Source organism: Mytilus galloprovincialis, chromosome 5, assembly GCF_965363235.1.
Source record: "Mytilus galloprovincialis chromosome 5, xbMytGall1.hap1.1, whole genome shotgun sequence".
NCBI classification, from domain to species: domain Eukaryota; kingdom Metazoa; phylum Mollusca; class Bivalvia; order Mytilida; family Mytilidae; genus Mytilus; species Mytilus galloprovincialis.
In genome coordinates this window covers 77,198,199-77,270,287 of record NC_134842.1, presented here as the reverse complement: position 1 = coordinate 77,270,287, position 72,089 = coordinate 77,198,199, and the positions used below count along the sequence as shown (strand labels likewise).

At 33.7% G+C, this 72,089-nt stretch overlaps 1 long non-coding RNA gene across 1 annotated transcript; it reads right to left on the bottom strand.

Annotated features, from left to right (window-relative positions):
• Nucleotides 1-36,911: 36,911 nt before the first annotated feature.
• Nucleotides 36,912-53,178, bottom strand: LOC143074735 (uncharacterized). Its single transcript, XR_012978044.1, has 2 exons — nucleotides 53,042-53,178; nucleotides 36,912-39,201 (listed from the first exon to the last, which is right to left on the bottom strand). It is a non-coding gene; the product is annotated as an uncharacterized LOC143074735 (long non-coding RNA).
• Between the last annotated feature and the right edge of the window lie 18,911 nt (nucleotides 53,179-72,089).

The following is a 72,089-nucleotide window of genomic DNA, read 5'->3' as shown; positions in this document are numbered from 1 at the left end:
AAAGGTGGGGGATGGATAGTTTACTTTGATAATGAAATTAAATATGAAAGATTGACATTATTAGAGAGTGAAAACATAGAAACTGTGGTTTAAGATTTTTCCAAAACACAAAGAATCATTTTTATTATGTTTTGTATACAGACCACCTAATAGCCAAACCTCTTGGTATACTTATTTTGAAAATGAGGTTGTAAATGGCTTATCTATAAATGAAAACATATTGCTAATGGGCGACTTTAATATTGATTTTTTTGAAGCCTCTTCCTCCTAAATGGTCAACTTTTATCACAACATATGGTCTTCATCAAATGGTGGTTGACCCTACTAGAGTTACTTCTTCTAGTGTCACTTAAATTGATCATATTTACAGTACTAATCCTACAAGTCTTATCAATGTAATAGTACCACCATACGCCCCTAGTTAGCTGTACTGTAAACAAATTTGCGAAGCTTATTAAAGAAAAATCAGATTCACATTTTGAGATAAAATACAGAATTTTCAAAACATTTAATGATGAAATGTTTTTACAGGATTTGTCAAATCAACCATTCGATATAATACAGGAAATCAATGATCCAAACGAAGCAATGGACATTTGGTATTATTTACTTGTCAATGTATTAGATAAACATGCACCTGTTGTTACTAGACGTGTACAAAATAAATATCAACCTGAATGGTATACTAATGAAATTGGTAAATCAAAATTCCAAAGAGATAATTTTCAAAAGAAGAAAGACACTGAAAATTATAAAAAATATAGGAATAAAACTAGTGAATTAATCCGTTCTGCAAAAGCAAAATATTTTATGGATGCAATAGAAACGAAAAAAACTGTAAATTTCTTTGGAAGCATTTAAAGGATATGAATTCAACAACAAAGCAGGAAATTGATATTTTAACACAAGAAAGAAAAGTACTTATAAACAAAAATGATATTGCTAACTGTTTAAATGATTATTTTAACACAGTAGGTGAGAAGCTTATATCAAATCCTCACCAAAGTTTCAAATCTGAGAAAATTAATAACTATGCCAATTAAAAAATAATTGATGATACTAAATTCTCATTATATACTGTCACAAATGACGAGGTTCCATAAGGTCTAAAAAATCTACACACAACTAAATCAACTGGAACTGATGGAGTTGGACCAAGACTTTTAAAACTATCAAGGTCGATTGTAGCAAGCCCCCTTGCTCACATCATTAACCATAGTATATGTACAGGAATATTTCCTAACATATTAAAATCTGCTAATGTTGCTCCCATATTTAAAGGAGGGGATAAACCAGACCCAAACAATTATCGACCCATTTCAATTTTACCCACTGTTTCCAAGGTATTTGAAAAGACTGTCTTTAAACAACTATATTTATTCTTAACCACACACAAATTACTAATAGAACGGCAGTCTGGATTTAGAGAAAAACATTCTTAAAAATTAACTCTTAAACATATCCGTACACTTCATTGAAAAGGGAAAATTAACAATAAGAAAGGAAAAGTCGTCCACTTTGTAAATCTATTGGACATGAAAACAATAACAAGAACCAGCTATATTTTGCCCCTCCTGTACCAACTTGATAAAGTTTTGATTGTTGTTTTTTTGGTTTTGTTTGTTTTTTTTTGTTTGTTTTTTTTTTTTTTGGGGGGGGGGGCAGTATCCAAATTTGTATTAGTAGTTGGGTGGTAGATATAGCCTGTTGTTCTGTTCAAAGTTATTGGTGGCACTTGTTACCTTTTATATGTTTTTACTCTAAAACGATACCGATTACTTTCCTAATAATGTTGGGTTTAATAAGTGAGTTATTGTGAAGAGATTTCATTTGTTTATTTAGAATAATATAGTTTACAAAGAATTATTGTCTCTATAACTGCAGGCATTGTAATAAACATCTATCAACTGATATTGAGTTGGATCTCTATAACATCTTTAATTATGATAAAAAGAATAATGAAACCATCAATTATCTATTATGATGATAGTCTATAATATAAGCTTTTATTACTGTCCTTCAATTTACAAGAACTTTTACAAATTCTAACGTTTTGTTCTGAAACCATTTAATAGACAGTTATCAGCGTAAATAGTCATCAATACCAGATTTACAATGGTCATATTATTGACTGAAGGTTTTTTATTGACTCCTGATAGTTGTTTACCTCAAATTACGATGTTTACGGATACAATGCTGAAAGCCATTCGTTCCAGAAATAAATGATCAGTTACAAGACTTTTGAGAAAGTCACAAGTTTTCGTACCATAGAAAAAGAATATTCAGAAAGGTCTTAGTGATAAAATTGTGAAGCTTGCTCGGATGAAGACGTGGTGGATTTAAATTTAAAAAAAACCATCAAGTTAGAAAACTCATTCAATCCTCATTATCAACCAGTCATAATTTACACGCCAGTACTACCGTGTTTTAAGCCAGTTATGTAACTCCCTCTTACACCCATGCCTATCATGATTTCACCTACAGGCAATGGTGTACCCGCAAGCGACTTCTCTCAGTTGACCACGCACGCCAATTGATACACGTCGACATCTCATGTACAATAAAATACAGCATATATATAGTTTTATACTATTAACCCTGCTATATAAGAGAATACCATTAAAACTACCGGTTACTAGTAACCTTCACATTCTTTACAGTCTTGGAGAATCATCAAGAATATAGACCTTCCAGACAGGTTATTTCAAACTTATTTATTTTAAGTAGATTGAGAAAACAAGTTTTTGCAACTTATATGAATCCCCTCCACTTTACTGGTGCGAGTTCTACCTTTTAGAGGCAAGATCCTGCTCTTTTTCGAAATCTACAAAGGTATCTTTTACTTGCAAGATATATGGTTCTCTTAAAACGAATCATCCGTTTATCGTATCCTTCCGAAAGACGATCATCGATCCTTAAGACAATGCTCGCAAATTGTGTCAAGAGAGAGTCGAAAATTTGGTCCCTGAAATGTTCTCCCAGGAACGGGGATAGAACCAGGAACCTTTGTGTTTAAAGAGAGAGGTTGTGACTCAATGTGCATTTGTTCGATCCCAAAAATTAGTGACTGAAATTACCTGTCCATTTCTCCTTTAGATAAATTGCATCGACTCGATTTCGACTTCGCAATACCCTATCGTTTGGAGTCATTTCCATCGATATCAGTAGTTTTTTTTAGGGGGGGGGGGGGGGGGTTGTTGTTGATGAACGAGATCAACTTTAGTACCAATCACGCATGTGCTCGAAGATTTGGCTTTAAAGTATTTGATCATCTTCTCCTTCATAGGGCGGTACCTGTGGTTGACAAAACTCAACTTTCCTAGATTCTTGCGGGATCGGTGGAGTAGACATAAACGTGCTGTTTTCGGCATAGCACTTTGACCTCTTTGTTGTGGAATTCGGTAACCTTTTCCGTTCATAGTAATATAGAAATACTTGACTTAAATACCGTTTCTCTAGTTGGTGAATCAAATCAAATTACCGTGGGCAGCACTTAGCAGTCGTATTTGAAGAAAACATTGATGATGTTAAGAATAAACGTGAATTATTTGTTCTGATGAGAAAGAACAGTAGCCCAGGCTTCAGCTAAACGAACAGCGATCACGCATCGTTTCTTGAAGTTACGTCGAAATATTTTGAGTAACTCTAGCTAAAAGAGGGACGAAAGATACCAAAGGGACAACCAAACTCATAAATCGAAAATAAACTGACGACGCCATGCATGGCTAATAATGAAAAAGGCAAACAGACAAGCAATACATGCAAAAGTACACATGGCACAACATAGAAAACTAAAGAATAAACAACACGAACCCCACCTATTTATCCGTCCAACGAACTTTTCTATTTAGACGTCAAGACTGATTTGTACTTTGGTGAAGGTGAGGTGTCAAACGATGTCGTGCAAATAGCACAGAGGAAGAGGTTCTCACAAATAACATAAGCTACCTGATATCTGTTATGGGTAAATGTCCCACATCACTCATCGATGACATTGTTTGTCTTCGAACAGACCATCGGGGATTGACACAAACAGCTAGATGTTGGTGGTTTTGATAACTTGGTGCTAAGGAAGGAAAATAGTGGGACGATTTCTACGTCCGAGTAGGGCTCAACAACGCTGATTGATTCTATCTCTGTCAAAACTGCTTGAAACTCTCGCGCAAGACGATCTAACTTTATTTGTGTCAAGATCTCTGTCAACAATACAACAAGAATTTCTAGACATTCGCCATGACATATATTTGGACCTAGCCTTCGAGCTTTCTGAGCCTTACGGATTTGTCATCACCCAACAGATTCCCCACCCCCAAACGCTATCAAACACTAGAAGATATTTTCTAAAACGCTTTCAAATGCTTAAGGGATTTTTTTTTGCAATTACATCACCTCGATTTCGACTTCGCAATACTTTATCGTTTGGAGTCATTTCCATCGATGTCAGTTTTTTTTTTTTTTTTTTTTTTTGGGGGGGGGGGGTTGTTGATGATGAACGAGATCAACTTAAGTACCAATCACGCATGTGCTCGTAGATTTGGCTTTAAAGTATTTGATCATCTTCTCCTTCATAGGGCGGTCCCTGTGGTTGTCAAAACTCAAATTTCCTAGATTCTTGCGGGGTCGGTGGAGTAGACATAAACGTCCTGTTTTCGGCATAGCACTTTGATCTCTTTGCTGTGGAATTCGGTAACCTTTTCCGTTCATAGTAATATCGAAGTGCTTGACTTAAATACCGTTTGTCTGGCTGGTGAATCAAATCAAATTACCGTGGGCAGCACTTAGCAGTCGTATTTGAAGAAAACATTGATGATGTTAAGAATAAACGTGAATTCTTTGTTCTGATGAGAAAGAACAGTAGCCCAGGCTTCAGCTAAACGAACAACGATCACGCATCATTTCTTGAAGTTACGTCGAAATATTTTGAGTAACTCTAGCTAAAAGAGGGACGAAAGATACCAAAGGGACAACCAAACTCATAAATCGAAAATAAACTGACGACGCCATGCATTGCTAAAAATGAAAAAGACAAACAGACAAGCAATACATTGTAGTACACATGACACAAAATAGAAAACTAAAGAATAAACAACACAAACCCCACCTATTTATCCGTCCAACGAACTTTTCTATTTAGACGCCAAGACCGATCTGTACTTTGGTGAAGGTGAGGTGTCAAACGAGTCAGGGTTCCATCTTCTTTCTGAATCTTGGATTATTAATAGTGCACATTTAACAATGCATGTTCCCGTCACTTACATAGCTGCGAGGTGTTATATTCTTATGTTGAGCATCGAAAAATCATTTACACGGCTCGGTTGCACGTGAGAGATAATGTTCGAATCACTAATTAAGAAGTTAGGTACATTTGATAAGGAATACACACCTTCCGTTTGACCAAAGAGGTGTACAAACAGAAGAGATCATGAAGATACACCGCTTGAGCAACTCATGAGCAAAGGTATTTTTGGTTCTTACCGTATGTAATCATTTTTTCGGCTTAGTCCCGTGAAATTGTGCCATAAACGATCGGGGCGTTATTATTAAGTTTGTTTACGAAGCATCCACTGGTGGTGCTCACAAAGTGGAATGTTCTCAATCCACCCTTCCGTCTTTGCCCCTTGCTAGTCGTAAATTCGAAGTGGTTGTTTCTCTTTGTATTATACAGGAAAACCAATTTGCTTCATAATTACGGGAATCTTTAACAAAATTAAGGTATATTCAAAACAATACAACACTCTATCGTATTAATGGATTCTTTTAGTTACTTAAAGCAACCTTTAATCTATATTTGACTATATCTGATATGAATTCTTCTCGTTCTATAAACTCTTATTTCGGTGGTCGTAGTTTTAACCAGTTTTTCTTACAGCAAAGCAACAATCAGTGCATAAAGACACGGATTTTGTACAATGTCCAGAAAAAACCTGTACACAAATTCAATGCAAAAAGAAGAAAAAAATCTATAAATTTGCTTGTTAGAATTATAATCAGCATATGTGTTATGTAATTCATTTCAAAAGTTTATCCTTGCTGTAGAAGTCTCTCTTTTGAGTCCCTGTAAACACGCGCATATTGAACGAACTCTCAAATATATCCACTGGTGGTGCTCACAAAGTGGAAAGTTCTCAATCCACCCCTCCGTCTTCGCCCCTTGCTAGTCGTAAATTCGAAGTGATTGTTTGTCTTTGTATTATATTTACACTTCGGACTGCCGAAAGCCGAAGCTGTTAAATAATCTACTCCTCCGGTCGTAGTGTTTATTGTACGGTAGTTCGGAACATTTCTTCCTCAAACTATCTATCTACTCTTGCAAATAGCACCAAGGAAGAGTTTCTCACAAAATGACATAAGCGACCTGATATATATCTGTTATGGGTAAATGTCCCACATCACTCATCGATGACATTGTTTGTCTTCGAAAAGAACATCGGGGATTGACACAAACAGTAAGATGTTGGTGGCTTTGATAACTTGGTGCTAAGGAAGGAAAATAGTGTGAAGACTTCTACGTTCGAGTAGGGCTCAGCAACGCTGATTGATTCTATCTCTGTCAAAACTGCTTGAAACCCTCGCGCAAGACGATCCTACTTTGTTTGTGTCAAGATCTCTTTCAACAATACAACAAGAATTTCCAGACACATTCGCCATGACATATATTTGGACTTAGCCTTCGAGGTGGTCAAAACTTTTTGCTGGTCTGAGCCTTACGGATTTGTCAACATCCAACGCATTCCCCCCCCCCCCCCCCCCAAACGCTATCAAACACCAGAAGATATTTTCTAAAACGCTTTCAAATGCTTAAGGGATTTTTTTTTGTTTTGCAAACGCTTTACATGAAATGACGTTTGTTATACTAGTTATTGCCTAATGCAGGCAGCATGAAGCCTTTCACGTTTATTCCCAGGATAACAAGCATACCATCAAATCTAGTAATTTACAATAACTACTTGACAAACGAGGTTGAGTCGTGATCTAAACAAGCCTTTAAACCTGTCCTAACGGGACAAGAGAAACAAGTACTTCTCAGTCAACCAAGTAGAATTTAGACCTCCTTGTAGTCTTACCACTATCTGCACTGCATACTCCATCTCCTAATTTGCAGATAAATAACTTGTCGAACCAGATAAGCGTGATACGCTCTGACAATTGTGAACAAGAGTGTCAACATCACAGCATTGAAGTTTGCAAAACATCCACGTAACAGTCAACGTTAAAAGCTAACCAGTCATTTACTTTAATGCTGCTCTCACCCAGTGCATAATATATAGGTTGTGCAAAAATGCAGCCAACTATTGCAAGAAAATATTCAATCTTATATCTATGTGTACATATAAGGTACTATTGATAAGGCTTTCAAACGACAACTTAAACTACCGGTTAACCGGTTAATCAGTCGAACGATTATCCGAGTAACCGGTTAGGTAAAAGTGTACGATTTGACAACACTACTTAATACCTTGCGCAAAAGATGCGCATATTTCTCCTCTACTAGACCTATACAGCCATACCCCGTAACACACCTTATTATTTGTCCTTAGAATCCATTGAATAGGCCGACCCCCCTGTTTTTCCTAATTCTTTTCAAATTTCGAACCCTGGTTTCAGATTTTTGAACATAGCGCCACTTAAAAACCGCAAACGATGCGCCTGTTCCTCATCTACAACACCTATATAGCTAAACCTCCTGACAGTCCTGATTATTTTTCTCTAGAATCCATTGAATAAGCCAACCCCCTGTTTTTCCATATCTTTTACAATTTCGAACCCTAGTTTCAGAATTTTGAACATAGCGCCCTTCGATACCTTGCGCTAAAGAAGCGTCTGTTTCTCCTCTTCAATACGTTTATAGTCATATCCCGTGACCCCCTCATTATTTTTCTCTAGAAGCCCTGGAATAGGCCCACCCCACTGTTTTTTACCATTTTTTTCAAGCTTTGTACTCTAGTTTCAGATTTTTTAACGAAGCGCCCTTCAATACCTTGCGTAAAAGAAGCGCCTGTTACTCCTCTTCAAGACGCATATAGTCATATCCCGTGACACCGATCATTTTTTTTCTCTAGAAGCCCTGGAATAAGCCAACCACTGTTTTTACCATTTTTTTCAAATTTTGTGCTCTAGTTTCAGATTTTTGAACATAGCGCCCTTCGATACCTTGCGCAAAAGAAGCGGCTGTGTCTCCTCTTCAAACGTATATAGTCATATCCAGTGACACCCCTCTTTATTTTTTCTAGAAGTCCTGAATTAGGCCCACCCCACTGTTTTTTACATTTTTTTCAGATTTTGTGCTCTAGTTTCAGATTATTGAACATAGCACCCTTTGATACCTTGCGCTAAAGAAGCGCCTGTTTCTCCTCTCCAAGATGTATATAGTCATACCCTGTGACACCCCTCATTATTTTTCTCTAGAAGCCTTGGACCATTTTTTATTAAATTTTGTGCTCTAGTTTCAGATTTTTTAACATAGCGCCCTTCGATACCTTGCGCAAAAGAAGCGTCTGTTTCTCCTCTCCAAGACGTATATAGTCTTATCCCGTGACACTCCTCACTATTTTTCTCTATAAGCCCTGGAATAGGCCGATCCCTCTGTTTGTTTTTACCATTTTTTAACAAAAATTGAGCTCTAGTTTCAGATTTTTTAACATAGCGCCCTTCGATACCTCAAGCAACAGAAGCGCCTGTTTGTCCTCTACAAGAGGTATATGGTCATACCCCGTGACACCCTCATTATTTTTGTCTAGAAGCCCTGAATTAGGCCCTTCCCACTGTTTTTAACCATTTTTTTTCAAATTTTTTGCTCTAGTTTAAGATTTTTGAACATAGCGCATTTCGATACCTTGCGTAAAAGAAGCGCCTGTTTCTCTCCTTTAAGACGTTTATAGTCATATCCCGTGACACTCCTCATTATTTTTCTCTACAAGCCCTGAAAATAGGCCGACCCTCTATTTTTTTACCATTTTTTTCAAATTTTGAGCTCTAGTTTCAGATTTTTGAACATAGCGCCCTTCGATACCTTGCGCAAAAGAAGCGCCTGTTTGTCCTCTACAAGACGTTTATAGTTATACCCCGTGACACCCCTCATTATTGTTCTCTAGAAGCCCTGGAATAGGCCGACCCCATTTCTGCAAATGTGTATGTCAGTTTAATTAAACCCTGTAAACTATGATATCAAAGGTGCTATATTTTACAGGGTATGATGACTTTAACATACGTTCTTAATTGAAGTGGGTGCATTGGTTGTCCTACACCTTCAAATATTCTGTTGATAGATGCAGAGTTGCTGTAGTACGGAATATTAGCCTAAACAGATATTTGACTTGTTTATCAATCGATGGGATAAATACAATTTCAAAATTAAGTTGAAATTGCAATATTTGGACGGATTTTCTGTTTTGTGAATAGTTTTTGATTTAACAGTCGTTGTTGTCTTTTTCTGTTTTTTGGTTTCTTGATATATCGCCTTATTGTTCGCTGGCTTATTCATCGTTAGATTTTTCGCTAGCTTCAGCCTGGTTATAGTAACACCCATATTTTGTGCAATGTCAATTTCATCATGGAACCCCTTTTCCACAATCAGGGGTTCATAAAGGAATGAAAATAAGTTTGAAATTTGTGTTACAATTTAAATAGCTATCAATGTATTAATATAAGTTGCAGTATAGAAACAATATTACTTTTTTGTATTCGGTACAGAACTGGGGAAGGGTTCGGTAAATCCTCCCTAATTTTTCAGCCTCATACAAAAAAAAACTATATTTTTTTTTTCAAATTTAGGAGTAATAATTACTATATTGTAATTTAAGCTCCGACGTCATCAATTTGTGATTTGATGGGCACAAACCAGCCATTAAACGGGTATTTGCCATCAAATCACCAATTAATGCCGTCGGAGCTTAAAATACAATATTGTTATCTCCATTCTAATGAAAATGACAGATAACAACGTCAAATCATGCATTTAAATTTGTCATACGTGGTCTGTGCTTGTGCGTACGTTTTTATAGCATCAATTGTGAATTGATGTCATGGAAATTGGTGACGTTATCCAATCAAAATGTTCATTTATGTATTATTTTGCTGCATAAATTGACTAACTAGGAATTATTAAAATTGTTAACAAATATCACTAAAGATAAATACATGTACATTATATTCCAGTATTCTACTATGCAATTCAAAGGAAAATAATTATTTGGTTGCAGCAATACAAATATTCGGAGATTTTTTCAAAAAAGGTTCAAATAATAAACAACTTGAATAAAATAAAAAAATCAGGGCGAATGGACGCCGGTCGAACAGTTATTAGGGCGAACGTGAATCAGGGCAAAAGGACCCGGATTCTCGAGCAGACAATTGATTTTATATTTGAAGAAGGTCACAAGCGTTTATATCTTATTAGTATTAAATGAGTGTTCTTTCAACATTTTTGTGTTGATGAAACCTAAATAACTATTCCTTTTCTATTTCAGATGAATGTGTCACACTCAATACAATATTCAAGCACAGAATAATGAAAATTATGTTTTTAAATACAGGGGGTGGTGGGGACGAAACAACATTATCATGTGTATAGGGTTTTCGCGGTTGACAAAATTACCGTAATTGTCCTATTAGAATTGAAATAATTCATGGCACCCGTACATTTGTTTTCATTTAACAATGATGGGTTTGGCATTTATATTCGTATTTTACCCTTCGCTAACGCTAACGCTCGGGATAAAATAATCGAATATAAATGCCTAACCACTGGTTAATGAAAACAGATGAATTTAATGTACAATAATAATTTTAATGTTGCAATACATTTTGACTTGTAGTAGTAATTACAGGAATCTTGTTGAGTTATGAGAAGCTGCATTATTATGCACATTTTTTGCATGAATCTTTTGTTTTAATTATAAATTTCATTTTACATTAAATATGAGTTACTTGGTATTAATCAACAAAAATAGATATTAATAACCAATTAATCACAGATAAGGATGTCGGGAAGACGCTTTACAGGTTCGATTTTTTATCCGTAATATGTGATTTAAGAATATTTGGGTGAAATTAAAAACAAATATAGAATTTAAAATTGATACTTAGGTCTGGAGAGCATTTAGTTAAGGAACAAAATTGATAGGTTATGGAGTTCCTTTTCGAGACATCTAATTTCTTTGTAGGAAAAAGACCGACTCGAACTTTTACCTTATATTTGAATTGGTATTATTTGGGTCTCAATTCGAACGAAAAGAAATCTAGAATCTGCATAAATTTTGGCAAAAAGCTATTGAAGTCTTATATGAAAAAGGAAAACGGGTGTCATGGGGCAATCATTTTACCCTGTATCGTATTAAATACAAAGTTTAACATAGATTCTCCTAAATTTTGTTTAACAAAAGAACGCACAGGTCAAGATTTTTACTGTAACTAGCCAGTTTTGTTGAACAAAATGCAAATTCTTTGAAATGAAAACATTGATATAATTTTTTTTTCTTTCATTTTTTATTGGATTGAGATCTACCCACATTCCATTTACTATAAAACCGTCAGGCGACTTCTTATATATAGGAGTTAATATAAATACAAGAAGATGTGGTATGAATGCCAATGAAACAACTCTCGACAAGATACAGAATGCCAGAAAAAAAATAATAACTATAGGTCACCGTACGGCTTTCAACAATGAGTAAAACCCATCCCGCGTAGTCAGCTACAAAAGGCCCCAAAGTGACAACTGTAAATAAATCCAAACGAGAAAACTAACGGCCTGATTTATGTACAAATTAAAGAACAAACAAAATGATGATATACACCAACAAACGACAACCACTGAATTGCAGGCTCCTGACTTGGGAAAGGCACATACAGAATAAGGCGGGGTTAAACTAGTTTGTTGGCGCCAAACCCTCACCCTAACCTGGGAAGTGATAAAATCGCACAACATAAGAACAAAATATGCAAAACAATAAACGAAAAATAAATATGAGAACCAGCAAAAAAAAACAAAAACAACCATCCGTGTAATCTAATTGATCATTTGAATAAACTTATTCTTAAAGGTTACCAATTCAACAAAGAAGTAAAATCTTTAATTATTATTTTCATTGTTATTAACATTGATTTTGTTTTTGAAAGATTTAACATAACTAAATATATATCGTTATACATGTACAGTTATGAGAAGTTGTGATCCTACATCCTGAACTGTATATTCGATACTGTTTACTTGTAATAAATAAACGTATATTTTGGCATTGCACAAGGTCATTGCACAAGGTCATCGCACAATGTCATTTACTATACTATATATAAAAATATTAATTTTCGCGAACCATTTAAGTCACGGAAATTCCAAAATATGGCATCAGTAAGGAGAGTTGTGCAAATAATGTAAATACACAGAACCCCATCCAAATTTTCTTCAGCTAAAAGTACTCATCGTTTTCTATTTTATATGTACTAACAACATTCCAGTTTTCTATAATTTCGATTAAACAATTCCAAAATCTCAGTTAAAATAGGTCGAATGCCCAAAATAAACATTTTCTGATTGGTTGAAGTACTGTGGCGTCGATGATAAGCATAGCAAGCCTCGATATAAAGCACACTCTTCACAGGAATAAGGAGTTTTACAAATAATGTGAATACACAGATCCTCCATCCTATTTATGTTTTGCTGAAAATGTTGCAGTGTTCATCATTTCTGTTTTGATTCTGCTAACAACATTCCATTTTTTCTATAATTCTGATTTAAAGATGTGGAAACCCGTAATAAAAATAGATGGCCTCAATGATTTAAAAGCAACGCAAAAAATTCCGTTATTGTAAACATGTTGAACTTCGACCCTGAGTTCAACCGGGGTTAATAAAGCGATTCACAAATAAAGATCTCCTTGCGCTCAAATGTAATTCTTAGTGAAGTATACGGGTAAATTCGTTTACGGAAATTTATATACACTTTATCATTAATATATTACCAGGCTTTTGCATATTCCCGTCTTTTTATGTTCAACTTTAGTCAAATTCAATTCTATACATTTTTTTTTACGTAAAGCAATAGGAGTAAGAATATTATTTCGCGCCAATTTAACCAGCATCATCACCATCATCAAAATTATTTACCGTTATCTTTTTGAAATTTCAGTTATATAGTTTATTAATTAGAGAAATTTTGGTAAGTATTACTTATCAATGTTAAGGTTCTACTGATTTGCTTCTCTAGACCTTTTTAACGGTCAGTTTTTTCCCATTTATCTCGATATTATCCCCGATGACAGAAATGTCAACCCGACCTATTCGTGTCAAAAGTGAAAATCGATCTATTTGATGAACTAATTTCTTCATAAACTGTACATGCATTATTTCTGTATTATTTGATAACCAATCACATTCACGTTGCATGTTTGTATGATAATGGGTTATGTATTTGTGGATTGTAAGGGCGATGCAACATGTGAGGTCTGCGCGATCACGTGACATTATTATTTGTAAACAAACATGCTCCCCGTGTAACACGTGTCTGAATTATCCTTTCAAAGTGTAATGAATCTTTCAATCACTATTTTATGATATATTTTTCTGTTTTTAGGTTTGCATATCAGTAGTCAAAGTGAATTAGACTTAGTTCTGAGTAGTGTGGTTTTTTTTTTAGAATAAGAAGGTAAGTCTAAATAACTTCATAAGTCATTATTTAACTGAAGTCTAAACAGATAACTCAACTTTCCCTCTAATTCTCCCTCTATTTTTGAAACCTGCATACCAAATTAAAGGGCATTCGCTCCCCTTGAACACTATTTGGCCCCTCCCCTGTCATTTCCCTTTACATTTGCTCAAAAGTCATGAATACTTTTAGTCCAGTTACAGTATTAAGGCTGATTTGTGATTTTCCCATCTTAAGGTATCCGACCCATAATAAAGATCTACGGAAAATTTTCCGGAGTTTACCGAGGTGTAAATTTTTTCAACACTCGGTATTTTCCGCCTAGTAAGCGAAAGTATAATTATTATTTTTAAAATGATGATTAAAATACCAGAAAGGTTTAATAAAAGTATATTTTCACTAACTATAGAGTAAAAGCTCATTATTTCTGAAAATTGTCAAATTTTGACAATCCGGAAATAGAAGTTATGGTAAACAAATATGGACGACTCGGTCGGCTGCCAAGACAGACGAAGGCGTTTTACCAAAACAAGTACGCGGATTGAAGTCTCTTCGTCTTTTCGTTATGTGGAAATAACGTGTGCAGTTTGGATGCAACTGGTTGTCAAATATGTTGCACCGGCATAGGAAGATTATTTGCCAAGCTTCAGTGTAAAACTTTGAGCAGGTAATTTGCATTTACATATGATATCCAAACATTTTAAAACTTGATTTGGAAAACATTGTCATGTTTATCAATAAACCGAGCTTGTGTGGCCAAACAGCCGTTAGTCAGAGTAATCTAAACTATATACATTTATGAAAAATTGATTCTTTAAAAAAAATCCAGGTCAGTCAGTTACCATTTGTAATAATTAGGGAGCTACCATTTGATTTTTATGGGGGAGGGGGGGCTAGGATGAAAAATTTTGTCCTGCATTTTTTTTTAGTTGTAATCTCTGTCCTGTCTTTTTATTTTTCACTCTATTCGGTCCTGCCTTTTTTTTTTATAAGTTTATCCTGACTTTTTTTACCTAAATTGTCATCCTGCCTTTTTTTTTGGCAAAGTGTCTCATCCTGCCTTTTTTTTTTTACTCAAAACTGCTGTCCTGCCTATTTTTTTCAAATTTCATCCTAGCCCCCCCCCCCCCCCCCCTAAAAATTAAATGGTAGCTCCCTTAAGGAACAAACATTTGAATCCGGATCCGTTTTCCCTGATTCATGTTCGCCCTGGTACCTGTTCGCCCCGATACCTGTTCGCCCAGGGTCCATTTGTCCTGATTACATAATTTACATTGTTTTTATTAATTTCAAGCTAAATATTTAATCGTTTTTATTTTATTTATCATGTTTATCTATCAAAAGGCAAGTATCACAATAATCCATGATCGGAATTATTTTGTCATTGAACAAAAAAATCCTAAACCGTCCGTGTACATTTACGCCAAACATTTATCATTTTAAAATGAAAAATAAATTTTCAAATTGCTCTGCAAATTTTAAATGTAGTTGGTTTGAAAATTGTAACAAAAATCTATTGAAATCACTTTCGAAAAAACATTTTCTCTATGAGATTTGAAATTTGTTATTTTCATGGAATTGTATTTTTGATTTTACGAAGATATTGAAACAAATAACAATAAGTTTGTGTTAAAAATGATTTTATTTTGTCAAAAGTTTAAATATATTTAAACATTTGGATTTGTTTGCTTTAGAAAACAAACCAGATTTCAATTTCATTCTTAAAAGCAAATATTGAAAATACTGACCTTAAGCATTTTTCAATTTAGTTTACAATATTGAAAAATGAAAAATGCTCTAACGTGGAGCATTTTTCAATTTGACTTAAAATATTGAAAAATTAAAAATGATCAAGCATGGAGCATTTTTTAATTTGACTTCAAATATTGAAAAATGAAAAATACTCCAACGTGGAGCATTTTTCAATTGACGTTTGATATGGAAAAATGAAAAATGCTCCAATTTTTCATGTTTCATTTTACTGTGCAATATTCAAATTTGAAAAATGTTCATTATTTAAATGTGTAATAATATGAACGAAAATGTAATTTGTTTCAAAATAGGCGTTTTAAATGTTTAAATTGTTGACACTTTTTATTAAATGTTTTACCATTTCCGTTTTCTTTTTTATAGTTTTAAGCGCAATATATCTTGAAGATCTTTTTAAGGTGTGTGTGTGTGTATGTGTGTGAACTATGTGTGATATCAACAAATACCGAACAAGAATGGTACAATGACAAGTACGATAATGACCACCAAAAAAAATCATTCTTTCTATTTATCTATATATCTAGCTGTCTTTGTAGCTACATGTTTTCATCTATCTTTCGATCTATCAATCTGTCATTCATTGTATATATCAATCCGTCTATATATCTGACTTTTGTTTTTCTTTGTCATGTCTTTCTTTGAATTGTCGGGGTTGAAATCTTTAATTTAGTTCTCTCGAAGTGAAGAAAGAAGTCATTTGTTTATATACATGTACATGTTGTAAGGGGACGACCATTTGATATTCTGGGGGGGGGGGGGGGGGGGGGGTGCAGGAAAATTTTGAAAATAGATAACTCAGCCTTGATAATCACAAAATAAATGGTTTGTTCTGTGGTAGTTTGAAAATAAATTACCTGACTTGAAATGTATAGAAAATAAATAATTCAGCAGTTCTAATCGAAAGTATGAGATGGCACCAGATTATTCATAAATTCATCTTTTTCCCCCAAAACAATCGGGAAACACTTCCCAACTTTTTCAATCACAAAAGTATAAATATTATTTAAATATACTTGAAATGTCTGAAAATTGGTTTCATTTAACTTGAGGTATATTGTCTCAGGAAACCTTACCTCACTTTTATTTTAACAGGGCCGTAACTACATGTAGGAAATTTCAAAACCAAACGCTTGTCTCCATATCAAATTGTGTTCACAGCCTTGCAAGCAGAAAGTTCTGTTTTCCCTCAGACTTATAGCACTGATTTTTCGGGATCAATGTTTCTTATTTATTTGTCTTGTGTTCATTGATTGCCCTTCTGTATTCTGTTAGTGTTGCATTCCTTTTTTTATCTAGCAATTTTGTTATAAAGTTGATCATGAGTTTAAAAAAAAACAGATGCCACAGACTTAACTATGTGATTTCCATTTTTGCTTTATCATGCACATTGGTCTTTTGATGTTGTCCCTAGAAACTTCAGTCTTACACTGAATTTATTCATTTTGCTTTGAGACCAAAGTATTGTCAAAAAATTATTAAAACAAAACTTCATTTTCAGATTATGAAAGGGTCTTTGGAACACCCAGAAAGCATGACTTTGCATCATTTGTTCTATAGCTTCTTGGGCCTTCAGTGGCTCCAAACCCGTCAAAAAAAATGTGCATCGCTCCAATCGGCGTTATGTTTGCCAATACATTTTAAAAAGTGCCTAGTTCTAACTAAACTTTAATACTATGTATGTATACAATACATGTATATGCAGTTGGGAATTTAAAATATTCATTTCTCCAGAGGGGTATGGTTAATCTAATTAAATGGTACATAATGACTTGACTATACTATATGTACTATTTATACATGTTATAATAAACAAATCATTTAAAAATTGTATGTTTTCGAATATCAAAAATATAGTGGTGAAAATGAATAATCAGTTCCTTGCTTTAATGAAAATGAAAAATCTTGCTTCAATAGTGCAGAAAATGAATAATCTGTCCTCTTAGTTTACAAAAATAAATAACCGATCAAAAACAAATCCTCCTGCCCCCCCCCCCCCCCCAGGATATCAAATTATTTAGGAATCAAACATAAAATTGAGAATGGAAATGGGGAATGTGTGAAGGAGACAACAACCCGACCAAATAAAAAACAACAGCAGAGGGTCACCAACAGGTCTTCAATGTAGCGAGAAATTCCCGCACCCGGAGGCGTCCCTCAGCTGTCCCTAAACAAATATATACTAGTCCAGTGATCATGAACGCCATACTAATTTCCAAATTGTACACAAGAAACTAAAATTAAAATAATACAAGACTAACAAAGGCCAGAGGCTCCTGACTAAGGACAGGCGCAAAAAATGCGGCGGGGTTAAACATGTTTGTGAGATCTCAACCCTCCCCCTATACCTCTAACCAATGTAGAAAAGTAAACATGCATTAGCGCAAACAATAAGCCGTTTTTGTTCTGAAAATGAAATTAATAGGCGATGCAGAGTATATGCAGGAGCATTTATCTTAACCATATCGTGGCTGAAAGTGTCAAACTTAACATGTTAGAAAAGAAGGGAATATATTAGAATATTAGATATTGTCTATGTCAGTTTTTGTACATGCTCACGGAACAGGGTTCGCGGATGGATAGGGGTGGGGAGGGATGGATGTAGATGTTATATTATTCTGATATGTATTTGATTTCAAATTTGTATTTTTCTGCATTGTACAGCATTTCCCATATTTTGAATCTGTTAATGCAAACATGTTTTCCCAAGCTTACAATATCACAATTCTTTGTCGCAACATATCAAATAAGCATCATCTAATAAAGAAAAATATGAAATTAACTTGCATGCATGTATTTGTGGTAAATTTATATTTCGAAGGATAAATGACTTCTTATATTTGCTTTAACCGGAAAAACAAATGTAGCAAAGAATATATCATAATTATGTGAATAGTATTTCAACAAACATAAGACAGTTCCCATGAGGTTCTGTTTTATGTACATTCTATTACCTTTTATTCAATATGATTTTACATCTTTAATATGTGAAAGAAAAACGAGTATTGTCGGACAAATAGGTCGACACAAAAAATGGTCTCAGTCATTGACAATCTTCTTTTGAAATAAAAAAAAAAAGTAAAAAAAAAAAAAATCCAGATCGACACAGATCGACACAAACGTATTCCAAACCATATGCATCATGTACATGGAATATATACTAGTAGTTACATTTAAAACATGATGTGCGCATAGTGTGTGTTATTTTCAAGTTGGACCCACATACGCGGTCGTAAAATGATGACAGGCCATTTATCAAGCAAAGGAATCAACGAGTCTGAGGCTAGAGTTGGTAAAGCATTAGAGACAGTTAATCCTCGCTACCACCATTTACGACAGCAGCAGTGGCGGATCCAGGACTTTTCATTTAAGGGGGGCTCTGACTGAACTTAAAAGGGTGCACTCCAGTCATGCTTCAGTGATTACCTATATAATTAACCAAATTTTCCCCACAAAAAAAGAGGGGGCACCAACGGAAAAACATAGTGTTTTAATAGCTGCAATGATGACAGCGTATAGTACACATTGTCAACGCTTCCACAAAGCCAAGAAGTAAAGGACGACATAAAAAAATTTGGATAAACAAAATTTGCTGCAATTTTACACCCCTCACCCTCTCCCACCCAAACTATTTGATTGAAGTTTTTCATCCTACATTCCGTCTGCTTTCGTGACTGTTACCATGATCGGTCATGGATTTTGCGTTTTATTCGGGACCTACAACATCTCTTTTAAATAGCCTTAATTTTTGTTTGCTAGTCAAAAGAAAGGTCAATAAAAAGTTAATGTTTAATAGATAAATCATTTGTCATTGTACAAGTTTCGTGTGTGTGTGTAAAAATCGTCTTCTAGTGAGTCATGTCGCTTTTTTCTTATGTATCATTATCTTGGTAGTGTTCTTTTCTACTCCCAAATGGCATGACAGAGACTTGAACCCGGAGGTTGACATAATATATGTATAGAGACCCCTGTCATCTGTTAAATACAATATAAGTGCTTCCCAAGAGACTGTAGGTTATATGTTTAGTTGGGTTGTTATTTCGCTGCCGTGTAAGCGACATCTTTTTCTGTTCATATCAGTTTATATCAAATCATCGTGTTTCGATGTAATAGAAAAAAGGTATGAAGAGAATTATAAAGCCATAGTTTTAATAGAGATTCTGCTGAGAATACAAACTTACAGAAAAAGATTGATAAAAATTAACTGTCGATCTATTTGATACACAATTGATTTATAATCCTAACAGGTGTCGATAATAAAATTATCGTATTTTGTTTTTGTGATCTTTTGTCAAAATCCATTGCAATTCTACTGCATGACTGATTTTGTAGACTCAGACACATGATGGTTTATAGGTTGTTATTCGCTTAGAACTTTATACCATCACAAACTTCAAGCACGTTTGTATCTGTACTATGCGTTTAGCCTTTTTAATAACTTGTTTCTTGGTTTTTATACGCCCGTCTAAAATGGGACATATTATGGTATACTGTTGTCCGTCCGTCCGTCGCCCACACTTCAGACAATTAATGAAAAAAGCGCTTCCACCAACTTTTATGAAACTTTGTTGAATTGATTATTGACTATTGACGTAAGCTCCCTTTCGATTTTTATAAATTTAAAATTTTTAGTTTCCATGTTATGAAATTTTATCCTTAAAAAGGGGTGATTTTCCAGTTTTCGGACAATAATTCAAAAATGCTTCCATCAACTTTAATCAAACTTCGAAGAATTGTTTATATCTATTGACGTATGCTTCCTTTCGGTTTTTAAAAATTTCAGATTTTACGTTTCCGTGTCATGAAATTTTATGCTTTAAAAAGTTTTTTTTTCTCCAGTGTTTGGACAATCACTCATAAAAACTTTTACAAAATTTTATAAATCTTTAGTGAATTGTTTATAGAATGAAATTCAAAACAGTGTGGCTGTGGTCATTGATTGACACATTAAATTCATCCATTGACTGGAACAATTTAGGTGAACGTTTGTATGTAACGACCACTGTTCACGACGTACCTACGATAGACATTTAAACTGTGGGGTCAAAATGTACCAGAAATAGGGGGTGTGATGGTAGGGATAGATGTAGAATCAGAGGAGCCTCTGAATCGAATTTTGATCCAGTAAACATGCCGGATCAACCAATCCAACCTGAGTCACAACGCGTTGCTGGTCCATCGAGATCGAATGACGATATTTTATTGAACAATAGCGGAAATGATATAGATGTGTCAAGCATGATAGTGGTTATCAGACCTTGATCAAATTTAATGGTTCAGTGGTCAAAGTTAAGTTTTTTTTATATTTGGTCTTTTTTTCTAACACTATATGCAATATGTCATCTTTATTTGGTGTATGGAAATATTTAATGATGTGCATGTCAGTCTGGCAGGTTTTATTTAGCCTTGACCTCATTTTCACTGTTCATTGCTCAGTGTTCAGTTTTTTTAGTTTTGGTCTAATTTTCTTAAACTATTGTCATGTTGTAAAAATGCGTGAAATTGTGAATTTTAGAATTTTCATCTTTTTGTGTCGTGTTTGGCATCAACAGTTATTTCTTGTGCGTAATTTAGTTTCAATATTTTTATTACGCTAGAAATGCGTTTTATTAGGAAACAAGATTTTGAACTATTTTTCAAATAATTTTATAAAAGACATGTATTAGTCGTTTCAGCGTTACTAGGAAATATTTATGGATTAAGATTATGTCGTGAGAATACTTTTTGATAACAATGGTCATCAACCCTTTTCTGTTTTCATTGGTCAAAAACGTTTCTATGATCATATTTTATAAAGGTTACTTTTGAAACGAAAAGGGGATAGAAATAGAGAGAACCATGTGACGCACCGGTTTGCCCCGCTCTCGATCTACGAGCAGCGGCGGGTTAATGTATGTTGCCATGATTAATGTTTTGTAAATATGCTTTATGAACTGTGATTGTTCATATACATGTTAGATGGAAAAATAAAGTATGTGAAAGTTCATGTATCCAGTCTCGTGTATTGATTTATAACTTTCCGGAATGGACCCTCTGTCATCTGAAACGGGCCTAGATCATTTTGATTGTCAAATACTGTTATTCATTTCCGACGGACTATAGAGTTAACAAAAACGAAACACACCAACAAAACAACCACATGTATATATAATCGACAACTCTAATTACGACAAACTAGGATTTTCTATTCACGTCAAATATTTAGGAAATTCTAAACGTGTCACTATAAGCAATTATATGTTAAATATATTTGCTGTATGGAAAAATTGTAAGCTGTGCACCTCTGCCTGCCAAGGTTCGGATCCTTGACCTTAATTTCATGGTTCGTGTGTTTAGTTTTCTCGGTTAAGTCTGTTTCTTAGAAACTATAAGAAAAAGGTCAATTATACTTAGTGATTTATTGTAAGGAGTACATGTATTTCTTGTTGTGTTTAAATGATATTGGCCTAATTTTCTTGGACCATGTTAAGTTTATGTGATCGTTGTAGGATAGCTTTATATTTAGGACTATCAACATAGGAGTGGGCAGAACCTTTTTCGGGACCTCGCTATTTCATGTTTTTACGTCCATGATTTCGGAATCAGGACCCCTCCGACCCCCCTCAACATAATATCAATGATTAGTAAAGAAGTAGAGACATTTCAGCGCGTGCACTCTTGTAATTTGAGAAATTTTAAATAATTTTATTAAAACATTTATCGATGTTGCCGCTTTTTTATACTATAATATTGTTTGTAGCTCATCCGCTCCCATTTTATATTCGTTATGTAAACAGAAAGTCATAAGTTTTTTGTTTTTTTTTACAGGGATCACGAAACTGTTCCATATCAGGCTGATAATTTTGGGCATAAAAATGAATCTTGCAAGTAGCCCTCGAAGTGGGATATAGAGAGGGTTGATGTTGAGGTTACAAAAAGGGGATGTTGGATATAGGATTATAAAAATTGGGTAATGAAATAAAGGGGACACCAAAGGTGGGATCTGGAGAACAAAAAAAGAGGAATTTATGTATGATTAGGAAAAGGCGCATACCGAGTCACTCAAACATCATTCACGTGAATGAAATAAAATTCCATATGTAATGTCGGAATAAGATTTTAGTGTTGTTTACTTTTTTTTGGAGGGGGAGGGGCGGGCATCATTGGAAGATCTCCCATCTCTGACTCAAAATATTGATAATTTTTATCTTGTCCCTGACAGCTTCAGACATAATAATTTTGAACCTTCTATTTTTTATATAGACAATACCCTTTTCTAAAATTGAGAATGGAAATGGGGAATGTGTCAAAGAGACAACAATCCGACCATAAAACAGACAACAACATAAGGTCAACAATAGGTCTTCAATGAAGCGCGAAACTCCCGCACCCGGAGGCGTCCTTTAGCTTGCCTCTAAACAAATATATATATACTAGTTCAGTGATAATGGACGTCATACTAAACAAACTAAACACAAAAAAATAAAAATAAAAATAAATAAATAATAAGACTTACAAAGGCCAGAGGCTCCTGACTTGGGACAGGTGCAAAAAATGCGGTAGGGTTAAACATGTTTTTGAGATCTCTCCCCCAATACATCTGGCCAAAGTAAAAGAGTAAACGCATAACCATACGCACAGTAAAATTCAGATCAAGAGAATTCCGAGTCCGCTGTCAGAAAACAAAAGAGAATAAACAAAATGACAATGATACATAAATACCAACAGACTACTAGCAGTTACTGACATGCCAGCTCCAAGCCTCAATTAAACTGATTGCACTTGTCATTTTTGGGACACTTTATAGCTTACTGTTTGGTGTGAACCAACACTCTGTGTAGGGACCGTATTTTGACCTATAATGGTTTTTATCTTAAAAATTGTGACTTAGAAGACGAGCTGTCTTATTGGCACTCATGCCACATCTTCTTATATCTAAAGAAACGTAAACTAGCTTCACATTTGAAGTTCATTTATAACTGAAATGCCACCTCACATTCATTCTAAATAATAGAAAATCTGTCTCAAAATGAACAAAGTAATCAGCAATATCAGTCTTGACAACATCAAACCTATTTTACTATACATTTACCAAATAAACCATAATATAAAAACAAAAGACAACATGAACAATTATACACCTAAGTTTTCAAAATTTCTCCTAACGACAGTCGTATCTTTAGTCGACTTCATTCCTGATTAGTTTTCCCAAAATAATGTATTTCAGTTAAAAACAGAAAAAAAAAATTCAACACCCTGCTCGCGGGACCAAAAAGTAACCCGAGTAATTCTGAACAGCTTAGACGATGGATGTCAAATGTTAAAGCACTATTGGTATCTGAATAGCTTAAGTAAATAATTAAATCAAAAACAGTGAAAAATTAATGTTATCTAGTTAAAAAATGACTTCCAAAATAAGCCGTATTTGGAAGGAATATATGGAGATTGGGAAAAGAACAGCTTTCCTAGGTGTTGTTTTTATCTTTACATCTTTTCTAGGTTGTCACCGAGGAAATTACCAAACGCGTAGCCAGTGCATGAAAGTACGAAATTTTAATTTATTAAAAGTCCATCTTACATTTTTTTTACTTTACATTTGTGAATAACTCTCTCTTCTGTCGTTGGGGCTTAGATCACTTTGTTATTGTTACCAGCTTTGCATACTCATTTAAAAAACCTCAACTTCGTTTTCAAATCAGGCATAGTTATACCTTGATCATAACACTCATAAATGGCTCAGATCTTATATTAAATGTTTATTAACTTTTAAAACAATACTAAACTTGAGAGTAAAATTAAATATCTTTATCAATGAATTCAACATACCAATATCTATTTGATTTAACAGATACATATAGAATATTAATAAAGATTGCATGATATTCTGTGCCACATCAGTAAAAAATTGCTGGTGCGTTGCTCTTCACCTATCTTTTCGGGGTTAGGATATAAATGTGCATTTACGGGTTCACATACACACATGTGTATTATATTTAAAACATAAAAACAAAATTTCTAAAGTGTTAACAATGAATGAAAAAATAATTTGATTATCTATTTTTCAATATCTTTTATATCAATTTCTTTAACCTTTTTAGAACATTTTTCATTTTGTCAAACGATTACAAAAATTGAAAAATGCTACACACAAAAACATTTTCATTTTTGAGAAAATTTTCTAAAAAATGAAAATTCAACCAATATGGGGCATTTTTCATTTTTCAATATTTCATGGCAAATTGAAAAATGCTCCAAGTTGGAGCATTTTTCATTTTTCAATTTTGAAAGACAAATTGAAAAATGCTCCACGTTGGAGCATTTTTCATTTTTCAATTTTTTAAGGCAAATTGAAAAGTGCTTAAGGTAAGCAATTTCAATATTTTGTTCTTAGGAAGGAGATTGAAATTTGTTTTTATCTAAAGCAATCAAATTCAAATGTTTTAATTTATTCAAACTGTTGATAAGATGAAATCTTTTAAAGACAAACTTATCATTACTTTTATATTATCCTCGTGAAATTAAATATTGTAATATCATGAAAATTACAAATTTCTAATCTCATAACGAAAATGATTATTCAGAAGTGAATTCAACAGTTTTTTGATACATTTATCAAACCAATAAACTTTTAAATTTGTAGAGTATTTTGCAAAATCAATTTTTTCAGCTTAAAATGAAAAATGTTTGGCGTAAATATACACGGTCTCTAAACAAGCCATAAACCTTTAAATATTTCCATGTTTCCATATATTTTAAGAATATATATACCATAGAAATATCTGAATAAGTTTATTCAACTTCATTGCCCTGAATATTAATATTTTTTAAGTAGGGCGAACAGACTCTATGGTCAAAGTAAATCTGAGCGAATGGACCCAGGGAGGACATGTTATTAGGACAAACGTACATTTGTACCTGATACCTAAACACCCAAGTCGAGGCAAAAAACAAACACAAATATGTTCAAAACAATTGCAAGAAAGCATTAAAAAAAATAAATAGGAAAACATGCATGCTATATAAGACAGTTGAGAGATTCAAGGCTACCCTCCAACATCTTCAAAAGTTGAATTGCCATGGTACACAAACAATGTACATGTAGCATGAACCATCAATGGCTATCAAACTTGTCACATTGACACGGCCACTGCCATAAAACTAATTAATTGATAACTGTAAATGTATATACTATAGTATATATTTTATAATATCCACCTAAAAATCATCTAATAATTTAATCAGTATTTTATTAAAAGTCAAATGCTCATGTAGAATACAAAGAAACATAAATGAAGAGCAAACAATTGACCACTCATATACATGTATATGGGAGTTTTTTCTGTTTAATTTATATGAATGTTAAAAGAACATGAAGAAGTTGATACTTTACATGTATTTCCCATTTTAATGAGATATCCATACTATACTTATTTATTTTAAGAATAACTAATCGAAAAAAATTCAAATACAGAAAAATATTCAACGACTGAGCGAACAACACATTAATTCAGCAAGGTGCATTGCGCTACAGTAAATTTTCAGCATTGTATATGGTCACTAGTTGTAAAGCTTTTTAATATTTGAATTCTTTGGTCATTTATTCTTTTTATTACATTGGCAAATAGCGTTTTTATGTGTTTTTTTATAATGTCCAGTTTTCACTTTATTGTATTTGGTAAGAAAAATTGTATTACAAACATCATTTGTACATACATCATGTACATGTACATTGTACTGCTATAAATGTACATTCCTTATCTATGTGCTATCAAAATGAAGAAGTACATTTTTGTAATAGAAATTTATATTTCATTTTTTAGAGAAACCATCCTTGTTTAATTAAAAAATAAGTTATAAAATATTACAAAAATGTATATGTACAATAAATTTGTCAAATTTGATACTACTTGTGGAAGGCATGCATATAATCATTATAGGTCCAAAATAATCAAATCAAAATTAAGATTGAATATTTTTATAATAAAATCGTATGTGTGTTAATGACAGTGCTAGTGGGATGAGGAGAATCAGCACAATAGTCAGAACTTCTGTGCTGGTACCATAGTAAAGGGGCATAAAGAGTTACTCTAGTCCGTTCGTCCCGAACGTCAAAAAAGGGTTCCGTTCTCTTAACTTTAGTTGCCTCAATCAAATACTACAAAACTTATACACAAAATAAAAAAGAAGATGTGGCATGAGTGCCAATAAGAAATCTCCACAAAGGACTAGATGACACATAAATTAACAGCTATACATAACCCTACGGCCTTCAACAATGAGCAAAGTCCATACCGCATAGTCAGCTATAAAAGGCACCGTAATGACGATGTAAAACAATTCAAACGAGAAAAGAAACGGACAAATTTATGTACAAAAAATGAACAAAAACAAATATGTTACACATAAACAAACGACAATTCATGAATTACAGTCTCCTGACTTGGGACAAGCACATACAAACAGAATGGGGCGGATTAAACATGCAAGCGGGATCCCCACCCTCCACCTAATGTGGCATGAGTGACAAAGAAGAACTCTCCACAAGAGACCAGATGACACAGAAATTAACAACTATATGTTCCCATATGGCCTTCAACAATGAGGAAATAGATATAGGAAGATGTGGTATGAGTGCCAATGAGACAACTCTCCATCCAAATAACAATTTATAAAAGTAAACCATTATAGGTCAGTGTACGACCTTCAACACGGAGCCTTGGCTCACACTGAACCACAAGCTATAAAGGGCCCCAAAATTAATAGTGTAAAACCATTCAAACGGGAAAACCAACGGTCTAATCTATACAAGAAACGAGAAACACGTATAAATTACATTAACAAACGACAACTAATGTACATCAGATTCCTGACTTAGGACCGGTGCAAACATTTGCAGCGGGATGAAACAATAGTATAACATCACAACATAGAAAAACACACGATAAAACGAAATTCAAACGAGAAAAGAAACGGACAAATGTATAGGCTCCTGACTTGTGACAGGCACATGCATACTGAATAAGGCGGGGTTGAACATGTTAGCGGGGTCTCCACAATCTCCCTAAGCTGGGACAATGCTTATTTCCACATAAAAATAAAATTAAATTTGAAATTTGGTATAAATGAATACTTTTGACAAACAACTAAGAGACTCGAGAGACAAGAAATATTTTAAAAGGTCTTCTCAAAAGATGTACAGTAGTCGGTTTTTTTTCTATTGATAACATAATTCATTATAATTCATTACGTTAACCTAATGGTGATCTACTTCCGCCTCAGAAAAAACTAAAACTGATAAGAAAAAGGCAAAGGGAAAAAAGTCACGCACCATGGAACTTGTCCGGAAAAAACAGTTGGCTTATGACCGATCAATAAGGAAGCAAGTGCCGAAGATTTAGAACGCTTTTAGCATTTACTCAGAATCTGATTTTATGTCATAAAAAAATAACAGATACAATACAGACGTTTAAATTCATGATACATGTACTTTGAGTTTTTTCTCTGAACTGCAAAACATTAATCATCGAGTGAGGTAGCATGGACGGACGAATAGGGATATTCTAGGAGTATAGTAAGAACTCGATCCCATGTTTTTTTTCCATTTTTTGTTTTCAAATTATTTTATTATGTGAACGTTAAGTGGTGTTCAAGGTTATGGATCCCTCTTATCAAATTGATTGATTGATTGTTGGTTGATTAACGTCCAGTGGCAAATATTTCATGCATATTCAGGACGAGTTCACAATAAATACAATAGGTAGGTCTTGTCATAATAGAGGCCATTTAGGATGATGGTCGGGGAAATTTGGACTGCCACTGGAAAATGAGGGTATATTGGATAGGGACAGAAATTTGGACTTGCAACAGGCCACCTTAGGGCCCTCAACGAGTTTGTGCAAGGGTTCTTAACGTGCAAAGAGCGTGGCACTCTCTTTACAAGAAGCATCGAATTTAACGTCCCCATTCTGACCGGACGTGACTGCAAACTTAATACATCCCGCACAGCCAAACGGACGCCCCACTTCGGCAAGCGTTTTACTGCTGGTCGGGAGAAAGACCAAGTGACCATATTTCTATTCCCCAGTCACCCTTGGGGGTCTTATTAAATTGATTTGATACACATTACAAGAATAATTATTTTATGTTTTTGAGATGGTCCCTAATTTAAATGTCTCAACTGAAGACTCTCGACTCTCAATGGTCAGCAATAGTTACTTATCCAACATGTCTATTACCCCATAACACAGATCTATAAAGTTCGATATTGGTTGGTGTTACTGGTCATGTGTTTTTAGATATAAGAAGTTGGTACGAGTACTAATGATACAAATATCAACACGTAGCCTTTAGATAGGAAAAATGCTAACTCTGTTGTTTCTGTTTCTTTAACGTCAGTTTGCCTCAACCAAATATTTTGAAACTGATACAAAATGCTTATGGTCACAAAAAAGTCAAAATTACGTGAATCCTGCATCTATAAGTGGAACTTTACCTGTGTTTTTTTTTTACCAAGCAGGGGCATCTGTGGCCCATAGACATATTGTACATTTATTTCAGTAAACAGTTTATTTACTTCCTTTGGATTCTACTTCTATTAGAATTTACGTGCAATTTTTTTTTTAGGATAGCGGTGCAGTTGGATAACTGACAGTGACCAGCATAAAAAACTGTTTCACTAGATTGAGCTCTATGTCTAAGTGTACATTTTTGTACTTCAAAGGTTCTTCGCACTGAGTTCAGTTTATTGATATGCGTATACCTTCTGTGTGATTTTTCAAGATGCTAAAACAGACTATCCATATCTGCATGTCCATGAAATGAAATCCAAAGCAAAATGATTGGAACATTTTGAATTATCTATCACAACTGGCAGCACACGGTGTTACTGAAGCAGTAAATGTTCTCTCTAATTTTTCACGGCAATTAAAAGATTTTCATTTGATCAAAGTATTCTTCAATTCAAAAATTGAGAATTGAAATGTGAAATGTGTAAAAGAGTAACATGACAATAGAGCAAACAACAATCGAAGGTCACCAATGGGTTTTTAACAAAGTGAGAAAATCCCTCGCCCGGCGGCGGACTTCAGATGGCCACTAAACAAAATATGTACTAGTTCAAACTCTAATACATAAAACGAACTTACAATTAAAAACATACAAGACTAACAAAAACCAGAGACTTTGTCAAGGTAATCATGCACACACAATATGCATATGGTCAAGAGTCAAAAAGTCATAGACTGGTCAAGAGTTCCATGACAAAAAAAAAAAAAAAAAACACAAAGCAGATTTTGAGGAAAGGGTCATCGTGGTACACAAAACTAACAAATATATCTAATATAATTACGTCTGAGCCAGTGACAACTCTAAAACAGATTTATCCATCGGATCACCAGCAGTGATGGTGATACATGACTGTGTACATTAAGTATATACGACTCGTCTAAACATCAGCCCAACAATGTTAGATCTGTAAATTTGCCAAAGCAAATTTTTGGTTCTTCCATCGCCGGTATTCGAACCCATGTTACTGAGATATCGTGACACCAAATCGCCTGCACTGTAACTAATATAGATATAAGAAGATGTGGTATGAGTGCAATCAGACAATTCTCCATATAATTCAAACAAAATATACAAGTTGTACAATGAAGGCAAAGGCAAAGTGCCTTCAACATACAGTGGAGATCACTTCTAACCTCTCATTAAATCTGTCAGGAGAACTGTTCTAGAACAGTACGTAGAACTGTCAGCCTGACACCTTTTAGTCAGTTCTAGGTTAGAACTGTTCTAGCTAGAACTGATTTGGTCAGTTCTACCTAGAACTGATTTGGACAGTTCTACCTAGAACTGATCCTGACAGTTCTACCCTAGAACAGTTTTAGACAGTTCTAGCTACAGTGGAGATCACTTCTAACCTCTCATTAGAACTGTCAGAATATTCTGTCATAGAACTGTTCTAACCTGTCCTAGAACAGTTCTAGCTAGAACAGTTCTACCCTAGAACTATTCTAGGTAGAACTGTCAGGATCAGTTCTAGGTAGAACTGACTAAATCAGTTCTAGGTAGAACTGACTAAATCAGTTCTAGGTAGAACTGTCAGGATCAGTTCTAGGGTAGAACTGTCTAAAACTGTTCTAGGTAGAACTGACCAAATCAGTTCTAACCGTAGAACTGTCAGCAGAACTGACTAAATCAGTCAGGACTGTAGAACAGTTCTAAATGACGTCACTGCAGAAAGGGCAATTTAGAATTTAGAAGAAAAAATCAGTTCCAATTACTTTACTATATATAATAGAAGATGATTCTATATTTTTTACTGATCAAAAGTTACATGTACAAATATCGAAGTGGATAGGAGGTTATCCAACTCATCGGAGAAATATTTTTATGAGATTGCAAATGAAACATCATTGTTTACGTTTCTTCGTTCCCCGTATTTAACAGTCTCTTCGTAAATATAACTCTGCATTTAATTCAAGTAAATTTAATCTTCATTTACCTTGTTTGCCTTGGATTTACATTCATGATTTACGATTTTGACAAATGTTCAAACGAAAATTGTACAGTGGATGAATTATGGGATATCATAGTAACGAACACAGTGTTGTTAAACGCAAGAAAACTATGTACATTTGCACTGAGGTCTCAGATTTGCATTATCTCGTTGCCAAACTTATCCATAACGATAATGAATAATATCTGGGAGTCTGGAACGTCAGAAAAATATACTCGATCTGAACATGAATGAAATATTTGCCACTGGACGTAAGGCTACAAACAAAACCAATCATCATTTTTTTCTGTATATTCGAAATAACATAAAAAATGTGGTGCACACTATTAAAAAACCCGCTTCGCACATTTTTACATTAAAAAAAGCAAAATGATCAGTTTTGGCTGATGCAGTCATATATGGTCAGATTTGGTTGATGCTGTCAAATATGGTCAGTTTTGATTGATGCAGACACATATTTTTGTTACATGAGTCAGTCTGAGGTATGAAAACTACTGATGTTTGTTCAATTTCCAATATTGCAGTTATTCATATATACTACAGTAAAAAAAAATATAACTGAAGTACTGTGCAACTATATAGACTCACATAAAAAAAAAGCAAATATGGTCAGTTATGGTTGATGCGGTCAAAAGATTTTATTATACAACTCAGTCTGAAGTATGAAATAGTACTGATATTTCTTTACGATTCAATACTTTGAATAAAAAGAGAATATACTGGCACTATAAATTCATGCGAACAAAATTTTGAGGTCATTGTTTTCCAATATTGCTGTAACTTGTATATATATTACAGTCCCTCTTGACCTAAAATTATAACTGAATTACTGTGCAGCTTTATAGATTTGCAGAAAGAAAGAGCAAATAAGGTCAGTTTAGATAGATGCTGTCAAAAGATTTTATTACACGACTCATTCTGAAGTATGCAAACTACTGATATTTGTTTACGATTCAATACTTTGAATAAAAAGAGGACATGCTGGCACTATAAATTCCTGCGAACAAAATTTTTAGGTCATTGTTTTCCAATGTTGCTGTAACTTGTATATTACAGTCTCTCTTGGCCTAAAATTATAACTGAATTACTGTACAGCTATATAGATTTGCAGAAAGAGTAAATAAGGTCAGTTTAGATTGATGCGGTCAAAAGATTTTATTACAGGACTCAGTCTGAAGTATGAAAACTACTGATATTTGTTTACGATTCAATACTTTGAATAAAAAGAGGACATGCTGGCACTATATATTCATGCGAACAAAATTTTGAGGTCATTGTTTTCCAATATTGCTATAACTTGTATATATTACAGTCTCTCTTGGCCTAAAATTATACCTGAATTACTGTACAGCTATATAGATTTGCAGAAAGAAAGAGCAACTAAGGTCAGTTTAGATTGATGCGGTCAAAAGATTTCATTACACGACTCAGTCTGAAGTATGAAAACTACTGATATTTGTTTAGGATTCAATACTTTGAATAAAAAGAGGACATGCTGGCACAATAAATTCATGCGAACAAAATTTTTAGGTCATTGTTTTCCAATATTGCTGTAACTTGTATATTACAGTCCCTTTTGACCTAAAATTATAACTGAATTGCTGTACAGCTATATAGATTTGCAGAAAGAAAGAGCAAATACGGTCAGTTAAGATTGATGCGGTCAAAAGATTTTATTACACAACTCAGTCTGAAATATGAAAACTACTGATATTTGTTTACGATTCACTACTTTGAATAAAAAGAGGATATGGTGGCACTATAAATTCCTGCGAACAAAATTTTGAGGTCATTGTTTACCAATATTGCTATAACTTGTATATATTACAGTCCCTCTTGACCTAAAATTATAACTGAATTACTGTACAGCTATATAGATTTGCAGAACGAAAGAGCAAATAAGGTCAGTTTAGATTGAAGCGGTCAAAAGATTTTATTCTAGACTCAGTCTGAAGTATGAAAACTACTGATATTTGTTTACGATTCAATACTTTGAATAAAAAGAGGTCATGCTGGCACTATAAATTCATTCGTACAAATTTTGAGGTCATTGTTTTCCAATATTGCTATAACTTGTATATATTACAGTCCCTCTTGACCTAAAATTATAACTGAATTACTGTACAGCACCCTTTTTTTTTTATGACGATCAATGCATTTGAATGAGGACAATAAATTTTAGCCGGACCCCCCCTTTTTTTTAAACTGCTGGATCCGTCCCTGGTGGTTTGGGCCGGAATAACGTATTACATAAAGGTCAGATAATTTTGTTATGTAAAAGGAGTCATCCTGACTCCCCGAATGACAAATGTAAAATAAATGAAATAATAATGCCCCCCCCCCCTTTTCCAATATTAACGGCTTAATTTATGTTCAAAAAATGAAAGAAAAACAAATAATTTATGTAACACATCAACAAAAGAAAATTTTTGGTCAGTTCTAGGTAGAACTATCTAAAACTGTTCTAGGGTAGAACTGTCCAAATCAGTTCTAGGTAGAACTGACCAAATCAGTTCTAGCTAGAACAGTTCTAACCTAGAACTGACTAAAAGGTGTCAGGCTGACAGTTCTACGTACTGTACATGTCCTAGAACAGTTCTCCTGACAGATTCTGACAGATTTAATGACAGGTTAGAAGTGATCTCCACTGTAGAACTGACCAAATATTTGGTCAGTTCTACTTCTAGAACAGTTCTACGGTTAGAATTGATTTCTAATTCTACGGATAGAATTGATTTTTATATAAATTCTACGGCTAGAGTTGATTTATAAGTTTTAAGAACTCTTTGCCTTAATATAAAGGCTTGGGTAAAAAAGAGACAAGAGAACATGTTTAACCTGTTAACCACGCCATATTCTGCATGTATGTGCCTGTTCCAAGTCAGGAGCATATAATTCAGTGATTTTCTTTTATTGATGTGTCACATAAATCATTTGTTTTTCTTTCATTTTTTGTACATAAATTAGGCCGTTAGTATTAGGGGGGGGGGGGCATTATTATTTGAATTGTTTTACATTTGTTATTCCGGGAGTCAGGATGGCTCGTTATCACATAACAAAATTATCGGACCTCATTAACCAATATAATATCAGTTTACGAGTAGTTTTCATACCTCGGACGACCTGTTTAACAAAAATCTAAACTGCCATTATTTGCTTTTTCTTTCTGCAAATCTATATAGCTGCACAGTACTTCAGTTTTAATATTAGGTCTAGAGGGACTGTAATATACAAGTTACAGCAATTTTGGAAAAAAAAATTGTTCGCATCAATTTATAGTGCGGGGGGCGGGTTCCAACTATAAGCACCCATTCAAATGCATTGATGTCAAAAAAAGTGGGGTCCCAACCCCTGGACCCCCTCCCCTTGATCCTAAACATTGAATCATAAACAAATATCAGTAGCTTTTATACTTCAAACTGAGTCGTGTAATAAAATCTTTTGACTGCATCCACCAAAACTTACCTTATTTATTTTGCTTTTTATTATGTAAATCTATATAGCTGCACAGCAATTCAGTTATAATTTTAGGTCCAGAGGGACTGTAGTTTATAAATAACTGCAATATTGGAAATCAATGACCACAATTTTTTTTTCGCATCAATTGAGGGTGCCAGCATTTCCTTTTTTTTGTTCAAAATATCGCATCAGAAACAAATATCAGTAGTTTTCATACCTCAGACTGACTCATGTAACAAAATTATTTGTCTGCATCAATCAAAACTGACCATATTTGACAGCATCAACCAAAACTGACCATATTTGACCACATCAACCAAAACTGACATTATTTGCTCTTTTTATGTAACTCTTATAGTCGCATAGTAAATCTGTAATATTTTTATGAAAGGATGGAGTGTATAATCATGATAATACAAATGATCTATATTATAGGGTTATTGCATGAATATTGGGGAATATTGTTCCGAGTAGAATTTTATATTGCACGAGCTTATATTTTTATAGCAGGATGGATTGTTTAATATAAATGAAAGCAATATTGGAAAACAAAATTATGCTCGCATCAGTTTATAGTGCCAGCAAAATTTTGAATCGTAAACCAATTTCAGTAGTTTTTATAACTCAGACTGACTCGTGGATATAACAAAATTATTTGTCCGCATCACCCAAAACCATGAAAACTGACCATAGTTATAGCTTACTATGCGGTATGGGCTTTGCTCATTGTTGAAGGCCGTACGGTGACCTATAGTTGTTAATGTCTGTGTCATTTTGGTCTTTTGTGGATAGTTGTCTCATTGGCAATCATACCACATCTTCTTTTTTTATATTTGACAGCATCAACCAAAACTGACCATATCTACACTTTATAATGTAAATCTTAATATATATATAGCCGCATAGTAAATCACTTATAGTTACATATCACGATGGATTGTATAATTCAAATGACAGCAATATTGTAACACATTGGCTACAAAAAAATTTCCACATCAATTTAGAGTACCAGCAATTTTCTGCAAGACTTTTTAGTCCTCTTTTATTCAAAATATTGAATTGTAAACACATTTCAGTAGTTTCGATATACATGTATCAGACCGAGTCGTTTTAACAAAATTATTTGACCACATCAACCAAAACTGAACTTATTTACACTTTTCATGTAAATATATATGGCCTCAGTCATTGTAAACCAATAATATTTCTATGTCAGGACGGATCGTATGATAAAAATGACACTAACTTTGGAACACAATACACCTTATTGCTAATCCTGACTGACCCGGCCTCTTGAACTTTTGAAGCATACAACAATCACTTTTTCATTGTGGCGTCAGATGTTTTGTTTTATGACGTCAAATTTTTACGGGAACCTGTGTGATATCCATTAATGGCAGACAAATAGCGATAAGATGTATTTATACCATATCTAAAAATTTAGCGCGCCGTTATTTCCTCTCTGTATCCATAATAATGAACCGTCACTAAAGTAACTTTTTAAGTCCGTTAGTTTGTGCTGAGACTACTATATAGTAGTATATAGTAGTCTCAGGTTTGTAATGGTTTTTTTTTTAAACAAAACTATTTTACAGCATCATCCAACACTCACATGACTGATTCATATACTTTATTTCGATTAAAATTCCATGAATTAAATGCAGAGTTATATTTATGAAGAGACTGTTAAAAACGGGGAACGAAGAAACGTAAACAATGATGTTTCCTATGCAATCTTATAAAAATATTTCTCCGATGAGTTGAATAACCTTCTATTCACTTCGATATTTTTACATGTAACGTTCGATCAGTAAAAATATGGAAAATCTGCTACAGCCAAGTAATTGGAAGTGATTTATTTCTTCTAAATTCTAAAGTGCCCTTACTGCAGTGACGTCATTTAGAACTGTTCTAGTCTGACTGTTTTAGTCAGTTCTGCTGAAAGTTCTACGGTTAGAACTGATTTGGACAGTTCTACCTTGAACTGATTTAGACAATTCTACCCTAGAACTGATCCTGACAGTTCTACCCTAGAACTGATCCTGACAGTTCTACCTAGAACTGATTCTGACAGTTCTACTTAGAACAGCTCTAGGGTAGAACTGTTCTAGGTAGAACTGTTCTAGGACAGGTTAGAACAGTTCTATGACAGATATTCTGACAGTTCTAATGAGAGGTTAGAAGTGATCTCCACTGTAGAACATAAACTCTCGCAACACTTCAAAGTTAAAACCGTCTTTCACAAAAGTTTGAGCAGGACCTTTGCAACGATTATCTTACCACTGTTAATTGAAAATCGGGTCGTGCAGTTATGTCAATAAATTAAAACGGTAAGATAAGACATTAAAACACTTAAAACTGGGGTTTACCATTAATTTCTTACCTTACCATGTGATAGAACTATGGTAAACTGATAGAAACACATGATACAGTCAAGAAATTGAATATTTGCAATAATACGACCAGAACAATACAAGACAGAGTTGGAATCAAATGAAAGTAATTATACATACGAATTTTTAATCACAATGCACAAATAAGGAACCGTAGTTTTTATTCAATTTATTCATTTAAAATGTACGCTCGCGTCAAACAATGGAAATTTACACTGTATATTTATATAAACGATCAATCTTGTAATATAATAATAAAAGGTAGATATGAGAAATACGTCAATTAGATAGCATCTAACCGATAAAGCAAACCAAAAGAAAACCAGGGGAAACCCATGGTGTTCAACTAGGAGAGGTGTCAGAAACGACATACGAAGCTATAAATCGCACAAGTCTTAGAATGAAATTCAAAACAGTGTGGCTGTGGCCATTGATTGACACATTAAATTCATCCATTGACTGGGACAATTTAGGTGAACGTTTGTATGTAACGACCACTGCTCACTATGTACTTTTTAAAGACACTTAAACTATGGGGTCACCAAAGGTTCTCAACACCTCAATAAAGTAATTCGAAAAACTAATCAGAAATAACATTCCTAATGAATTTTTTGAATTATTTTATAATTAAAGGCGTTAAGAAACCTTTGGTGACCCCACAGTTTAAATGTCTATCGTAGGTACGTCGTGAACAGTGGTCGTTACAGACAAACGTTCATGTAAATTGTCCCAGTCAATGGACGAATTTAATGTGTCAATCAATGTCCACAGCCACACTGTTTTGAATTTCATTCTATAAAGTAACTGCTGTAAATATAGAAAATGCTTATATATGAAATCTTGCCTTCCTCTACGATTAAACATCTGGCTGTACTATGTCTATGCTAAAACTAGTTCAACTACCTCGTCAACACAAAAGTTCAGAGTTAATGTATATATATCATAACGAGGCAAAAACACACAGGACATGCGTGACTTTTTTTAAATAACGTGCCTCATCAAATAGAAATAATCCATTTCACGGTTAGTTTTACAATGCAATGAAATACCACATTTCTTTGTCTAACTATACAAACATCAAGCCATTTTTTTTAGAATATAAACACAGGAAAAGTGATAGTTCGGGCTGTCAAGTTTTAAATTTGTATTTGAATTAATTGAACACGAAAAAGATGTTTCATTTTTCGCGAACAGACAGGGTTTCGTTTTTATGTCCTTCTTTTTTTGCATTTTTCCGATTTAAAATTTCTGGCGAATCGTGTAATGCTCCACGTTACCCGAGCTTCACTTGATACCAACAGGCGCATACATTTGACTTTAATATTGAGATTGATGAAATGTACAGAATTGTCTTTCCCAATACATTTTACTAGTATTTAACATTTGCACACGATTGCTTTTCGGTACTCTCTTAAACGCAGGACGTATAAAAAAGGTTCTGCAAGTGGATTAACCAAAGCTAACATGTTAGAAAACTGTGTAAGTTTCGTTAGATCGATATTAGCATTACTAGCCGATACAATGTTAAGGATTACAGATGGTAATACACTGACTGTAACTACTATAATTATTATTCCTAGAGTATTTATCGATCTCCTGAATTGATCCGTGTGATCTGTTAAATCTGGGTGTCTGTTTAGTGTTGTTGCTTTTCGTTGTTTCGAAGACTTTTTACTTTGCTCATAAGGACAGCTTGATTTTCCTTCACTGCCATCATGACCGTTTGAAAAACCTGGTAGATGCTGATCTGAATGTGATCCACATTGAGCCGGTTTAGCTGAAGTATCTTCATGATAAACCATAGTCATTCTCTTTTTCAATTGGAAGAAAACCATGCCATAAAAAACAACAATTAATACATATAGACAGAGTCTACATGTTGAAAAGGAGAGTTGATGTATCCAGAAGTTATCGTTAAAAAGGATATCAAGTTGGCATGTTGTTGAACTCGGATTTCCATATAAACCACCAATTAAACCGCTGTATGCAGTAATTAATGAAAACGAGACTATATAAGAGATGGTGTGTCTCTTTGACCATGTTTTAGTTTGTCGTGTGGAACGGGTGGCTAGGAATCGTTCAATACAGATAAATAAGACTTGCACTAGAGAAAATAAATGTGCTGCGGACAAAAACGGTATAACGACAAGACAAATATAAGGAATATGAATATTCCTTAATTGCAGTAATGTAATGATTCCAGTAAAAATGCCAGTTGCACTAGCTATGATGTTACCAAGACTGAGGCACAATGTGAGACACGTGAATTTTTGCTGTCGTAGTGTTTTGTTTTTAATTAAGATGATTATTGCTAGAAGATTTAAGGCTAGTGTTACTGTAGAGACTGACATGAACAAAACTGTAGCAGTCACTGTAGTTGCGCTTAGTTCTGTCTTATTCATGATTCATTGATTAATGAATAGCACGATGGTCACATTCCAGATCTACAAAACAAGAATTAAATAAGAAACAAGTTATTATATATTACAAAATGTTATAGAAGTCAAAATTTTAAGGATTTTATCATCTATGTTTTAATTTTCAGTAAATATGATCCTGTTGTCATTCCAGACCTTACCTATTGAATTTATTGTTAATTTGTTCTCGTCCTGAGAATGCATGAAACATTTGCCACAGGATGTTAAGCAACCAGCAATTAATCTATCTTATACCAGATCTTCATAGTGAGTTAGAAAAATTACAAAATGTTAAAGTCCCAAAGTATTTCAATATAATATAAGGGAGAGGCGTAAAAAATGAAAACAACATTTTATATAAAATTCATGCGTCCGAAGCGCTTTTCTGAATTTACCTTCATTAGGAACGCTCAAAGCCGAAAATTTGAAGGTCAAAGATGTTTAAGAACCGAAACAGTTATCGAGTTATATAATAAAAAAGAGGCCTCAAATTAATAGCCAAATAGATTTAAGGTCAACGTTGCCTGAGGGAGTTTAAACCTTAGTTTTCTAATAATTTCTGAATTTATAAACGAACAATGTTTGAGAGGTTTGTTATAAATTATGTTAGTACCGAAGTACTGACATCCGTTGTATTGCTCATGTAAGTCCAAACCCGGGTACATGTCTATTTCGATAGGTCAAATTCGAGGAAAAGAGGTCAGACTGCTATTACAACAACTGAAAAATATTCTTCGTTATCTGTGAAACAGATATTCCACAAAAAATCATGCACCGCGAAGATAGAATACAACGCTTACTGCATCTTCCGCGCAGGAGATTTACACATCGTTGATTGTTAACTAATCAAATAAGATTTGTACAAAGGTGTTTAAACAAATATTCTGAAAAATTGTAGTGGAATTCATTTAAGATTGCAGGAACATTGACAGAACATGGAACAATGATACATTCAAATCAGTACAAACCAGAATTTTAATGCCAAGTACAAACAAGAGTCGTAATGCCAAATAGTAACATTAGATGTACGTTTCATTATAATACGTTATTCTGATTGGCTACACTGCAATCTCGCGTTATTCCTTTACAAGATTGATTACACAATGAAATTTATCATTCATGATGACATGAGGTCCCACAATAAAGTGCACAGGTAAATTAAATAAAAACTTGATAAAAATCGTGTTTTCATGATCCTAGCTAAAAATGTAATTATAAGTATTGAATTCTTTTTGTAAGTTCATAGGGTTGTAAAGGCGTTGATCGTTCGCACATTTGTAGAATGAAAAACGCTTTTAAACTCAAATGAAGTTACAAAAAGAAGCATTCAATTCTTAAATAAAAACAATAATCGTAATGCCTAGTACAAACCAGCATCGTAATGTCAAGTACAAACCAGATTCGTAATGCCAAGTGCAAGCCAGGATCTTTTTGCCTTATACAAACCAGAATTGTAATGCCAAGTACAAGCCAGCATCGTAATGCCAAGTACAAACCAGCACCGTAATGCCAAGTACAAACCAGCATCGTAATGCAAAGTACAAACAAGAATTGTAATGCCAAGTACAAACCAGCATCGTAATGCCAAGTACAAGCCAGCATCGTAATGCCGAGTACAAACAAGAATTTTAATGCCGAGTACAAACCAGAATCTTAATGCCAAGTACAAACCAGCATCGTAATGCAAAGTACAAACAAGAATTGTAATGCCAAGTACAAGCCAGCATCGTAATGTCAAGTACAAACCTGAATTTTAATGCCGAATACAAACAAGAATCTTAAGGCCAAGTACAAACCAAAATCTAACAAGAATGTGTCCATAGTACACGAATGCCCCACTCGCACTATCATTTTCTATGTTCAGTGGACCGTGAAATTGGGGTCAAAACTTTAATTTGGAATTAAAATTAGAAAGATTATATCATAGGGAGCATGTGTACTAAGTTTCAAGTTGATGTAACTTTAACTTCATCAAAAACTACCTTGACCAAAAACTTTAACCTGAACTTCGCACTATCATTTTCTATGTTCAGTGGACCATGAAATTGAGGTCAAAACTATAATTTGGCATTAAAATTAGAAAGATCATATCATGGGGAACAAGTGTACTAAGTTTCAAGTTGATTGGACTTCAACTTCTTCAAAAACTACCTTGACCAAAAACTTTAACCTGAAGCGGACGGACGAACGGAGGCACAGACCAGAAAACATAATGCCCCTCTACTATCGTAGGTGGGGCATAAAAACCAAATACAAACCAGAATTTAATTGCTAATTACAAACCACCATCTGAATGCCAAGTACATACCAGAATTGTAATGCAAAGTAAAAACCAGAATCTTATGGCCAAATACAAAATAGAATCTTAAGGTCAAGTACAAACCAGAATCTTAATGCCGAGTTCAAAGCAGAATTGTAATGCCAAGTACAAACAAGAATAGTAATGCCGAGTACAAACCAGAATTGTAATGCTGAGTAATAACCAGAATTGTAATGCCAAGTACAAATAAGAATTGTATTGCCAAGTACATCAAGAATCTTAATGCCAAATACAAACCAGAATGTTAATGCCAAGTACAAAACAGAATCCTAATGCCAAATACCAACCAGCATTTTAATGCCTATTACAAACCAGAATCTTAATGCCAAATACAAACTAGAATCTTTATGTCAAATACAGACCAGAATCTTAATGCCAAGTTCAAACTAGAATCTTATTGCCAAGTACAAACCAGAATATTAATGGCTAGTACAAACCAGAATCTTAACTACAAGTACAAACCATAATCCTAAGGCCAAATACAAACCAGAACCTTAAAGCCAAATACAAAACAGAATCTTAACGCCAAATTCAAACCAGAATCTTAATGGGAAGTACAAACCAGAATTTATTTACCAGTACAAACCTGAATCTCAATTACAAGTTGAAACCAGAATCTTAGTAACAAGTACAAACCAGAATTGTAATGCCAAGTACAAACCAGAATCTTAATGCCATATACCAACCAGAATCTTAATGCCAAGTACAAACAAGAATCTTAATGCCAAAAACAAACAAGAATCTTAATGCCAAGTACAAACAAGAATCTTAATGCCAAGTAAAAACCGGAATTGTAATGCCAAATACAAACAAGAATCTTAATGCCAAATACAAAACAGAATCTTAATGCCAAATACAAAACAGAATCTTAATGCCAAATACAAACCAGAATCTTAATGCCAAATACAAAACAGAATCTTAATGCCAAATAAAAACCAGAATCTTAATGCCAAATACAAGCAAGAATCTTAATGCCAAATACAAACAAGAATCTTAATGCCAAGTACAAACCAGAATCTTAAAGCAAAATACAAAACAGAATCATAATGTCAAGTACGAAACAATTTCTTTATGCCAAATATAAACCAGAATCTTAATGCAGATACAAAACAGAATATTAATGCCAAGTAAAAACCAGAATTGTAATGCCAAGTACAAACCAGAATCTTAATGCCAAATACAAACAAGAATCTTAACGCCAAATACAAACCAGAATCTTAATGTCAAGTACGAACCAGAATATTAAAGCAAAATACAAAACAGAATCATAAGGTCAAGTTCGAAACAGAATCTTAATGCCAAGTACAAAACAGAATCTTCAATCCAAGTACAAACCAGAATCTTAAAGCCAAATTCAAAACAGAATCGTAATGACAAGTTCAAACCAGAATCTTAGTGCCAAATACAAACAAGAATCCTAATGCCGAATACAAACCAGAATTTTTATGCCTAGTACAAACCATAATCTAAAGGCCAAATACAAACCAGAATCTTAATGCCAAATACAAACCAGAATCTGTATGCCAAATACAAACAAGAATCTTAATGCCAAAATGAAACCAGAATCTTAGTGCCAAGTACAAACCAGAATCTTAATGCCAAGTACAAACAGAATTTTAATGCCAAATACAAACCAGAATCTTAATGCCAAGTACAAACCAGAATCTTAATGCCAAGTACAAACCAGAATTTTTTTGTCAAGTACAAACCAGAATCTTAGTGCCAAGTACAAACCAGAACCTTAAGGCCATGTACAAACCATAATTTTAATGCCAAGTACAACAAGAATCTTGATGCCAAATACAAACAAGAATCTTAATGCCAAACACAAACCAGAATCTTAGTGCCAAGTACAAACCAGAATCTTAATGCCAAGTACAAACCAGAATCTTAATGCAAAATACAAAACAGAATTTTAATGCCAAGTAAAAACCAGAATATTTATGCCGAGTACAAAACAGAATCTTAGTGCCAAGTACAAACCAGAATCTTAATGCCAAATACAAAACAAGAATCTTAATGCCAAAAACAAACCAGAATCTTAATGCAAAATACAAAACAGACTCTTAATGCCAAGTACAAACCAGAATCTTAATGCCAAATACAAACCAGAATCTTAATGCAAAATACAAAACAGACTCTTAATGCCAAGTAAAAACCAGAATATTTATGCCGAGTACAAACCAGAATCTTAGTGCTAAGTACAAACTAGAATCTTAAGGCCAAGTTCAAACCAGAATCTTAATGCCGAGTACAAACCAGAATTGTAATGCCGAGTACAAACTAGAATCTTAATGCCAAGTACAAACCAGAATCTTAATGCCAAATACAAACAAGAATCTTAATGTCAAGTACGAACCAGAATCTTAAAGCAAAATATAAAACAGAATCATAATATCAAGTACAAAACAGAATCTTCAATCCAAGTACAAACCATAATCTAAAGGCCAAATACAAACCAGAATCTTAATGCCAAATACAAACCAGAATCTTTATGCCAAATACAAACAAGAATCTTAATGCCAAAAACAAACCAGAATCTTAATGCCAAATACAAACCAGAATCTTAATGCAAAATACAAAACAGACTCTTAATGCCAAGTAAAAACCAGAATATTTATGCCGAGTACAAACCAGAATCTTAGTGCCAAGTACAAACCAGAATCTTAAGGCCAAGTTCAAACCAGAATCTTAATGCCGAGTACAAACCAGAATTGTAATGCCGAGTACAAACTAGAATCTTAATGCCAAGTACAAACCAGAATCTTAATGCCAAATACAAACAAGAATCTTAATGTCAAGTACGAACCAGAATCTTAAAGCAAAATATAAAACAGAATCATAATATCAAGTACAAAACAGAATCTTCAATCCAAGTACAAACCATAATCTAAAGGCCAAATACAAACCAGAATCTTAATGCCAAATACAAACCAGAATCTTTATGCCAAATACAAACAAGAATCTTAATGCCAAAAACAAACCAGAATCTTAATGCCAAGTTCAAACTAGAATCTTATGCCAAGTACAAACCAGGATATTAATGCCAAGTACAAACCAGAATCTTAACTACAAGTACAAACCATAATCCTAAGGCCAAATACAAACCAGAATCTTAAAGCCAAATACAAAACAGAATTTTAACGCCAAATACAAACCAGAATCTTAATGGGAAGTACAAACCAGAATTGTTTTACCAGTACAAACCTGAATCTTAATTACAAGTTGAAACCAGAATCTGAATTACAAGTACAAACCAGAATTGTAATGCCAAGTACAAACCAAAATCTTAATGCCAAATACAAACCAGAATCTTAATGCCAAGTACAAACCAGAATCTTAATGCCAAATACAAACCAGAATCTTAATGCCAAGTAAAAACCAGAATTGTAATGCCAAATACAAACAAGAATCTTAATGCCAAGTACAAACAAGAATCTTAATGTCAAGTACAAACCAGAATCTTAATGCCAAATACAAAACAGAATCATAATGTCAAGTACGAAACAGAATCTTAATGCCAAATACAAACCAGAATCTTAATGCAGATACAAAACAGAATCTTAATGCCAAGTAAAAACCAGAATTGTAATGCCAACTACAAACCAGAATCTTAATGCCAAATACAAAACAGAATCTTAATGCCAAGTACAAACAAGAATCTTAATGTCAAGTACAAACCAGAATCTTAAAGCAAAATACAAAACAGAATCATAATGTCAAGTACGAAACAGAATCTTAATGCCAAATACAAACCAGAATCTTTATGCCAAATACAAATAAGAATCTTAATGCCAAAAACAAACCAGAATCTTAGTGCCAAGTACAAACCAGAATCTTAGTGCCAAGTACAAACCAGAATCTTAATGCCAAGTACAAACCAGAATCTTAATGCCAAATACAACCCAGAATCTTAATGCCAAGTACAAACCAGAATCTTAATGCCAAGTACAAACCAGACTTTTTTTGCCAAGTACAAACCAGAATCTTAGTGCCAAGTACAAACCAGAACCTTAAGGCCAAGTACAAACCAGAATCTTAATGCCGAGTACAACAAGAATCTTGATGCCAAATACAAACCAGAATCATTATGCCAAATACAAACCAGAATCTTAATGCCAAGTACAAACCAGAATCTTAATGCCAAATACAAACAAGAATCTTAATGCCAAAAACAAACCAGAATCTTAGTGCCAAGTACAAACCAGAATCTTAATGCGAAGTACAAAACAGAATCTTAGTGCCAAGTACAAACCAGAATCTTAATGCCAAATACAAAACAGAATCTTAATGCCAAGTAAAAACCAGAATTTTTATGCCGAGTACAAACCAGAATCTTAGTGCCAAGTACAAACCAGAATCTTAAGGCCAAGTTCAAAACAAAATCTTAATGACGAGTACAAACCAGAATTGTAATGCCGAGTACAAACTAGAATCTTAATGCCAAGTACAAACCAGAATCTTAATGCCAAATACAAACCAGAATCTTAATGCCAAGTACATACCAGAATCTTTATGCCAAATACAAACAAGAATCTTAATGCAAAAAACAAACCAGAATCTTAATGCCAAATACAAACCAGAATTTTAATGCCAAGTACATATCAGAATTGTAATGCCAAGTTCAAAGCAGATTCTTAAAGCCAAATTCAAAACAGAATCTTAAATCCAAGTACAAACCAGAATCTTAATGCAAAATACAAACCAGAATCTTAATGCCAAATACAAACCAGAATCTTAATGCCAAGTACGAACCAGAATCTTAAAGCAAAATACAAACAAGAATCTTAATGTCAAGTACAAACCAGAATCGTAATGCCAAGTACAAACCAGCCTTTTTTTGCCAAGTACAAACCAGAATCTTAGTGCCAAGTACAAACCAGAACCTTAAAGCCAAGTACAAACCAGAATATTAATGCCGATTACAACAAGAATCTTGATGCCAAATACAAACCAGAATCTTAATGCCAAATACAAACAAGAATCTTAATGCCAAAAACAAACCAGAATCTTAGTGCCAAGTACAAACCAGAATCTTAATGCCAAGTACAAACCAGAATCTTAATGCCAAATACAAACCAGAATCTTAATGCCAAATACAAAACAGAATCTTAATGCCAAGTAAAAACCTGAATATTTATGCCGAGTACAAAACAGAACCTTAGTGCCAAGTACAAACCAGAATCTTAATGCCAAATACAAAACAGAATCTTAATGCCAAGTAAAAACCAGAATTTTTATGCCGAGTACAAACCAGAATCTTAGTGCCAAGTACAAACCAGAATCTTAAGGCCAAGTTCAAACCAGAATCTTAATGACGAGTACAAACCAGAATTGTAATGCCAAGTACATACCAGAATCTTTATGCCAAATACAAACAAGAATCTTAATGCCAAAAACAAACCAGAGTCTTAATGCCAAATACAAACCAGAATTTTAATGCCAAGTACATATCAGAATTGTAATGCCAAGTACAAACCAGAATCTTAAAGCCAAATTCAAAACAGAATCTTAAATCCAAGTACAAACCAGAATCTTAATGGCAAATACAAACCAGAATCTTAATGCCAAATACAAACAAGAATCTTAATGTCAAGTACAAACCAGAATGATTATGCCAAATACAAATCAGAATCGTAATGCCAAATACAAACCAGAATCTTAATGCCAAATACAAACCAGAATCTTAATGCCAAGTACAAACCAGAATCTTAAATCCAAGTACAAACCAGAATCTAAATGCCAAATACAAACAAGAATCTTAATGTCAAGTACGAACCAGAATATTAAAGCAAAATATAAAACAGAATCATAATGTCAAGTACAAAACAGAATCGTAATGCCAAAGACAAACCAGAATGATTATGCCAAATAAAAACCAGAATCTTAATGCCAAATACAAACCAGAATCTTAATGCCAAGTACAAACCAGAATCTATTTACAAGTACAAACCAGAATTTGTATTGCGAGTACAAACCATAATATTACGGCCAAGTGCAAACCAGAATCTTAAAGCCAAATACAAAACAGAATCTTAATGCCAAATACAGACCAGAATCTTAGTGCCAAGTACAAACCAGAATCCTTATGCCAAATTCAAAACAGAATCCTAATGTCAAATACAAACCAGAATCTAAATGCCAAATACAAAACAATATCTTATAAATAATGCCGAGTACAAAACAGAATCTTAATGCCAAATACAAACCAGAATCTAAATGTCAAGTAGAAACTAGAATCTTAATGCCACGTACAAACCAGAATTTTCATGCTGAGTACACATAATAATCTTAAAGCCAGACAGAAACGTAACTCGGTATGGCATGTAATTTAACAGTGCTCGGTTCTTTAAGTACATGTATCAGAAAAACCTATTCAAGAATGTTTATATTTGTACAAATAGTCCTTGTTTATAGCTTTGAATATGTAATAGTTACTTATCTAAAATTGAATGTAAAATCATTCATTTTTATATTTTAATATGAACATGATAAAAAGATATTTGAAACCTCGTTAAATTCAGTCATTGTCTTTAAAATATCAACAATTTATTAAACAATTTATTAAACTTAATATTTCACGTCCAGTACAATGTGTAATTGAATGTATTGCATTTAAGAGTATCAAAGTTCTCTTCCCCAGCAATGTGAAATCATTTAAAAGTTTTTTGAAAAATTGTTGAAATATCTTCCAGGTATGTAGTTAATAAGGTTTAAATGATAAATAGTTGAGTAGGTAGAAACACCTTCCTGATATTACCCCCTCCCCCTGTAAATGAAAAACAAATAAATAAATAAATAAATAAATAAATAAATAAATAAATAAATAAAGAGGAGTGTAATAAATAGTGTAAAAAAGTATAATAAATAGTAAATAGAAACACTTTCCTGATATATGGAAAACAATAAAAAGGAGTGTAATAAATAGCGAAAAAATATATAATAATAATCTTTATTTGTCATATAAGGAACATTATACTTGTGACATATACAAAAGTAACAACAACAATAAAATAACTGAGTTGAACACATACATATTTTTTTATATACAAGTAAAACTAACTAAGAGTCCCCTGTCCTCAGCTCTAAAGACTGTTTTATAAAGGAACCTGTGTTTTTTCACTTGGTTTATATTAGAAGGATTTAGTAGGACTACTAGTTTTTGAGTATCGGATAGATTTGGAAACATTGGATTATCTATTGCCATGTCATTAAAAAGTTTTATACGTAACATATTATTAATTCGACAGTAGAGGAGAAAGTTTTCCCTTGTCATCGTCCCCGGTCTTCCCTTGTCATTGTACCCAGTTTTCCCTTGTCATCGTACCCGGTCTTCCCTTGTCATTGTACCCAGTTTTCCCTTGTCATCGTCCCCGGTCTTCCCTTGTCATTGTACCCAGTTTTCCCTTGTCATCGTACCCGGTCTTCCTTTGTCATTGTACCCAGTTTTCCCTTGTCATCGTACCCGGTCCTCCCTTGTCATTGTACCCGGTCTTCCCTTGTCATTGTACCCGGTCTTCCCTTGTCATTGTACCCGGTCTTCCCTTGTCATTGTACCCGGTCTTCCCTTGTCATTGTACCCGGTCTTCCCTTGTCATTGTACCCGGTCTTCCCTTGTCATTGTACCCGGTCTTCCCTTGTCATTGTACCCGGTCTTCCCTTGTCATTGTACCCGGTCTTCCCTTGTCATCGTACCCGGTCTTCCCTTGTCATTGTACCCAGTTTTCCCTTGTCATCGTACCCAGTTTTCCCTTGTCATCGTACCCGGTCTTCCCTTGTCATTGTACCCGGTCTTCCCTTGTCATTGTACCCAGTTTTCCCTTGTCATCGTACCCGGTCTCGCTCTTTGATTTATGCGATTCCCTCAATTTTTGCTTGTTACTTTGTCTTCTCAATAGATGCACATGTTTTACATTTGAACATCAAGAAAGTAATGTTGCCTAAACTTATAACATGTTTATACTTAAAATTAATTTATACGTCACTTACAAACACAATTGAAGAAAAACCAGAAGAAAAAAAAAGAAATGAATAATTTATTTTATTTAACCAGCAATAGACATAACATTAATGTAACACAATGCTATACAATGCATTATCTGCGAGTCAAATAAATACCTGTCGAAATATACCTCGTCTCAAATTTCACAGTGCAAATTTAGCCAACAATGTTTTGTTTTTGTTTTATTGTGTAAGCGAATTTGTGTTCTTAATTCTCTCAGCGGGATTCGAAGCCTTGCTTCTGTGACATCGTTGCAATTCCGCATGCACTGTGTCCAGCACGTGGAGAATCTCTTATTTGGTCAGCCGGCAATAGTTCATTTCGAATTTGTGATATACCAGGGTACCCACCTTACCATTTCCTTACTAACTCGTACGGGTCTAGGGCATAAGTGCTATGGGCCATTTTAGAGACAATAATATGGATTGTTAATGTTGAGATTAATGACCCTGAGTGATCTCCGTAATTTTTAAGAATTACATGTCATTGAAATAGTAATTGATAGTTTTTATTTTTCTGTTGTTTTTATTTCTTCAATTAACTATGTTTCTTAATTTTCTGATCTGTTTAAATGGATGATACTATCGTATGTATTGTATATTTTAGTTTCATGATTGGACTATAATTGTAGACAACGAACATAATATGGAATTCCCATATGACAATTAATTCTCTCGATATCTATATTTAATCATCTTTTTATTTATTGTAGTTTACATTGGTTCAATAATCACAAAATTTTAATGAATCATTATTGTTCTGTTTTGTGTGTAATGAGAGAATTAAATTTTTCATTTTCTTTCATTTTAAATGACGCAGACCTTCGGGAAGACACATATTGGCTTAATATTTCTTAATTTTTTTTATATTGCTATAAATAGCATAACCATATAGGATATTGACAGCAAAATGTTATTTTATTGTCACAATCTAATAACTACCCATAACACTTCATCGAACGCGGTTTCATCTCATGAATATTATTGACGGCTAGCCTCGTGAATATTAACGACGGCTAACTTCACATTAGTACATATTATTTGTAATAAAGTATAATTCTGTTATTTGCCTATATTTAATATTCAACGAAGTTTAGGGAAATCTTTGTTTGTCGCTTTGGTTAACCTTGATAACCCTTAATAAAGAAAATATTTGTTGTTTCATTTATATTGAAATCGTACCGATGCAGGATTGATCTCCAGAAACAAATTATTTGCGTATTACGTTATACAAAAGAAACATTTCATATATTACAGCTTGACAATATTATCTATGTATGATGAACTATATATTGTGAAATATATTGTATGCATTTATTTGAAATTGTATTATAAGAGTTGGCATGAGATTTCAGTTGTAATAAAATATAATTATTTTGGAATTCTTCGTTTTTACCAGGTCAGCTGAAAATCAAGTACGACTCTAACAAGTATGCAGAGCATTCAAAGTTCAGTAGATCTATCTTTAATGTAATACTAAAATGTGGCATTTGCACAATCTGAAAAAAAACATAAAAAAAATAAACAAGAAAAAGAATAGAGAAAATAAAAGGAAAGAAAAGAGAGAAAACAAAAATAATAATAAAAAATAAATAACATTCTGTGGACACGGATAGAATGTTTCATGTTTGTTGGACATTCTCTGATAGACTAGGGAATAAAAGCAGCAATTGTTAAGAAAAAGTCTACGAAAAGGCTATTAAGTCATTGCCATTACGCAGTACTGTAGATAAACACCACGTGTTCTTTGTATAGTTGGGAGAATTAATTCACACACATATTGTGGAGCGCGACCATTGTTACTATACTATATATAAGAGGTTAACAAACCGATTCACAAATAGAGATCTCCTTGCGATCAAATGTAATCCTTAGTAAAGTATACAGGCAACTTCGTTTACAGAAATATATATACACTTTATCAGTATTATATTGTCATGCATCTGCATATTAACGTTATTTTTATGCTGAACTTTAGTCAAATTCAATTCCATACAAATTTTATTACGTAAAGCATTACGAGTAAGAATAATTTTAACGCCAATTTAACTAGCATTGATCATTGCCATCATCAAAATTATTATATCTTATAAAATAAAGTTCTGTCTGTTCATCCTAAATCTTAATTTTCTTAGGACTCCTGAATGCTTTGTTGTATTTTTGAAATATTTTCTACGTGCTTATTCCATTTCGCGTCCTGGGAGAGAGTTACACCTAAGTGTTTATGACTTGATGCCTTAGGTATTGCTCTTTCATTGAAAGAAAAAGTTATATCATGTGGAATTTTAGTATTTGAACAAATCATAATTTCCATTTTATCTGTGTTAAAGGACACTATTACCAAACAGCGACCATATAAAAAATATATCTTTCGTTATTCGAGTAATGCCTTTCCTCATCGGCTTTTCCTAGGGTTGTAGCACAGTACATGATCAATAGTGGCAAGTAGATGATGTACATTTAAGGAATAACAGCACTGTAGTTGAAGAGTTGCCACCGTCAATTGTAGATTTGACGGTCGCAAATGCAGTTTTACTGGCGACGCGTAGCGGAGACAGTAAAACGGAGATTTGCGAGCGTCAAATCAAAATTGACGGTGGCAACTCTTCAACTCCAGTACTGTTATTTCGATTCTAATGCATTACAAAAAGAAATAATACGATAAAACTTGAAAAAAGGTCTAAATTTGACAAATAAAAAAAATCCGCGAAACTTCATGAATGATTTTGGCGCAAAGACGTCATGGCTAAACGTGACGTCATACAAATGAAAACTTACAAACTGGAGATTTTTACGTTACCTGTACGATTCAAATTCGGATAAAATTACATTAAAACGGCGAATTCGAGGTAGGTGTTGTTTTATTTTCGATTATATAGTAGTAATCGAACATTTGTTGATTCAACAATTCAAAATGGCGGGTCCATCCTTAGTTACGCCTGGTCAACTGTGGATTTGACGGCAACTTTTAGCCAATGAAAAAAATTGTTACATACAAATTGCATTAGAATTCAGATTAGCTGTATGTTGTCTGCCGTAAACGACGATAATGCGATACCAGGTTAATGCGATAATATTACTCACCATGCGTTGCATGGAAACGACATAAAGTGCCATTCAAAATCGTCAATATCAAACTCAACCTACATTTTTATTAGTAACAACATATTATAACTTGAAAACCATTGGCCGAGGGTTCGTAAGTAATTGAACGGAAACGACACAAAGTGTCATTTTCCAGTACCGGTATATCAAGGACCAAACCCGCAGAACGGTAAACATAAAAATCGTCTATATCGGAATTCCGTGATCTCCAACTTGTCATTAATGTCAACATATTAAAATTTGAAAAGCGTTGGTTGAACAGTTCAAAAGTTACTGCACGCAAACAGTAACAGCTGGCCGTCCGCCTGCCCAGCTAGCTCGACCGACGGACCGCTTTCGAAAAAACGATTTAATATAAAAAGACAAATAATTGTATATATAACTGTGACACTAATGTTGTTTAAAAACTAATTTGATTGATTTAACCAACAATAAACTTACCCGTGTTAAACAACCTACTACATGGGTCTTCTGCATGTATACCATTAGTAAATGTGAAAACTAACCACATCACGTAAAGCTTTGTCTCTTTTAACGGACATTCCCAGTCGTTTGCAATTATAAAATAAATCCATTAAGCATCTCTCATGCTTTGATTGAGTATATATAATCAGATTATCTCACTTCTTTGAAATATCAACACTACGCCTATTAACGAAATATTTTATTATACTTCACCTTAAAATGCAATATTTTGATTGGCTAATACAAGGGTGTTAATTTAATCTATCACATGGCTGAGCAGGTGACAATTTCTTTGAATGTCACCCTCTCGTCAAGACCAATAAAAAAACAATAATTTAAAGGGCAATGACGTGAATTTACTTCAAGTAATTAAATACAATGCTTAAGTTCTACGTTTTGGGTTAGATTTTATTTTTTAACAGTCAAAATAAAAAAATTAAACATCTTGCCTCACTGTTCTTATACTGAAAACGTTGCCATGTACATGACGTCATAGAAATTACAATTAAAATTAAATTAATCTGTAGAAGACAATAATGATATACCATTCAGTATAATAAATTAAATAACATATAGCTGAGAGGATGATAGAGCAGATTGGTACCCCTCGAAAAAACATTGTCAATCTTGGCTTCGCCGCGGTTGACAATGTTTTCTAGGTGTAACAATCTGCTCTATCACCCTCTCAGCTATGTGTTATTTATATAGTGATATATATATATATCTTTATTCTGTCAAACCTTTGTAATTATAATGGTATACAGACACTACATGACATCAATACTACAGACATAAATACATGAATACACAGAGCAAAACATGTTCACTATTTACAATTATACTGATAGTATTTAGCCAGGAGGGCACACATGGGAATTTATAAATCTAATAAAAGTACACAGCTTTCTCAATTTAGATTTTATATTTAAATTCATATTTTTTAAACATAATTACATTTGGACGATTTACATATTTTTTATCAATACATTCGTTTCTTTTTACTGTCATCTCTGTGCACATCATAATATAATGATACTCATCTCCAAGATCCTTACAGTTACATGATTTACAATTTTGTCTATCTCTCTGAATATTTGTCCATCTCCCTATGTCAATGGGTAGTTTATGGTTGATGGTTCTAAATTTGCATAAAGTATCAATATCACGAAATTCTAAAATATCAAAATAGTTCTCAAACCTAAAAGTATCCTTAAAAATTCAATAATTTAATGTCTTCGAACATGAGGAAATTTGATTTATTAAATTATAGTTTATACACAATACATGTATCTTCTATCTAAGAGTTAAGAAACCTCCGTTTATCTATTTTTAGATTCTTTACTGTTTACTGCTAGAAGGTGTGTGTGTTTTGATGACCTCGTTATCAGATTGACACACTTACCTACACGTGTACTCGAGCACGTGTATCATATACAATATGTTAATCAGCTTTATTCACTGTTTTCGAACCATATTCGAAATCTAATTAATATCATAATGTTAACAATTTATTGAAATGGATCTTTGAAATAGTGATTCGATATTGTTCATTTGTTTGAGTATTAATTATCTCATTTTCAAGTGTGTGCCATCGATAACGCCGTAAACAGAAAGGCATGTATACTTTATAAATTATTATAGTACATTAACTATAACAATTATGGTTTTGGAAATAAATGGATGTTATGTATTAAGAAAATATTTGATGAATGAGGCATGCCAAATGTATAGCATTGCCAAGATTATTTTAACAAAAAAATGGATAAAATTAAGTATTGAGCAAAAGCTTAAAGACCAATTTCGACAAGAGTGGTGTGCAGATTTACATCAACCCTCAAAAAGTTTATGTAATAGAATTAGTTTATGTTATAGAATTTACAAGTCAGACTGAATTTAAATTTGAAAAGTATTTATCGATTTTGCCTTTAATAATTTTTTATATACTTTGTGTAAATTTAGATGCAATTTTTTAACATTGAAAGACAAAAATATTTACCACAATTTATTGTAAACAAAATGCTGACATTATATTAAATTTAAAAATGTATTCTAATCTGAATATATTGTAGAACTAGACAAATTGTGTAGATTTATACGATAAATATCATTGAAAGTCTGTCCTACTGGTTTGAGGAACTGTAATAATATTATTATATGTTATTTATTTTCACACATGCGAAACTAAATATGTATTATATATGAACTGTTATTTTCTCTGTATGTATGTACTAGTTTATGAGAATAAAATTATTTATTCATTCAGATCATAGAACAGTCATTTTCCAATTAACGCCAGGAGGATGGCTTACTGACTTTAGTTCGATATTTTTGAAACCTTAGAGTGTCGAGGACATAAGCGGCGGCCATGACAGCTTGTTAGAAGTTACAACACAATAGACGAGTGTGCGATCCCACAATGCACTGCACAATGTAAACAAAAATAAGTACGGAGATGGAAGGCAATTTAGTAGACTAGCAGTGTAATGTTTTAATCTACAGCTTTGAATAATGAGCAACTGTCTTGACAAACAATGTTAAAAAAGAAATGACAATCATTACAAGTCCGCCCAAGTCTCAAGCCCGCCAGTTTTAACAGTATCGGGCCAGTTCGCCCTGTTAACTTGTTCGTCCTGGGTCCGTTCGCCCTGAAGAAAGAAGAGAAAAGGAATTAAAGAAAGAAGATTTAACCCCGCAGCTCCACAGTTAAGCACAGGCTCTGGAAGTCAGTGATCGTAATGCAAGAGGATACATACGAAATTGTTTTGAAGACCACTGCCGTTGGTGGAAACTGTTCACCTCAACTTAAAAAAATTATAACAGCAGCAGCCCCAATGACTATATTTCACATCTAGAGGTCTTCATGCAGTAATCAACAGTAGACAGCTGTCAATTCAGCAGTTCGAGATCTTGTCTTTGCAACTATATAGAATTGCGCAAGTCGTTCCAAGCACGATCAACAATAATCCAACAGCACCTTTGGCAATCTTACATTGTACAGAACACAATGGAGTAATCTAAACTACTGCTGCAGGAAGAGAAGAACAGCATGGAGATTCGAGGACACGTATAGGATATAGATATACAGATATGATTCAGCACTTCTTAAGGATATACAACTGAATCGCTTGTATTGGTCGAAACTTTGGCTTTGTTAAGTATACCAAGTAATATTTTGTTTTTACTTTCTGGAATCTGAGCCAAGGTCGTTTGTTCTCTTAGTACAGTATAGTAAAGTATCTTTATTTGAAGAAGAATTGCTTATATACATAATAACAAGGAATGTAAGCTCTTAAAGGCTCTTTAAAAGACTGCTATTAATAAACAGAACAGCTTCTTATATCTATGTATTAACAGCAGATACATGTATACAACATAATCATACAGACAGATAGATAGCAGATGAATATATTAATACATTAAAATCATATGCAAATAAAACTAAGAAAGATGTATTTTTAAACAGATGTCAAAATAACATCACGAGGTAGCACATAGTAATTATAAATCTATGCTAGTTTGCTCCATACCTGCAGGTATCACCCATGTATAATAATGTTTTGTTTTTTTGTTGTTTTGTTTTGTATGATGTATTGTAAAATTATTATGTTGATTTATGTATAGCCGGGTGAAATGGCTATTCGACTATATGTAAATCAAGAAGGAATATTTCGCTCCTAAACTTTTATTTTAGCAGTCCGGCAAGACCGAACAACAAACTCCAAACTAAATGTAAAATAACATACAAACAATAACAATATATATAAGCACACGCAATTAAAGGATTAAGAAGATTAACCAAAGACAAATTAGAAATAACAATAGATTAAAAGAGTAATTAGTGTCCGACACGTATTTGTAAATTATAGTCCAAACTGTCACAAAGAATAAATAATGAAATAAATAGAGTAAATGCATTTAAGACCTTTATCCAAGATTATGACACATAATCCGTGTAAAACACTTATGCCTAAATTTACGACAAAGTCTAGAATAGTGAAATAAATGCAAACCCTAAATATACACTAAAACAATTGAAATACTAAAATGTTGTTTAAAAACTAATTTCATTGCACTGTCCAAATAGTCCGGTCATATAATCCCGCGGCCCCTGAAGACACGTCCCGGGTCTTACTATTCATCTGAAATTGTTCTGAAAGTTTCTTCTGTGATTGTTACGTCCTCGGTATCGATAGTTTTGATTTGAATAATTATCTTCTTTTGTATTTTTCCGAATATTGTCCAATTCGTCTTATAGTGTTGTGATTCTATTCCACATACGTTCTTTGTCGCGCTGTTATTGGTATTGCTGGTCGATTGCGTCACGTCTTTGATCGTAAATCCGAAGATTAGCTTCTTTAAGATCAGTAATGTTTTCCCGTAATTTTTCGATTTCTGTTTTATCATCTGCAGCTTGCTTTTGAAGTTTTTCTAGATTTTGAACCACACTGGTACATGTATGCTCTTGTTTCAGCTCTTTGAACTTCTTTTCATAGTGTACACTTTTGATTTCAAATTTTACTCTCTCTGAATGCACCCGGACGTGCCTGTGTTTAACGCTATCAATGAATTCTCTGTTATAATAGAAGGTTGGGAAGAAGTCCATCAGTTCTATGGTATTCAGTTCCGCACAAGGAAATATTGACATAGCTTTGTTTTCTTTGAATATCCTCATCCTTTCTGCGTCGCGGCGTAATTTTGATTTTGATTTAACTTAACAACTTTCACGTCCGGTTGTCTGTGAAAACTACACATTCTGGCGTAATGTCCAAAATTTTGCACTTATAGCAAAATGACGTTTTTGCTATACATTGTTCAAAATGAAATTGATTGTTAACAGTTTTTCCACAAAACTTACATAGGCAGTTGTCCATATGTTGAAAATTTCTTGTCTGACAGGTAGTTCCATGATCAGGCATCTGGTATCTCCAGACTCGGCCAAAATTTCTGGTTCTCTGCGTTTCCATTTTTCTGTTTGCTGGGGAATCAGCTTCACAGGTAGAACAAGGTATCCGATAGATGCGTTGCCCGGATGTCTTAACACCAGATATAGCCGGGTAAATGGCGTTCCAGCTAAATGTAAATCAAGAAGGAAGATTTCTCTCCTTAAACTTTTATTTCAGCAGTCCGGCAAGACCGAACAACAAACACAAAACTAAATGTAAAATAACATACAAACAATAACAATATATATAAGCACACGCAATTAAAGGATTAAGAAGATTAACCGAAGACAAATTAGAAATAACAATAGATTAAAAGAGTAATTAGTGTCCGACACGTATTTGTAAATTATAGTCCAAACTGTCACAAAGAATAAATAATGAAATAAATAGAGTAAATGCATTTAAGACCTTTATCCAAGATTATGACACATAATCCGTGTAAAACACTTATGCCTAAATTTACGACAAAGTCTAGAATAGTGAAATAAATGCAAACCCTAAATATACACTTAAACAATTGAAATACTAAAATGTTGTTTAAAAACTAATTTCATTGCACTGTCCAAATAGTCCGGTCATATATGTATGCCTTCAACCCATATGGGTAAAAATGTTCATTTATTCAATAAGTAATAAATATGTATTGATATGTATAATATTTCAGCACAAAAAAGTTCAGCTTATAATAGCACACATTATTAATATCTCTATAATTCAAGATGAACAGTTCATACAGTATAAATAATAAATATGTATTAATATGTATTATATTTCAGCACATAGACTAGCACACAGTATTCATATCTTTATTGTAGATTGCCAGGATCACCCCAGGTCGTTCTTTCTCTTTATAAATATTGTATTGCACATGCCAGGATCACCTCAGGTCACATAGAAGCACACAGTATTTTTATTCTATATTGCTTCAAACCTGCCGGGATCTTTCCAGGTAGTTCATTCTCTTTAAATGTATTGCACTACGCCTGCTGGGTTCACCTCATGTGAATGTTTACTCCGCTGGGTTAACCTAGGAGTATTATATTTCAGCAATAAGAAGCACACAGTATTCATATCTTCATTTTAGATTGTTGCACGCCTGCTGGGATCACCCCAGGTCGATCATTCCTTTTAAAATATTGCACTACACCTGCCGGGTTCACCCCAGGTTAAATTTTTTCTTTTACTCCGCCAGGTTCACCCCAATGTATTATTATATTTCAGCACATAGAAGCACACATTATTTATATATTTATTCTAGATTGTTGCACGCCTGCAGGGATCATCCCAGGTCATTCATTCTTTGCTTGTATTGCACTACGCCTGTATGCCGGGTTCACCCCAGGTGAAAGTTTTTTGTCTATTCCACCGGATTCACCCTGGAGTATTATTTCAGCACATAGAGCACACAGTATTTATATCTTTTTTTCTAGATTGTTGCACGCCTGCCGGGATCATCCAGGGTCATTCTTTCTCTTAAAAGATATATTGCAATACACCTTCCGGGTTCACTCCAGGTGAAAGTTTTTTTTATTAACTCCGCTGGGTTCACCCCGGAGTATTATATTTCAGAACATAGCAGCACACACTATTCAAATCTTTATTCTAGATTGTTGCACACCTGCCGGGATCCTCCCAGGTCGTTCATTCTCTTTAAATATATTGCACTACGCCTGCCGGGTTCACCCCAGGTGAACGTTTTTTATTTACTCCGACGGGTTCACCCCGGAGTATTATATTTCAGCACATAGAACTAGACAGTATAAATATCTATATTCTAGATTGCTACAACCTGCTGTGATCTCTCCAGGTGAACGTTTTATACAGTATAAGTGATAAATATGTATTATATTGTTTGCACACAGTATTTATATCTCTATTCTAGATTGCCGGGATCACCCCAGATCGATCATTCTCTTTATACATATTGCACTACACATGCAGTGTGCACACCAGATGACATTTGATATACATGTACTTTATTACACATTGAACAAACCGGACAGAGTTGCAATTATAAAAATAGCTAGGATTTGATATCATTATTGGTTGTCATAACTACACTACACCAGCATGAACAGGGACCGAGCGATTACATTTTATTGCATGGATCAAGATATAGAACTTTCCTGCACATTTCTATGAACAGACCAACATTTGAATTAGCCTTATTACAGTAACAGGAGTGAATGTAACAATTATCATGATTATAGAACACGAGTGAATGTAACAATTTTATAGAACAGGAGTAAATGTAACAATTTTAAAGAACAGGAGTGAATGTACCAATTTTATAGAACAGGAGTGAATGTAACAATTTTATAGAACAGGAGTGAATGTAACATTTTTAAAGAACAGGAGTAAATGTAACAATTTTATAGAACAGGAGTGAATGTAACAATTTTATAGAACAGGAGTGAATGTAACAATTTTATAGAACAGGAGTGAATGTAACAATTTTATAGAACAGGACTGAATGTAACAATTTTATAGAACAGGAGTGAATGTAACAATTTTATAGAACAGGAGTGAATGTAACAATTTTATAGAACAGAAGTGAATGTAACAATTTTAAAGAACAGGAGTGAATGTAACAATTTTATAGAACAGGAGTGAATGTAACAATTTTATAGAACAGGAGTGAATGTAACAATTTTATAGAACAGGACTGAATGTAACAATTTTATAGAACAGGAGTGAATGTAACAATTTTATAGAACAGGAGTGAATGTAACAATTATCATGATTATAGAACAGGAGTGAATGTAACAATTTTTTAGAACAGGAGTGAGTGTAACAATTTTATAGAACAGGAGTAAATGTAACAATTTTATAGAACAGGAGTGAATGTAACAATTTTATAGAACAGGAGTGAATGTAACAATTTTATAGAACAGGAGTGAATGTAACAATTTTATAGAACAGGAGTGAATGTAACAATTTTATAGAACAGGAGTAAATGTAACAATTTTATAGAACAGGAGTGAATGTAACAATTTTATAGAACAGGAGTGAATGTAACAATTTTATAGAACAGGAGTAAATGTAACAATTTTATAGAACAGGAGTGAATGTAACAATTTTATAGAACAGGAGTGAATGTAACTTTAAAGAACAGTTTTGAACCAGTGCTGACTATGAATACTTTAAAATGGGAGCCATATAACTTCTCCTCCATTCGATTCAAGGCGTTTATTAATTATATGACATCATAATTAGGCCTTAAAATTAGTTATAACATAAGCAGTTTTATAAGCATTCTTAAGACATAGTTTAAAAGTGCTTTTGTTTAAGACACATCAGGACTGATGAGAAGTTTTTTTGTAAGATCATGATAAAAGCATCTTTAAGTCTTTGTCATAGTTTCTTATACCTAATTTATAATTTTATATGGCATTATTTCTTGGCGGCTTTTACTCATTTATCATTATGAATTCATTCATTTGGCCTTTATAATTCAAGGGGAATTATGCTCCCCCATTTCAATAATACATCAGATAGGTTAATTCCTGCCAGGTCGGTTATTTCTCTAGTCAAGTAGCTCACACCTGCTGGGATCGCCCCAGGTGACATTCTTACAGTTAAGTTTCTGCAGGGATCGCCCCAGGTGACATTCTTACAGATAAGTTTCTGCAAGGATCTCCCCTTCATTGTTATGTATATAAAAAATATAGGTTAAATTTTTCAATGAATGAGTAGCTCCAAGAAATCCAATAATGTAACATTTTAATTTATAGAAATATTTACTGTTATGCATTGTATTTAATTTATATAATGATGTCTAGAATATGTATGTTATATAAAAAACATATTTCTTTAAAATGTGTTGTGTATAAACTTGCACATTTGAAAACCATGTTTGTTGAAACTGATCTCGAAGTGATGTTCTGTTTGTATTCTTTAACCAAATGTCACTAATACATGTTTCAGATAACCACACAAAGATAATCCCGTGTCATTAAAAATGGATTCAACATGGTTTAACCAACTAAACTTTACATCATTTTAATTTGACAGCTTAAACAGTAGTTTATAAATGGTCGCAGATAATTTAGTCTGTTTACCACATACTAATTTCAACCAAAATGATACAATACGGACTTAATCATCTAAATTGGCGGGATATCGTCCAAGTTCACCATATATTACACAATTTGGGGTAGAAGACTTTAGGTGCAGAAGAAGCTTACAGATTTTTAATTGAATTCACTCCAGAATGTCGTTATTCCCAAAACCCCAAATTTCACAACCGTACAATAAGACCGGTTTCACTTATTTGTCAAATAAATCTAATTGACAACTAATAGATAACCCATGTTTTCTCCCGTTTTTGATCACCTCATACATTGCCTTTGTAGCTTTTTTCTGCTAAGTGTTGACTACAGTGTTTAAATAACCGCGTTAAAGTACTTCCATTATTCATAGTTCATTATTCAAAATTCAATAATGAATAATGAAATAGTTCATTATTCACTTTTCAATGTTTAAAAAATGAATAATGAATAATGAAATAGTTTATGTTTCATTATTCAACTTGAAGCGGTGAATAGTGAAATAAAAATTAAAAAAAAAATGACTGTGACACTATAGCTATATCCCGTAATTCTAAATTCGTCTTTTTGGTGTTATCTAACAAATATTCAAATTAATATCAGAAAAAAAATAAAAACTCTCTTTAAATTTTAATTTGATATATATATATATATATATATATATATATATATTTCCTAGTTTCGGAGGATAAACTTTTAGGTTTTCCTAACTATTTTTAACAGAAATTCCTTGGTTCAATGTATGGACGACCTGAATACCAAAACATATTTTTTTTTCAAAATTAGAATACTCTACGTTGTCTTTCTATCATAAGTGAGTCCCGCGAGATTTGACCAATACATTCAGTTTGTCCGCTGCTATCAAGCGTGACAGCACGGACTTTAACAGCTCTTGAGTAGAGCGTGGTTGTAGTGTCTAAAGTAAAGAAGTTTCTTACTGTGGAACTAAGTTTTTTAAATCTAGTTAAATGTAGTTAATGCTTTCAATGTATTTTGTTGATAACAGCTAGTAGTTGTGGTTTAATGCTGTTTTTATAATTAATGTACTAAAATGGAGTTTGCGTCTGCATTGGTTGCAACGCGTATTGAGAACTGTCCTGTATGTCGGGAAGTGTTGTATAATTTAAAGCTTTAAGTGGCGTTTGCATAGGTTGCAGCGTTAAATGAAGATATTGTCAGAGATTTTTGTTAAATATATCTAGGGGGAAGAAAGCTCCGAATTTTGCGTTATTGTCGAGGTATTGGAAATAATAACTTTGAAGGAGAATGTTTTTGGTTTAGTTCATGCTAGGAGTTTAAGAGCACATTTATTTTTTTTGAATGTTCATACGTTAATTTAGAAAAAGATATTTGTATCTTCAATTTATGACGAAGACAGTCCGCATTGAACGATTTTAATGGCGGATTTGTAATGGGGTTACTTAATTTCTTCTTTTTTAATTTCAGCTATGGCTCAGGTATTGAAGCCAAATTGGTCCCTGGCGGGTAAAAGTTTAATCCCGATCATTTTGAGGGTAAAAAACGCAGATGCAGAAGCGGTTTTAGAGCTGTCAAGACTGAAAAAAGATGAACCTTTAGAGAGTTTAACAAAAGTCGAATTAATTGCTCAGTTTGAGAAGCTGCAGACAGGTAATTTCTAATTTATTATAACGTTTTCTTAAAACTTTCAAAGAACCTTGTATTCAAAGTAAATATGGCTTTAATTTTTGTTTTTGATAATTTAATTAGCTTCTTTTGACCGATAATGCTCTTTTGAACAAACATTTTTGTTAGAAATGTAGATCTGCATCTGGTGCGATAAATTTAGCCTTTGGTTTTTATGTTAATTCTTGTTATTTAGTGTCATCAGAAGTTATGATATTATTGACGGTAACTTGGCAAGTTACCTCCGAGATTTCCGCTTTTCACGGTTCGTGATTTTTACACATTATACATGAAATTGTATCTGTTCCGTTTGATTGATTAGTGCCTTATTTAATTCCAGGTGAATCCGTTAAAGATGTATTAATTCTTCTGTGTGGGAAGGATGACAATATTGAGAATGTGAGACTTCTAGTGCATGAAAGCATATTGTTGGCTAATTCTGTTGGTGCTAGAGGTCAGAGGTTAAGTACTAGTAATCCGAGTACAGATACACCAGCGGCGAAAGGTATGAATGTTTCTTTTTACCTTTTTTCTTTGGATAAGTTTGCTTGTCCGTCTGTTCTAATTTAGCCCTTTTTAAATGCTTATCGAAGATAATCTCTCCTTATTTGCAACTTGATGTTTATGGACCTTTATGTAGGCTTTTGTTTATTTAAGTGATATTATTCACGGCAAAATTTATCATTCACGGCAACACATATCGTTCACGGCAACAGATCTAGTCTTGTTTTGTTGCATTTTCAAGAAATCTGGATTTCTTTGCTGAGTAAACTTATTTTTTTACAGAAAACAAGACTTGATAATTTTATATAGTTTTTAGTTATTTCGTTTTACACTTATTTTTGTTTTAATGTTGGCATTACTTTCAAGGTTTCCTACATTTACAGCTTATTAGAGCAAGACATTGTCCATGATTTGGATTGCTAGTATGTTTTGATATTCTTGTTTTTTCTTTTGATATATATTTAAAAACTGTTGCAAGGAAGTTTAGTTATTTTTCGTTTTGTTTGTTGTATGAAGTGATGGCAAAGCGGCTCAGGGAGACCCATCCACAACAAACCAGCAGCTGCAAGCAATGAGACAAGACCTGGATGAGTTGAAGAAAAATTCAAAGGTTTTACAGGTAGATGAAGCACTATCTTACGTTAGAACTTTGGCAGCAAGACCAAAACTTACAACACCGGGAGTATTACTTGCGGCCATCGAAATGTTGGTATATGCAGCTAAAACAAAGCGAATCGTAAGGACTGTTCTTTATTTTCAAAATCTTTTTCAATGTGTAAAATTAAAAATACGAAGATAATGTTGATTTTTGTGGGCTCGTCTTAAAGTTATTTGGTTCCCAGGAGGGCAAGAAAATTTCCTCCTTAATTTCAGACAGGGCAAAATCTAAAAAATACCAGGAACCATCAGGTTCAAAGGAGAGGCAGGATATATTAGATGCTCAACCTACTTCAGCTCCTGCATTTCCTTTTCCTGGATATGGATATCAGAATCCAGGTTTTGGTTTCCCGTATCCTAATTTTTATCCAGGGCCAAACTATAATTCAGGTGGTTTTAGGCCTCCAAGAATGCAAAGGAGGTAGAGGCAGGATAGTGTCAAACGGGGTATGTTATTTTTGCAAGGAGTCGGGACATTTTATTGCAAATTGTCCGAAGATGAAAAAAGACAATTAATTATGTATTTTGTATATTTTTTTATTTTAAACTTTTAGATGCCTTTCCCTTTCCCAGGAGCTTCGATCTCCAGTGAAAATTTGTTCACGCGGGCAGGGGTTGAGTGTCTCTCTCCTTTATTTTATTTTATAAATTTCAAGCAATTTTTCAGAGTTGAAAAGATTTTCTTTTTTGTTAATTTCAGAATATTAAGGATCATGAACCTTTGGCTAAGAAAGAAAAGTTTGAGCTAGAAATTCCAGATTGGGAGTTAAAATCGGGTTTCGATCCACTTAGCGTTAAATTAAGAAAGCAAAGTGACATACTTTTAGTAAATTATAAAGGAGAGATCACCCAACCCTCTGATTGCTTACCAAGTGCTGAAGAGGTTGTAAAGGGTAGCGACTATGATTTTGAGGATCTGTCTCTTTTAGATCCTAATTTTTTCGAAGCAGGAAATTTAATGTATTGTTCAGAATAATGGGAGAAAATAGGTTGTCCTGGTAAAATTTTGGACTGGATTAAACAGGGGGTAGATATTAGGCCCATGTTTAAACATTTTAAGGGAAATTTTAGGGGTCGTTGTTACGATTCAAGTCTTCCCCAACCTGCTTATTTTCAAAATTCTGCTAGTTGCAAAGGAGACATTTTTGTGTGACACTTTATTAGAAAGAATAGCCAATGGAACATTAACTGTAATTGGCAGAGTTGGGGAATGTGATCCGCCGTTACTTGTTTTACCTATCACTATTGAGCCATCAAAACCACGTATGTGCCATGATGAAAGATACTTGAATTTATGGATTAAGGATTTCCCTTTTTCGTTAGATACTCTTAAAGAAGTTCCTAGATTAATAGAAAAGGATTCTTTCATGGCATCTCTTGATAAGTCTGGTTACGATCATACACTTTTAAATCCCAATTCTAGACAGTATTTTGGAATCCAGTTTGCAGGCTGGTACATGGTTTTTAACTCTCTTCCTTTCGGCTTCAAAGCTAGTGCTTTTATTTATCACACTACTGGTCTGGTTCCAATCAGCTATTGTCGCTCCCTTGGTGTACCTTCTTTATTGTACATAGATGATAGGTTAGTTTGCGAGTTTAAAAATACAAGTTTAAACAAGAAATCAGGTCGTGCCGAATTGGTAAAAAGTCTGTACATTCTGTGTCAGGTTCTTGTTAGATCGGGATATTTTTTAAACTTGGAAAAGTGTTGTTTTATACCAACTAGGTGTTTGAAATTCTTGGGAATGTTTTGTAACTCAGCTAAACTGGCCCTTATCTTGCCGTAGCAGAAAAAAGAATCATTTAGAATTTTAAGTGAATCTATCCTTGATGGCAATGACGTAGGCATTAAAACCCATCAATGTTTCGCAGGAAAATGTATTTCATTTTTTCTTGCTGTCCCCTCTGCCAGATTGTTTTCAAGGGAAATCAATAGGGCCATAAGCCTTGCTTCTAAAAAAATAGTAAGAAAATTTACATTTACAAAGAGTTAAAAGAGGAGTTAGAATATTGGCGTTTTTGGGAAAATTGGAAGGGAACTGCATCTTGGAGATTAGAAACCCATTTACAATTTATTTTAGCAACTGACTCGTCGCTTTTTAAGTGGGGAGCCTTTATGATTTGCAAAGAGGTTACGGTAGAGTTTGGTGACTTTTGGAATAAGAATGATAGCTCTCATATCCACGTTAAGGAGGCAAATGCCCTACTACACTCCCTCTGTTCTGTTAAAGAGAAAATTGTCGACTCTCGGGTGGACGCGTTTTGTGATAATCTTAAGCTTGCGGTAGTTACTGCTTGGAGTAATCAAGGAGGTAGAGACCCCTCGTTGAATGGCGTTTTGCGAAAGATATTCACTCTTTCAAAAACAGTTAACATGGACCTACGTCTTGTATATGTTAGTTCTAGTAGAAACCCTGCTAACAGGGAGTCCAGTAAGTTGAGATTATCAGATGCTATGTTATCTCCTATGAAGTGGAAATTTGTTGAAGAGAGGTTTGGTCCCCACACTTCAGATTTGATGGCATTAGACTGGAATGCTATGAATGATACTAATGGTAATCCGTTAAAACATTTTACACCATTCCCCTCAGTTCTTTCAGATGGTGTTAATGTTTTTTCTCTGGACTTGAATTTGGAAAAAAAAACCTTATGTGTTCTCCTCTTTCTGTTTAATTTTTGCCGTTTTGAAGTTTTGTGCTCAGATTGGGGTTAAGAGTTGTACATTTGTGGTTCCTCAGTTTGTTTCCAAGACCAGTGTGGTGGCCTTTTTTCTGGGAACATGTGTCAGTATGGAATGTTTTAGCTGAACGAAATGAACACAAAGCCCTGTTGTACCCATCTACTAAAGGGTTTAAGTTGGACACTAATGGTTTACCATGGCGTTTAATTGTCGCACGACTTCATTTTTAGTTTTACCTTTTTGTAGAAAGGTGTACCACGAGTTTGGCTGCCAGCAGAACAGTGTTTAGTATGTGGTTATGCAAATGATGTTGGGTATCAATTTTGCCAGTCATGTGGACAAAACCCCGTTTTGATTGAAAGTTCGGAAAGAATCACGAGTAATTGTTCAGTGGAAAGGCGTTTGAGATATTTAGACAGTTAAGTCGGAAGCACTAGTTATGATAAGAAAAAAACTTTTGCTGGAAAAAGAGTTTGAGAAGTTTTTATTTGGAGGTGAACCTGTTTTAAAAACGGCTTCCCCTTAAGATGTAAGGCGATTTATGGCCATGAAGGATTCAAGGGGGAAAACGCAAGTACATGACTTAACATGTGAATTTCTTGGTAAGTTGGGTGTTCATTCATGTCAGTGTCCGTTAATGTTAGCAGCGGGAACTGTTCAGTCTATGCTAGGACAATTAAAAGCTATATTTGAATCTAATGGTCGGGGTTCTGAGTGGAATGAAATAACTAAAATTGGTAATCCTGTGTGTAGTCCAGAGGTAGACAAATATTTGCATGCTATTCAGTTTGAGCAGTCAAAATCCCATGTTGTACAAAAACAGGCAAAACCTCTGTTTTTAGACAAACTCCGATCAATTAGTGTTCATATTGATGATTTGTTGTTGGATCCTGTTTTGAAATCCTCTGAAAGATTCATAATCCTTAGAGATCAAGCTTTCTTCAAAGTTCAATACTTTTCAGGGGACAGAGCGAATGACTTGGGCTTGTGTATTTAACAAGAGGTTAAATTATTACCAAATGGTGACGGTTTTCTATTTTCACACACAGTAGGCAAAACACTTGGAAAAGGGAAAGTGAATGAATTTTCCATTTTAAGATTTGATGATACTTTAATTTGTCCATTTAAAGCACTGGAAAGGTATGTTGAAGGTACCAATGCACTTGCAGCTGATTAACGGTTTGGTTATTTATTCCGTACTTTGAGTAAAAATCGAAAAGATGTTACTGACAATCCTGTACCTTCGAATGCTATGTATGATCGCTTGAGGAAATATTTAAAGAAACTCGATATTTACGACGGTGAGACCCCTCATGGAATTCGGGGAGCTTGTGCTATTACTTTAGCTTTATCAGGGGGGTCTATGCAGCATATAGGTTGGTCTTCTTCGTCCTCTTACCAAAGATATAGTAGATTGTCAAGTATGGTAGGAAGAGGGTCAGTCAGTTCCATCATGGCTAATACAGGGGTTTCTGAATCTAATATTTGTAGATCTATATTCGAGTCGTATTGTGAGGTCAATAAACTTTCCAGTGCTTTTCAGTGACAATTTGAAGTGTTTAGAGTAAAAGTTTGTTACTTTTGATGCTTGTTTAATTATTTTTTGTATTTTGATGGAATTATGTACTACTACTTTTATGTATATTGACTATGACTAGCTTGTATTTTGAGGGATATTATGTATTTCTATAAGTATGAAGGTATGTAAAAATAGAGAATTTTTTAAATTGGACTTGCCTCTATTTTTCGAGGGATATTATGTATTACTATTTTGTACATGTATGTTAAAATTGAATTTTATGAAGACGTACTGTATTGAATACACTTTTCTTTAATACATATTACTTTTCATAATCTGTTTAACGTAATTTGTTTTGAAAACAAGTTTATTAAGTTTAGAGGGAGACTTGTGGTTTCTGTTCTATTTAGATACATGTATGCGAATTGCTTACATCAACAACATTTGATCTTGGCTGGTTTGTTGTCTCATTGGTAATTAAACAACATCTGATTTTATATGGACAAAAATGGACAACATATTACACATGTCATTCTCTACACATTCTTTTTATTTCATACATGTAGTGGATGTATTGAATATTCAAGAGTATTTCCCTGATTATGGGAAATAAGGGATAAAGGGCAAAGACACCAAACATTTCTTAGTCACCCGATGTAATACATAAAAACCATCTAGAGCTCATGCACCACTTGATCGTTCTTGAAGTATGCAAAAACTACTGCATAACAGTTAGTTCGCTCTGGGTGTCTACAAACATAAGAGCAGTTCAACTGAAAATATTAACACTTTAATTTAAGTCATAGGTTGCATACGTTTTTTAAAATTCATGATATGGAGCATGCACGTGAAAGTCTCAGAAACAACACAAGAAGTACACGGAATAGTTAGCAGTTGGCATAATTTGCTTTTATCAGTTTTATGCATGGGACGTATTCATTTGAAATTTCTTAACTTTTTGATGTTTGCTTAGATGGCGATATTTCAAGTTTTGTCATGGACTCAAAACTCCCATTTGTTTAAGAATTTTGACTTCTTCATTTATACAAGACAATTTTTAAGTTTTGGGTGAGTATTGGGAATGTTAAAGGTTAGAATTGGGAATTATAAGTGTGTTGTCGTTATACTAGCTTATAGTATTGAGGTCTGCAGTGTAACCCAATTTTCACCCAATACTCATATAAATTTGGTCATATCGAGGAAGGGCTCACCTATGATATTACTATATCATAAGTGAATCCCGCGAGATTTGACCAATACATTCAGTTTGTCCGCTGCTATCAGAGCAAAGCGGGACTTGCACATGCTCTGCATGATGTCGATACAAAGGTGGACTTTCACATGCTCTGTGCATGCTGTCGATACAAAGGTGGACTTGCACACACTCTGTGCATGATGTCGTACAAAGGTGGATTTGCACATGCTCTGTGTATAATGGTGGTACCGTATAGATGAAATGAACGTGTGACGTCGGTACAAAACTTTAAAAAAAAAACCAAGAAAACAATAAAAAAACAAAAAGCACGAAAGTACATGTATCTCGATATGGCTAAGCTCAAACCCAATTTTTACCCAATACTCATATAAATTTGGTCATATCGAGCAAGGGCTCACCTATGATATTACTATTTTTTATTTTTCACTGGACCTTTGCTATTCTTCATCGTTTAATGAATTATAGATAAAACAAGTCGATTGTGCCGCAATGATCATTAGAGGGGTTACGGAGGACCTGAATGCCAAAATACGCGTGGTAACCAAGAAATAGCCAATTTTGAATAATGAACTATGAATAATGGACGTTCTTCAGCGCGGTAAAATATTGATGGGTTGTGGAGATCCTTTTCGAGACATCTAATTTCTTTTAAAATGTCGGGAAAAAACTGACTCGGACTTTTACCTTATATTTGCATTGGTATTATTTGGGTCTCAAATCGAACGAAAAGAAATCTAGAATCTGCTAAAATTTTGGTAAATGACCTTTTATGTGTTATTGAAGTCTTACGTGAAAAAGGAAAAGGGCGTCATGGGGCAAGATTTTCCCAAATTTTGTTTAAAAAAAGAAAGAACAGGTCAAGATTTTTACTGTAACTAGCCAGTTTTGTTGAACAAAATGCAAATTGTTTGAAATAAAAACATTAATTGATATAATTTTTTGTCTTTCAATTTTTATTGGATTGAGATCTACCCACATTCCATTTTTTATAAAACCTCTTAGACTTCTTATCTATAGGCGTTATTATAGATATAAGAATATGTGGTATGATTGCCAATGAAACAACTCTCGACAAGAGACAGAATGCCATAAAAAATTAATAAGTATAGGTCACCGTACGGCTTTCAACAATGAGTAAATCCCATCCCCCATAGTCCGCTACAAAAGGCCCCAAAGTCATAAAACTGACCCCGGTTTGACCCCATTTCTTAAAGCAACAATGGACGTCATGCATGTGATTACCATATATTGGCGTCATGCGATTACCATATATATGGGAATTTTTAAACCAGAAAAAAGTCTAGCCCATTTTTTTGAATTTGCAGTTTTTTGCATGAATTATAACTAATTTTCTTTTAAGTGAACATTCTTGAGTATATAAGAAACATATTGATCAACTTATGGATTAGAATCATTTTTTCTCTCAAAATGTGTCTTCAAAGTCCAGGTGATAACCTAAAAAATTGGTCACAGGAAATTAAAATCGTAATTTTCTTTCTTAACTTCTCGGGAAGCTATGCTGAATTTGAATTATGTTATGCAATATAACTTGGACTATGATGTGTCAAAGTTGAGTGAATAAAATGCTAGTCTGAAAGAGATTGTTTAATTAAAAGTTCAAATTTAGGACAAGACTTTTTTATTTACTTTTATAGGATTCCTTCATCACAAAAGATAATAGTATAAGTTTCTGAATGTAAATTCTTTATTATTTGAGATAAAAGGAAATTAGTTAGCAATCCTTGTATGAACAAACTAAAAAAACAATAATTAAAGTATGTCTCATTGATTCCATGCAAGTTCTACTAATGA